The sequence below is a fragment of the Phyllobates terribilis genome, unplaced genomic scaffold (assembly GCF_046119375.1).
Source record: "Phyllobates terribilis strain yellow unplaced genomic scaffold, ASM4611937v1 Scaffold_29__1_contigs__length_15306474, whole genome shotgun sequence".
NCBI lineage: Eukaryota > Metazoa > Chordata > Amphibia > Anura > Dendrobatidae > Phyllobates > Phyllobates terribilis.
The window spans coordinates 2,345,126-2,417,214 of NW_027362789.1; the positions used below are offsets into that span (position 1 = coordinate 2,345,126).

General features: G+C 44.0%; 1 protein-coding gene across 1 annotated transcript; it reads left to right on the forward strand.

Annotated features, from left to right (window-relative positions):
• Positions 1-26,678: 26,678 nt before the first annotated feature.
• LOC141178575 (uncharacterized) lies at positions 26,679-57,957 on the forward strand. Its single transcript, XM_073660453.1, has 8 exons — positions 26,679-26,737; positions 31,737-31,871; positions 32,001-32,180; positions 32,263-32,386; positions 32,466-32,563; positions 32,761-32,851; positions 51,475-51,632; positions 57,714-57,957. The coding sequence occupies exons 2-8, from the start codon at positions 31,794-31,796 to the stop codon at positions 57,744-57,746; spliced, it is 762 nt and encodes a 253-aa protein (XP_073516554.1). The 5' UTR covers positions 26,679-26,737; positions 31,737-31,793; the 3' UTR covers positions 57,747-57,957.
• The last annotated feature ends 14,132 nt before the right edge of the window (positions 57,958-72,089 follow it).

A 72,089-nucleotide genomic window follows, 5' to 3' on the forward strand; every position in this document is an offset into this window, starting at 1 on the left:
TTTACAGTTACATAACCCAATATGGCGTTTTGCTGATATGGCAGTAACCTATAATAGAGTATGTATTTTCGACTGTGTACAATTACTTCATATTGGCATATTTCAAACATATGGCTAAGGACTTTTCATCATTAGTTATCTCTAAATAACCCATGTTGACAACGAGTCGTATAGATTTGATGTACAGAACAGGTGTGCCTGCCAAGGTTCTCAGAATAACCTCTGTCACGCTCTGAAACTACCCAAAGCTTCTGAGAGCTTATATGTAATATTTTATATCATAAGAGATTAATATTTTACAGTCCCCCCTGATTATGATTTAAGAAATATCATAATCAATCCTAAACTCATTCTCTCACCATTCGTATCACATTCATTCTTTATTCTGAAAACCTTGTATCAACTCCTGTACTGAATGTCATCTGAGTTCCCAAAAACTTCTAAATTAAAAATAAAAATTCACTTAAAAGGTTATATTTTTTTTTAACATTTCTCTTAAAAGACCATCTTCCTTTTTCATTTCTGTCTTTATCTTTTAATATATTTTCTTAATTTTACACATAAAAATCTGATAAAAAATGCACAGCAAGATCAAAATAAATATGATTATGATTGGATTTGTTAATACATTTTCTGCAGCCATTTTTGCTGAAGACTGTGACCAACTAGTTACTGATCTTCCTAGATTCCTCCACCAAGATGAGCCTGACATACTTGTCCACTCATGTTCAACATAATTTAAGTTACCTTGTTCATGTCTGAATACAATTTAAGCTTCTTTTAATTGTTTTGTTAACAAATTTAACAAACCTTTGTCTTTCTTTATCTCATTTGTCCACATATCCCACGGGAAATTATTTATTTGGAACAAACTGAACTGGATCGGAAGGATTTTCAGATTTCTTGTCCCTATTGACGTAATATTAATACTTCCTTCTTGGAGATAGTTTTCACATTTCCTTCCATACAATATAAACCTATTGTCAGATTTTCAGCATGTACACAAGAGGAGAAGAATGCAGAAACACTTCTTTTTCGGACATAACTTGGAAACAAATTTTGTTTGAGCTTATTGGGGTCACCAAGTCATGTATCGTGTGCACATTCTCAACCCTAGCGTGACATGAGGTATGATTATGGAAACACGAGTTATAAATGACTTTATCCTGTCCAGGTAGACACATTACCTTACAAACAAAATGTAAGTATGAAGAAATGTCTAATTGTTCAGTGTTTGTACCATCAAATGCAAAATCTGTGTCCTGTAATAGATAATATAGTAATTGTGTATTACTAACAGGAATGCCCAGAACAGTTATAGGAACCATGGTTTCTTCTCTTCCAGATATTGGGATTAGCCATATTCCTATACAAATGTTCTGTTCACATCCTAACCACTTACTTACCCACAAATCTGTGTGATTTAACGCAAAATTATATTCTGTAGGCAAATTTCTCATTATTCCTAAAGGTGTAATTCCACTTTGCAATGCCTGTGCAATCATTTTCAGATTGGTGGCATATTCAATCTGAATTTCTAGACATGCTCCGGCCATTGGGATTCCTGTTCACTTTCTATTAGAGCTAAAGTAGCATCTTGTAGATGTGACACTGAAGATCCCAACACAGCAGCAGTGTTCAAAACCATCTTCTCAAGGAGTTGATGCAAACTTTTCTGAATTTTTACCCCTTTACCTCCTATATACCCAATATTTTCCAAATCTGATTTAAGTGTATGAATGTCCATAGTATTAATTAAACTTCCCACTGTTCCTAATCCCCCCAAAATACCTTCTAATATCCCCCTCTTACTTCTAACCTGTGTTGAAATTCTTTTCCCAAACCATTGTTCTATTCCCATTTCCATGTTGATGAGATGTGATTGACACTGGGGATATCTGGATGAGATTTTACAACTAGACATGTTAAAAGTCCAGACCATAGTCATCAACACTCCATCCCTTAATAGAGGTTTAGATTGGAATTGATTGATTTGGAAAGGAGTAGATGGTTGAAACCTTGTCTGTGTACATACATTATCTACTGCTGACCAAACATTTACATCTTTGCATTGTTTGTAATTATTTTTAGTTAAAACACAACATTGATAAAGTCCAGAATCTTTAAGAGATGTGTTAGGCGCCAGGCACTTGCTGGATCAGAAATGGGTTCTGAATCATCAGTGGATTCTGTGGTCTCCCATTCTGGTTCAGCCAGGGCTGATGCTGCTCAGCATCACCATTGGTCCCAACGCCTAGCCAATGCACAAGAGGTACAAGTGGTATCTTGTGTATTTGTGCCTAGCAACATGAAGCACAGGTTGCGGAGAGAGACTAAGCCACCGCAGCCTAAGTCTAAAATGCATCGCACTGAGCATGCCCGTGACATGGCGCACCGTGATTGGTGGTTCAGGAACCAGCTGACCCGGTGACCTGGCACCGCCTGATTGGTCACAGGCGACGTCACCAATGGTGCGACAGTGGGGCAGGGCTTAGTTTTTAAAAGGTCCGCCCACAAACATGGTGGCGCGCTCAGATCATTTGAGCTAGTTGTTTGGTTGTGCACGCATCTCTCCAGAGCTCCTCTAAGAGCCATATTGAGCGGGTCGGCTCAGTCCGGTAGCTCGCCGGCTGAGTGCACGAGTACTTGGCGGAAATCACTCCCGCACACTAGCGTCGTCTCCTATAGCGTAGCGCCTGTACCGTAGACAGGGCTACTGCTCCTAGTCCGGTCACACATCTCCCTGCGGTTCTTGGAGATAGTGTGAACCGCTTTAGCGCCAATCCCCATAGCGTAGCGCCTGTATCAAAGACAGGGCTACTGCTGTTCCCACGATCGCACGTCTCCCTGCGGTTCTTGGAGATTGTGCGAACCGTCTTACCCTTTCGTGTGCTTTAACACGAAGGGCTAAGATTGTTGTTAGGTGCGTCGCCGGTCGCTCTCCCTCCGTGCAGTTAACGGAGATAGAGCATACCGCTATACCCTGTCCGGTGTGAAGTTAACATGGAAGGGTTATCTTTAGTTGGTTGTCTTCCCTTCTCTCCCGGGAAGAGTTCGGCAGCAGTCCACCAGGCTGTATCGCGGACCCCGGGGTCGGTTGCGTTCCTATTTAATAAAGTGTTTGCAACCGTCCCCCTAACAAGATGGATTATCTAGAGAAAAAACAAAATTCTTATCCAACCATCTCACATTCCCATATTGACTTCTATGTATAACATTTGTTGGTCCATTTGAAAAACTTCCCAAAAATAATTTGTTTCTGGCAAATGTTAACAAAGACTCGGGAGGTAACTCTAACCTTGTGTTGCATTTCAATAAAAGAAGAGACATATTTTTTTGACTACGTATTGCTTGTGGTGCAACCCTTACTTCTGGAGCAATAATATTTGTTACTGTAAAGACTACAGATACTCGTACATGTACTGATTCTCTGGTTCTCTGGAAGTTCCATGTTTTTACCCAATCTTCATCTCCTTCTGTAATAGAAAGTAATGAAGGATAAAAAAATTTCCCAAAAAGTTGTGTCTTTAACATAATCTCTGTTTCGGATGTTCTAACTTTCCCTTTTGCGATCATATCATTTGTAATATCACCCGACCACACAGCTTTCTCTTCACCTCTTATCTCTATATTCCAGTATAACACATCTGTAGGATTACATTCCCATGTGCCTGTCTTATTATCATGCATCTAATTTCCTTGTAATTGTGTAAATTTAGACTTAGGTCCTGTGGCAGCATGTAATATTAAGTGTCGTGTATGAAGTGTAGCTCAATACAGCATTTTACACCATAACCCATGCAAATGTTTCCAGTAATATCTACTGAATCGTCCGGTATGTCTTCATCTATTAGATTTTGTATACTTGATCCTCTTGGTTTTCGTGAATGTAAAGTTCGTTTGATATGTCCATTCACTTCACTAGTATTTGTTCCATGATATAAAATGTCTTCTGCGTAGATCACAATTAAAATAGTACAAAGTAGCAGAAATGTGGTTCCCATCAGATAGTAGCTTTTCCTGGGAAACTTTTTCTTTTCTTGAAGGATTGGTATTGAATTCTTTCCATCAAGGACATGGTATTCCGTATTCCAGCTCTTATTGGAATCCATTTCTTCCTAAAAGAAATGCAGTATCATTATTTTGCAATGTACAATTTGCATTGATCAACATGTACCCACACTTTTTGTTGTCTGCGGGTATTTTTAACCATGTTAGATGCTGGTTGCACTAGGATCATAACTCGTCCCATGGTATCGATTATTTCAAAGGGACCTTCCCAGTTACTTTCCCAAGGTCCACTCTTCCTGAAAGTTTTTATCATGACTAGAGCCCCTTTTTTGAATTTAGATTCATATGGTGGCTCCATCCTCTGCATTCTTGATGCAGCATGTGGAAGAATGCTTTTCAAGTTTTCCTGCAACAATTGCAACCATTTGGACCTTGCAACAACATCTTTTTGAGGTGTGGACAAAGATGGTTCATGTGGGAAAATCAATGGCATTTTCCTTCCTGTCATTAGTTCAAAGGGCGTAAACTGAGTTGTTGAGGAAATTGTTCCTCTAACACTCAACAGTACAAAAGGTACTGCATCCACCCAAGTATTACCTTTGTCCAATAACATTTTTGCAATTCTGGATTTTATTGTTCTATTCATCCTTTCCACAATACCAGCAGACTGTGGATGATAGGGGACATGAAACTGTTGTTGTACCCCTAGAATAGTACAAACTGCTCGCATGATTTTTCCTGTGAAGTGACTTCCTCGATCAGAGATAATCAATCATTCATGGGATCCCCCAAAGTACAAAAGACATGATTAACGAATGCTCTAGCTGTAGACTAAGCATCATCTTTCCTGACAGGTAAAATTTCAACCCATTTAGAAAAAAACATCTACTACAACCAATGCATACCTGAGACCATTTTTACCTGATGGTAATGGACCAATGTAGTCGATTTGTAATGTAGACCATGGACCATCTGCAGGTGCGATTCGCAGTAGTGGCGGTTTCTGTCCTTTTGGTCTTGGATTAATTTGGGTACAAATGAGACATGATTGAACAATACTTTGTACAGTCTCTTCCATCTTTTCCCAGTAAAATTTCTCTCTGAGAATGCCTAACAATTTCTGTTGGCCCAAATGACCCAAGCTTTCATGATTGTATCTTGTAAACTCATCCTGTAGATGTTTTGGTACAACAGGACGCAAGTCCCCGTTTAACCACTTCGCGGCAGAGCCTGTTTTTGCCTTCGTGACCAGGCCAATTTTTTCAATTCTGACCACTGTCATTTTATGAGGTAATTACTCTGGAACGCTTCAACGGATCCCCCTGGTTCTGAGATTGTTTTTTTGTGACATATTTTACTTCATGATTGTGGTAAAATTTCTTTGATATCACTTGCGTTTGATTGTGAAAAAATTGGAAATTTGGCGAAAATTTTGAAAATTTTGCAATTTTCAAACTTTGAATTTTCATGCCCTTTAATCAGAGAGATATATCACACAAAATAGTTAATAAATAACATTGCCCACATGTCTACTTCACATCAGCACAATTTTGGAACCAAAATTTTTTTTTGTTAGGAAGCTATAAGGGTTAAAAGTTGACCAGCGATTTCTCATTTTTACAACAAAATTTACAAAAACATTTTTTTAGGGACCACATCTTATTTGAAGTGACTTTGAGGAGCCTTTATGACAGAAAATACCCAAAAGTGATACCATTCTAAAAACTGCACCCCTCAAGGTGCTCAAAACCACATTCAAGAAGTTTATTAACCCTTCAGGTGCTTCACAGGAATTTTTGGAATGTGGAAGAAAACAATGAACATTTAACTTTTTTTCACAAAACTGCTACTTTAACCTCAAATTTGTAATTTTCACAAGGGCAGCCAGAAAAAATGGACCCCAAAATGTGTTGTGCAATTTCTCCTGAGCACGCTGATACCCCATATATGGTGCAAAGCTACTGTTTGGGCGCACGGCATGGCTTGGAAGGTAAGGAGCGCCATTTGACTTTTGGAATGGAAATTTGACTGGAATGGATAGCGGACGCCATGTTGCATTTGGAGAGCCCCTGAGGTGCCTAAACAGAGGAAACCCCCAACAAGTGACCCCATTTTGGAAACTAGACCCCTCAAGGAACTTATCTAGATGGGTGGTGAGCACCTTGAACCCCCAGGGGCTTCACAGAATTTTATAATGTTGAAGTGTGAAAATAAAAAAACACATTTTTAACACAAAACTGCTACTGTAGCCTCAAATTTTTAATTTTCACAAGGGCAGCCAGAAAAAATTGACCCCAAAATGTGTTGTGCAATTTCTCCTGAGCACGCTGATACCCCATATGTGGTGCAAAGCCACTGTTTGGGCGCACGACATGGCTTGGAAGGTAAGGAGCGCCATTTGACTTTTGGAATGGAAATTTGACTGGAATGGATAGCGGACGCCATGTTGCATTTGGAGAGCCCCTGAGGTGCCTAAACAGAGGAAACCCACAACAAGTGACCGAATTTTACAATCTACTCCTCTGTATAAATTAATCTAGTGGTGGGAAAATAAGTAGATAGGTAAATGGTCACTAAACCCATAGATGAATTCCCACAGAGGTGTCATTTCTATAATGGGGTCACTTCAGGGGGGATTATGCTGTTCTGGCACTTTTCAGAGTACCAGAGCTAAAGAATCCCCCCTGAAGTGACCCCATTTTGGAAATGAAACCCCTCTGGGAATTCATCTATGGGTTTAGTGACCATTTTAACTCAATGGATGATTTCCAGAAACAAGCACGCAATGGAAGGTTTAGATTCTGGAGAACCCCCCCTGGAAATTAAGTGAGCTCTACTCGAATGTGTCATTCACTAAATGAACCAAATGTTTGAATGACAAATTGGGATACATTTTTACAGTTTAAAAACGTGGTTCTGTGTGGAAGATTTTAAAGCAGTCAGTGACGCATAAGGCTGGCAATGATGGGCATTGTGGGCAATAGTAGCGGGTATCACGCCTCATTCCTCTCTTAGTACATACACGACATCTTTTCTGGGGGTTCCTTCTTGTTTCCGTTGCTGGAATAAGTGCAATAAAATGTCGCTCAGTGAGTCTTTTCACATCCTCAGATTCTAATGGATGAGCGGGGCTAACACTTTGAAAGACAAGATTTTCAATTACCTTTTCTTGATAATCAAGAAAAGGATCTGAATTTCCTGCTTTTTTGTACAACACAAAAGAATTGTATGTGGCCACCTGAAACAAATAAATAACCAACTTTTTATACCAGGTATAGGACTTTCTTGATACCTGGTATGGCTGTAGAACCTGGTCTGCAAGGTCCACACCCCCCATGTGTTTGCTGTAGTCAATGACTGACACAGGTTTTTGCTTCGGAGTGGTGGATCCTAGTTCTACAGTGGCCCTTGTGGCATCTGTGTGGATCGAGCTGAGGACAAAAATATCCCTCTTATCCCTATATTTCAGGGCAAGCAGCTCTCCGTTGCGTACAGCCCCTGACTGCCCCTTTTGAAACTTTTGGTTGACCAATGGTTGTGGAAACCCCTGACGGTTTTTACGGATGGTCCCACAAGCCCCGATGTTGTGTTCAACCAGACTTTTAAATAGGGGTATGCTGGTGTAATAATTGTCCACATATAGATTGTAGCCTTTTTGAAAAAATTGACTTATCAGCTCCCAAACAATTTTTCCAGATGTCCCCAGATAAGTAGGGCATCCTGGTGGGTTTAGTTGGCTATCTTTCCCCTCATATATGCGAAAAGCGGATGTGTATCCGGTTGAACTTTCGCACATTTTATAGAGCTTTATTCCAAACCTTGCCCTTTTAGATGGGATAAATTGCTTGAGGTGCAGTCTTCCTTTGAATTTTACAAGGGACTCGTCTATAGAAATATTTTGTGTTGGGGTGTAGAGGCTTAAGAATTTTTCTGACAAATTTTCAATGATGGGTCTAATTTTATATAACCTGTCATGTTCTGGGGCATTTCTGGGCAGGCATTGACTATTGTCGTTAAAATGCCAAAACCGCATGAGCATTTCATAACGGGTCCTAGGCAGAATGACTGAAAACATAGGGGTGGCTTGAACAGGGTGGTTGGACCAGTAGGATCGAATGCTCGGTTTTTTAACAAGCCCCATGGCAAATGTAAGTCCTAAAAATTTTTTTATTTCCGGGACATTAGTTGGTGTCCAGAAATTTGCCCTAGCATAGTAAGATCGGGGATTCTGGCTTATGAATTGGGACGCGTATAAATTTGTTTGCACGACAATATGCTCTAGCAAGCTGTCTGTAAAAAACAAATTAAAAAAATGAATTGGTCCAAAATCTTCCACCTCCACATTTATACCAGGAATGGCGTTGAAATCAGGGCTGAATGGAGCAGCCGAATCTGAAGCCTCCCATCTGGGAAATGCTAGATCATGTGGCAAAGCCCCTTGTACACTGGCGTGCGCCAATTCACTAGTAGCAGGGACAGCGCTTGTACTGGGCAGTGTTCCCTGATTTGGAGACGTTTCTCCAGTAGCGCTATTTGCCCCTATTGCTGTACTGGTCCTTGGGCTTGAGGATGGAACAGAATCACTGCTCATTTCTGGGCTCTCAGGGTCGCCGCTACTAAAGCCCTCAAAATCCATATCTCCATCTGAGATTGCGCTGTCATCAGTGTCAGAACACAGCAGGGCATACACCTCCTCTGCGGTATAAGTCTGACGGGCCATTTTATTTTTATATTTTTTGACTGGACTGAACGGACCGGACTGAAAGGACGGGACCGGACTGGACTGACCGGACTGATCTGACAGGACTGACTGACTGATCTGACAGGACTGACTGACTGATCTGACAGGACTGACTGGACTGATCTGACAGGACTGACTGGACTGATCTGACAGGACTGACTGACAGATCTGACAGGACTGACTGACTGACAGGACTGACTGACAGATCTGACAGGACTGACTGACTGACAGATCTGACAGGACTGACTGACAGATCTGACAGGACTGACTGACTGACAGATCTGACAGGACTGACTGACTGACAGATCTGACAGGACTGACTGACAGATCTGACAGGACTGACAGATCTGACTGGACTGATCTGACAGGACTGACTGACTGACAGATCTGACAGGACTGACTGATCTGACAGACTCACTAACCCTAACTCTTACTTTCTTTTTTATTTTATTTTTTTTTTACTTTCACAGTGGCAAGGCTGACAGCTCTTGTCACACTGTTTCTCCTCTGCTCTCTCACTGAGATCGGAGGAGAAACTGCATTTATCAGGCAGATCGCCCGGGAAAGTTTGTTGCTAAAACAAACTTCCCTGGTGATCTCTCTGATTGGCTGGTGTGACGCTGACATCATCGAGACCTGAGCCAATCAGGTCTCGATGATGTCAGAGATCACAGCACCGGGATCCCCGCCGCTGACAGGTATGTGGGGGGTCCCGATCGCCGACCACCGGCTGTCCCTATCTTTTAAATGCCGCGATCGCTATGGATCGCGGCATCTAGAAGATAGGAACAGGTTAACATCATGGGGACCTGATCCAATCAGGTCCCCATGATGCCACATGTCAGAGCTATCGCTCTGAACCGGTACCGCAGCGCTAGCAGGACCCTGGGGGTCCTGAGCGCTGCGGGACCACCAACCGTTTTTAAACGTCGGCGCTGCACAGAGCCCAGGCAGCGCCGACATTTATGTACAGTGGGCGGTCCTGAACCGGTTAAGTCATGACACAAAACCCCGTTTTCACAAACAAAGGGAGGTTTTGGATCAACCCGGGAAGCAACAAGAGTTGTATCTTTTTCTTGTTCTTCCGCAAAAGAAGGGATATGCGTGTCTGTTCTTTGAACTGCTGAAACCTCGAGAGGTTCAGGTTCAAACACTTCTTCTCCTGTCAGGGCTGCCTCTTTGGCTAACATATCTGCGGTTGCATTTCCGACAGATAATTCATCATCAGACTTTTTATGGGCAGGAACTTTGACAATAGCAAAACCATTAGGGGTTTTTGAAGCTATTTCAAAAATTGTTTTCAGTGTGTCACTATGTACAAGAGTCTTGTTAGAAGAATCTACATAGCCTCTTTTTTCCCAAACTGGCAGGTAATCTGTCAATGATCTCACAACATAGGAGCTGTCACTGTAGATTACAATGGGACACTGATAGTCAGCCTCATTCAGCTGTAGCACCATTTTTACTGCTTCTAGCTCTGCCCTCTGAGCTGAAAAATGACTCGGTAACTTGTGCTTTACCACCTGTCTTCTTGTGGGATAAAAAATGGCATATCCTGTATAATAGTGCCCATCTGAATAGAATCGGGAACCATCTACAAAAACTGCTTCATCTGTTACCTCTGCCTTCTGTCTAAAAAGTGATGGACTTGGATCCTGAAAAGACTGGAGACAATCATGAGTTTGCCCTTCATATTGCATCAACTGAGGAAGAACATATTTTGCTTTATAATCTACCTCCATTTGATTGGGAGACAATGACAGTAACCAATGGGCAAATGTCTGATGTGACACACCTGGGATATTTTTCTCAAAGAGAAGTTTTAGTGTAGAATGAGGAGTTTGCAGAATGATTTTGTTGAAACCAACAATGTGTTCAGTTGCTTTGACTGCAAACTAGACGCCTACCAAATGTCTCGCACAAATTTCAAAACCTCTTCCAGCAGGTGAGAGAAGCTTAGAAAAATAGCCCAAAATTCTCCACTCTTCTGCCTGCAATTGTAACAGAACAGCAGTCACCGCTGTCTCTGATGTGTGAACTTGCAGTAGAGCTGAAGGATCTACTGTGGACAAAGCAGGTGCATTCTGTAAATTCATTTTCATTTGTTCAAATGAGGTTTGTTGTTCATCACCCCAGGGACCAAAATAATCATTATTTTCACATTTCAAAAGATCGTACAAAGGCCTTGCCTTTTCAGCAAAATTCTCAATGAAATCCCTAGAATAGTTTACAAGACCTAAAAAATGTCGCAAAGCCTTGTGTGTGGTTGGGATTGGGAGAGAAGCTATTGCCTCTATTCTTTCCTGCAATGGCTGTCTTTTTCCTGGGCTCAACAATACTCCCAGAAACCTGACCTCAGTCTGCATCAATTTGACCTTTTTAATGGTCAATTTCAACCCTGCGTCATACAACAGTTCAAATAATTCTGTCAAAAGAGAAACACATGACTCCTTATCCTCAGTAGACAACAGAATATCATCCACATATAGCAGTATGCAATCAGGCCTAGAAAATCTGGATAATACCTTTACCAACGCCTGATGAAAAACACTAGGTGACAAATGTGCTCCTAGAGGTAACCTGCCAAACAGATATTGTTCCTCCAAGAAAGTAAATGCAAGCTTGTACTGACAGCTCTTTTCAAGAGGTATACTGAAAAAAACATTACTGATGTCTAGTACAGAGAAATATTTTGCCTTTGCATTTAGCCTTGCCATCATATCTTGAGTATCGGCAACAATGGATGTAACATTGGGAGTATGTTTATTAAACATCCGCAAATCCAATATCATTCGATATCTACCATCAGATTTCAATACACACCATAAAGGATTGCTACTTACAGAGTTAGCCTTAGGTATGACACCTTGAGCTAGAAATTCCTGTACGATCTTAGACATGGAACCAATTGAATCTGGAGGCAATTTATACTGACGCTGTGGCGGAGGATCACGTCCTTCTACATTCACAATTACATCCTTCATTGTACCCACCTCATTCCTGAAGGAAAACATTGTACAATTTCAGTCAGTACCTCATCACCGCCAGTTTCAGGCCATAAATTATCTGATGACACAACATCATTCAAGCTAATACTTCCAACATGGCTATATTCACTAGGGTCAATGACTACAGGTTTACGTCCATTAGAATCTTTCCAGATCACTTGATTCCCTAGATCAATTACCCATCCTAATCTCTGCACAAAATCTGTGCCAAGTATATTCTCAGAATCACAATACCAAATGTCTATTCCTGTTTTGAAAGAACCTGGTATTTCCAACATAACATTGGGAACGAGCTTTGCTTTTGTTTTTCCTTTTCTGCTGAATCCGATAATATTACAACTTGGAGATTCTGGTTTTACCATCAAATCAAGGTTAGTAACACTTAATTGTGCCCCTGTATCAATGAGAAACACAGCACTTTGTTCTGCCAAAATCACCCTGAGAACCGGTCTTCCACAGTCATCCAATGTAACTTGAGTCACAAATTCCAATGGATTGGGTGTGGGAGCATTCTTTGCTAGTCAGAAAGATGGAGGAGATGGAAGCAGACCAGTGTCTCTTTTACAAGCACTGTCCCAGGAACTTGACTTCTTCACTGTCATCTCTCTGCTCTGTCTGATTAATGGAGCTTATTGTGACTGTGTTTGAGTATTGTCAGTGTGAGGGGATGTGGGAGAATTGAATGGATGGGCAGAAGGTTTGATGGATGATTCTGGCATGAGTCCGTTTTTCCTTCCAAGCTTACCTTTTCCCGATGTACCTGCCTCTGATTCTGCTCTCAAAAATTTTCTGCATTGCCACTTTAAGTGTCTAGGTATACCACAAAAATAACAATGAATATTGTTCCTTTGTGTGATATTTTTACCTTTATGTTCAGTGTAATCTCTCTCTATTCCTGGATGTTAATGTGGGTTTAGGTTTTGGTTGAGTTTTCTCTGATGTCAGCTGTCTATCTTTTTCCTCATCAACTACAGCTATTTTTGCCGTGACCTGATTCCGCTTCATGGATCTCCTAATTGTGTCGATAAAAGTTGTTGCCTCCTGCAAATGTAGCACCCTGAGGATTCGGCTGCTACAGGGGTATTGCACCTCAAGCCAGAGGTGTGATATTCCACTCCCGGGTAAGGATGGAGTGTGGAACTGAGCTCAGTTGGCTGCATGCACTACACACATCCCATTTCCGAGGAACAGACCGATGGTACTCCCACTAGAGAAATGTGCAGGTACGACAGTGTCTGTTCCTGGCTGGAGTGGGAGGGGGGTGGAACATCCCAGTAGTGTAGGGGCAGATAGGGGGAGCAGTCTGGGTAGTGCTAGGAGCTCATTGGGTGCTGGTCACCTGAGCTCACACATAGAGGGAGTATATAAGGTGGGAACCATCTTAGATCAGGGTCAGTCTGTCAGTCTTTTGTCAGAGCAGAGCAGAGGAAGAGAGCAGAGGAGAAGAGCAGCTCCAAGGCCCAGAGAGAGAGAGGAGAAAGAAAGACCCAGAGGGGGAGAAAGAAGGAACTCCAAGAGCCCAAATTAGACCAGAGGGTGAAGAGTTGGCAACAGGGTACCGGATCCCAAGCTGGCAGAGGCTACAGCACACCTTAGCCAGGAACCGGAGGTCGTGGGCAGGATCGATCTGCCACGATCACCCACTAAATCCACCCGGAAGGCAGACCAGGAATAGGGTCAGGGAACCCAGAGACAAGGGTTTACCACCAAGAGGCCCGAGGGAGCCGGACATAGGTGGATCCCTGGTGGGGAAGGCCAGAGAAGAGGACAGGACAGAAAGGGAGCTCAGGACCACGCTCCAGAATCACCTGGGGGTTGGCCGAGTCCAGAACCTGGTGGACGCAGCACGGCTCGGGTGGTCACTTAAGGCCGGAGTGACCAGAACATCTGCAGTAAGTAAACAAACCCTGAACTGCACAGCCCGACTCTGAGTCTCATTTCCATCCCCGCTGCACCACCACAACCCACATCCTCTGCAACTGACCCCCTGAGGCTATACCCCTCCCGTTGGGGGTTATACTACCTGAGCTGCACATACATCACCAGCCTCAGCGGACCCTGCTGCAGCGGCGGCCGTATTGACCGCAAATCAACGGGTGGCGTAGTCGACACAAAAGAACATCTAGTAACATCATAAGGACTGCCACACACTGAGCTTGACACCCTGGGCACGGACCGGGTCACAGCCACTCGGAGACTACAACCCCCATCTGATCCGGCTCCGGGTATCCCTAACAGCACTGGCCCAGGGGGCGCGTCAACTTTGGCGTAGTCGGCAGGATAACGTGCCCGCAATAACAGGGTACTGCGTGCCTGAAGAAAAGTTCACCGTTACCTCAAAAAGAAGTCTCCTGCCGGTTCCGGAGGGTCCCCGCCATCGGGCCCCATCACAGGTCGTTTCCCGCCGGTTGTCCGCCATTTGCAGCTTTTTCCCGCCATCCATGGAGTTTCCCGCCACTGGGAGACGATTCCCGCCATTTCCAAAGATTTCCCGCCTTGGAAGAGCGGACGCCATTATGGGCGTGCCAGAGGGTGGCAAGAGGCCACCTCCCATCGTGGGCCAGGTCGAAGAATGGCGCCAAAAGCGGAAACCGCGCCCACCAACAGAGACTGTGATGCTGGAAGTGTCCATCAGCGTAAGAGAACTGCCCCTGGAACTGACAATCACTAAGTTGCCCCGGGACCACCCTCAATGTGGGCGGAGACAGAAGAAGAGAACAAAGATGGGTGTCGCCTGGAGGAGTCTGGAGAGAGCGCACCCGGAGACAAGACGTCTGGAAGAGAGTCCAGAGAGAGCCTGCCCGGAGATGGAGGGAGAGCCAGGCAGCACCGACCCAGCGGTCAGGAGCCTGATGCGGGCCGCCACTCCAGGCAGCACCGACCCAGTGGTCAGGAGCCTGATGCGGGTCGCCACTCCAGAAGGCCTGCTGGAGATCCTAGCACAGCTCCCCCGAGACCGGGAGTGTGCACAGACCGCGCTGGAGGGCCTCGCACAGAGGTTGGCCCGGGTGCAGCGAGAGACGTTGGCGGAGTGGAGCCGAGAGATGGCCCAGCAGACCGAAACCCGACAGCGGAGCACGCCACCCGAGACGAGGAGACAGACCGCCTCTGAGGATGGCGCAGGAGGACTGAAGGCCGGAGACGGCGCCGAGAAGGGAGCCGAACGAATGGAGGCAGGTAAAGGGGACGTCACTACCCCGAGCCGGGAAACCGCGTGCCTGCCCCAGCTCCCCGTCGCAGAGCCCGAAATTCCCCCTGCCGTGCCCGTCGCTGCATCGTCACCGCCGCAGACTAGGCCTCAACCGGAAGCCGCGGCCGCGACCCCTGTGACGTCACACGCCTCGACCTCGAGCGTGGCCAAGCAGGAAATACCACCGGCCTGGTCGCAAGGCCTTGTACCTCCGGGCGCCGCAATACCAACAGCGCCCCCTACCTCCGCGGAGCCCCCGGCCTGGTCGCAGGGCCAAGTAACACAGGGCGCCGCCGTTCTTACGGTGCCCTTTACTTTCAAGGTGCCCCAGGCCTGGTCGCAAGGCCTGGTTAGCCCGGGCGCCGCTACCACCACGGCGCCCATAACACCTAAAGTACCGCACCTGGGTGAGGACCTGTTCGCCCAGCATACGTGCCCGGATGGGCAGCCCTTCGTATGGCCCCAGGAATACATCCAGCTGGAGCTGCAAAAAGCAAGGGCCATGTGCGAACCCCTGATCCCGGCTCCAAAGCCCATAAAGAGGATCTCGCCCCCGCTAGAAGAGACCCAGTTTGAGTGGGATCCCACCGGAGAAGACCTCATGGGGTTCACTCAGGAGACTCGGGCGGCCGCAGCGGAGCGTGCAGAGTGCTGCCGGCAGCAGTTCGAGGTCTTCGAGAGGGAGCGGAGAGAGAGGCGGGTCCGGGAACAGCAAATGCAGATAAGGAGCGCGGAGCAGAAGAGCCGGACCAGGAGAGACCCCCGTGCGGCGCATGGTCCCCGTACCATCGGGACTGTGATAAAGTTCAATCTGCAGCATGGGTGGGGTTTCATCAGGGATCACCGCACCCCAGGCGACGTCTTCGTGACCAGGAGAGACGTTGAGTCCCACCTACCGGAGGGACACAGAGGTCATGACCTGTATTTAGGGGACGAGGTCACCTTCACCCGGCACAAGTGTGCCAAAGGACCCTACGCCCTCCATGTGCATCGCCTGACGGAGGAGGAGCTGCGGTGTGAGGAGGAGCAAGAGGACCCGGACGGGTCTGAAACTGAAACCAACCAACAAGAAAGAGCAGGAGGACGCCGTCGTTGAAGTACGGTAGAGAGAGACTGGACATAGTTACCCGTCAGGGTATAAGAACTGTTCTAGTTAAAATATAGTCCCCGTTGGGACCAGTCAATTGAACTGATGCCCGTGTGTCCCTAGTTCCTAATACCTGGCCGAGGACTGAGAGCGGCCATATCCCCTTGTATATAGTTGCGCTTCCTAAAGCGCCCCCTACCGGTTTTATAGGAAACTGTTTTCTTCAAGAGACTGTAGCACTTTACCCGGTCACAAGTTGCACCGTGGCCGGAGGAACAAAAATGTTTATATGAAAAAGTTTTATGCTGATAATATATGATGTTTTATATGTTTATGTTTTATGAAAAAAAAAAAATTGTATGTTTGTGGATGTTTATATCTTACAGCCCGAGGACGTGCTGTGATTTACCAGGGGGGAATGTAGCACCCTGAGGATTCGGCTGCTACAGGGGTATTGCACCTCAAGCCAGAGGTGTGATATTCCACTCCCGGGTAAGGATGGAGTGTGGAACTGAGCTCAGTTGGCTGCATGCACTACACACATCCCATTTCCGAGGAACAGACCGATGGTACTCCCACTAGAGAAATGTGCAGGTACGACAGTGTCTGTTCCTGGCTGGAGTGGGAGGGGGGTGGAACATCCCAGTAGTGTAGGGGCAGATAGGGGGAGCAGTCTGGGTAGTGCTAGGAGCTCATTGGGTGCTGGTCACCTGAGCTCACACATAGAGGGAGTATATAAGGTGGGAACCATCTTAGATCAGGGTCAGTCTGTCAGTCTTTTGTCAGAGCAGAGCAGAGGAAGAGAGCAGAGGAGAAGAGCAGCTCCAAGGCCCAGAGAGAGAGAGGAGAAAGAAAGACCCAGAGGGGGAGAAAGAAGGAACTCCAAGAGCCCAAATTAGACCAGAGGGTGAAGAGTTGGCAACAGGGTACCGGATCCCAAGCTGGCAGAGGCTACAGCACACCTTAGCCAGGAACCGGAGGTCGTGGGCAGGATCGATCTGCCACGATCACCCACTAAATCCACCCGGAAGGCAGACCAGGAATAGGGTCAGGGAACCCAGAGACAAGGGTTTACCACCAAGAGGCCCGAGGGAGCCGGACATAGGTGGATCCCTGGTGGGGAAGGCCAGAGAAGAGGACAGGACAGAAAGGGAGCTCAGGACCACGCTCCAGAATCACCTGGGGGTTGGCCGAGTCCAGAACCTGGTGGACGCAGCACGGCTCGGGTGGTCACTTAAGGCCGGAGTGACCAGAACATCTGCAGTAAGTAAACAAACCCTGAACTGCACAGCCCGACTCTGAGTCTCATTTCCATCCCCGCTGCACCACCACAACCCCCATCCTCTGCAACTGACCCCCTGAGGCTATACCCCTCCCGTTGGGGGTTATACTACCTGAGCTGCACATACATCACCAGCCTCAGCGGACCCTGCTGCAGCGGCGGCCGTATTGACCGCAAATCAACGGGTGGCGTAGTCGACACAAAAGAACATCTAGTAACATCATAAGGACTGCCACACACTGAGCTTGACACCCTGGGCACGGACCGGGTCACAGCCACTCGGAGACTACAACCCCCATCTGATCCGGCTCCGGGTATCCCTAACAGCACTGGCCCAGGGGGCGCGTCACAATGATGTCAGAGCACTAGCCAATTGCACTGAAACAGGATCTAGATACTTGAATTTTGTTACATAAAATTTGATCATCGATGTTGGTTCCTCATTAGGCCCCACAATAGGCATCACCATTCTATAGACCTGTTCAAATTTGACCAAAAAAGCAAACGGGTCATCATGGACACTCGCACTCAATTGATGCAAAATGTCAAGAGAGGGCATGTCTCCTGTGGTAAATAATAGCAATTGTCTAAGTCTGTCTTCTTTTGTAGTATGTGTCAGCTCATTATCCTCATTTAGTCTGGGTGTGGTCTGAAATCTTTTTGCCATATGTGAGGGTAACCAAACTCTAAATGTCTTGTTTTTCTGTTCATCATTAAAATTGAATTTATCTTTATTAGATTCAAAAATGTCGGCATTATCAAAATCATCCATCTTCTCATTGTACTTTGGAATGTCTTTTACAATTTTCATTAATTGATCGTGTATTTTAAGATTGATTCGTGCTACTCTGTCATGTAATTTTTTCCTTTGTAATTCATTTCCCTGTAAAGCTTCTCCTGAAACATCTGGACTTTGTGTGTCTGGTACGAATGATGTGGAGGTATTAGGCTGAGTTCACACGATGCGTTTTTCATGCGTTTCCGCGGCGTTTTTGCAGTTGCGTAAACGCCGCGGAAACGCATGAAAAACGCATGGTAGAAGGGCAGCAATGTTCCCCAATGGAAATCCGCATGTGCTGTGCCCATGATGCGGATTTTTCCGCAGCGTAAACGCTGCAGTCAAAAATCCGCAGCATGTCAGTTAATTTTGCGGAAACGCTGCTCTTTTGCCGCCATTGACTTGCATTAGACCGCATGGAATCCGCATCACTGTATATGTTGATGCGCTTTTCATGCGGTCTAATGTGCGGATGGTACCCGGGTGTGGATGAGAGGACTCGCATCCAGACCCAGGTACCATTAAAAAAAAAAGAATAAAATAAAAAATATATATATTCTCACCTTCTGACGGCCCGCGCTGCGTCCTGCCGGCTTCCCGGGCACTTCGCGTTTGAATGAAGAAGGACCTTCGCTGACGTCAGAGTCATGTGACGGGTCACGTGACGCTGACGTCGGAAGGTCCTAAAGTCTTCACTGCCGGCAGCCGGGACCGATGAAGCAGGACACCGGGGGCCATCAGAGGGTAAAGTATAGATTTATTTTTTATTTTTTGACATCACACACTATATAAATCCATGCCGGTTGCATGGATTTATATAGTGTGAAGTTGACAAGCACTTTCCAAGTGATGCTAAAATCGCTTGGGAAGCGCTTGTCAACCCGCATGCGGAAATGAAAGTGAAGACCGCTTCATTTCCGCATGTCCCTGGCAGGAAACCGCATGTACAATCCGCATGCGTTTTTTCCTGCCAGAGAGATGCAGAAACGCTCAGGAAAAAATCCTGAGCATTTCTGCATCGTGTGCACATACCCTTATCTTCACTTTTACTATTGGATCTTGTATGAACAGAAACCTTTTTTATGTCTTGGTGTAATTTGGACAATAACTCTGTCCGAGTATCAATTTGATCCTCCAATTGTTCAATATGTTCTGCCAAAATCAAACAATTTGGACAATCAAAGTAATCCCCATCAGTGTCTTCTGTCTCAGTATGACTGGTCTCTTGTGTGTCCACCTGTTTTTTCGAAGACTAAATTATTGTACACACGGACCATATGCATCACATTTTGAAGTTTTCTCTAACTTTTTTACAGAGAGAAACCTTTTATCAATACTAAGATTCTCTGCTTCACATTGGCTATACTAATAGACCATAATTGTGCATCTGTATGACTATGAACAAACGTAAACTATATGTTACTTTTCTTAGAATAGTCAAGAATAAAATCCATTTCTCACTTATGGAATGGCTTTTCCCCTCCTGGATTGGTTCAACCGTCAATGGATGGTCCTTTGTGGCTTTTCTGTGTTCCGCAGACCTCCACGTGGTTGTATGCTTTGGAAACACACTCCTCACCGTCCTGTAGATTCCATTTGATCCTTGTGAATATGTGGAATTCCTGATACTTGGACAACAGGTTTTTGTTTGTTTTTTTTAGCAAAAACTCTCCTCCCCCCATAAAAGTGACCCCGCTCAGTCCACTTCTATGGGAGCAGTGGTGTAAGGTGTGACCCCGCTCAGTCCACTTCTATGGGAGCAGTGGTGTCATGTGTGACCCCGCTCGGTCCACTTCTATTTGAGCAGTGATGTCATGTGTGACTCCACTCCATCCACTTCTATGGGAGCAGTGGTGTCATGTGTGACCCCGCTCAGTCCACTTCTATGGGAGCAGTGGTGTCATGTGTGACCCCGCTCCGTCCACTTCTATTTGAGCAGTGGTGTCATGTGTGACCCCCGCTCCGTCCACTTCTATGGGAGCAGTGGTGTCATGTGTGACCCCGCTCCGTCCACTTCTATGGGAGCAGTGGTGCAATGTGTGACCCCTCTCCGTCCACATCGATGGGAGCAGTGGTGTAAGGTGTGACCCCTCTCCGTCCACTTCTATGGAAGCAGTGGTGTAATGTGTGACCCTGCTCCATACATTAGAAACTGTGTATCTAATCCCATCCTGTATGATACACTCTGCTGAGCTCAATATCTAATCCCATAATGTGATACACTACACTTAGTCCTGTATCTAATAGCAGCATGTGTTACTCTAAGCGTATCTAATCGCGCATGTGATACATTCCACATATCTAACCCCAGTTTATGATACAGCAAGCAGCACCATCTATCAGGATCAGCTCTGCCGGCTGTCCTCAGTGACACTGTACTTGTCAGTATCGCTGGCGGTCACCAACAAAATGTGCGATACTCCCCAGACCGGTGTATTTAATCCCGTCGTCGTGTGAGATATGCCCCAGACCGGTGTATCTAATCCCGTCATCGTGTGCGATACGCCCCGGACTGGTGTATCTAATCCCATCATGTGATACACTACACTGAGCCCTATATCTAGATATGTGTAGTGTATCATGTGCTGTGAATAATCCCAGTGTGTGTAACACTCCGCGTATTGTTATGGTAAATATTTATACTTTACTTTGATTATTATTTTAGACAATTAAATCTACCTATATATTTTTGATAGTTTAATATTTTAATATTAGTTTTATAAGTGTTACTCATAAAAGCAATAACACGGCATTGTATGTGTAGCGTCGGCGTCCCTGCCTCCTGCTAGGCGGGGACGCTGTTCCCCTCACCTCTCTGCTCCGTGCCCGGCGGCTTCCTCCCGCTCTGCTTGCAGCGCCCGCTCTCCCCCGGTCACTGTGCTTAGGGCGCGCGCGCGCTCCCCCTCTCTTAAAGGGGCCGCGCGCGTCGCCCTAGGGAGTCCCCGGCCAATGGCCGGAGGATCCCTCCATATATAAGGCACCTCCTCCAAAATGGAGGTGCCCGAGCAATGTTGTTGCACTGTTCACTACTCTGCTTCAGCCCTCAGGTCCCGTTGCCAGTTACCTGCCAGTTACCTGCCAGTCTCCTGCCAGTTTGCTGCCTGATTCCTGCCTGTCATCCGCTTTCCTGCTTACTAGCCTGAGGTCCGACGGTCTGCCTTCCGACTCCTGTCAGTCTGTCTATGGACCAGCTTGCCCGCTCACCTGGGAGCGTTCACCTGCTACCTGCCTGATAGCCTACCTGGAGGCTCCGCCGTCACGTGCTGTGACCACCTGCCAGTCCAGAGACTCTTGCCCGCTCACCTGGGAGCGCTCACCTGCTACCTGCCTGATAGCCTACCTGGAGGCTCCGCCGTCACGTGCTGTGACCACCTGCCAGTCCAGAGACTCTTGCCCGCTCACCTGGGAGCGCTCACCTGCTACCTGCCTGTTAGCCTACCTAGAGGCTCCGCCGTCACGTGCTGTGACCACCTGCCAGTCCAGAGACTCTTGCCCGCTCACCTGGGAGCGCTCATCTGCTACCTGCCTGTTAGCCTACCTAGAGGCTCCGCCGTCACGTGCTGTGACCACCTGCCAGTCCAGAGACTCTTGCCCGCTCACCTGGGAGCGCTCATCTGCTACCTGCCTGTTAGCCTACCTGGAGGCTCCGCCGTCACATGCTGTGACCACCTGCTTATCCTGAGACTCTCGCCTGCTCACCTGGGAGCACTCATCTGCCATCTGCCTGCTAGCCTACCTGGAGGCTCAGCCGTCACAGGTCGTACCTGCCCGTTTACCCAGAGACTGCCCCGGTCACTTGCCGTGACCTCCTGCCCGTTTACCCAGAGACTGCCCCGGTCACTTGCCGTGATCTCCTGCCCGTTTACCCAGAGACTGCCCCGGTCACTTGCCGTGACCTCCTGCCCGTTTACCCAGAGACTGTCCCGGTCACTTGCTGTGACCTCCTGCCCGTTTACCCAGAGACTGTCCCGGTCACTTGCTGTGACCTCCTGCCTGTTTACCCAGAGACTGTCCCGGTCACCTGCTGTGACCGCCTGCCTGTCTTCCCTGGTCGCCACCCGCTTCCTTACAAGGACTGCCCCCTTGTATAAGTTGCTCAGAGGTTCCGCCTCCCAGACCCGTTACAGTATGAAATATAGAGCTGTCTTCGTGTTAAGCTTTCCTTCTTTGTTTTTAAAAGTATAGTAAATTAGACAGAGCTAGCTTTTAAGGACTGTTATTTCCAATTAAAATACTTTCTTTCTTAGATAATGTTAGCCATCCGCTTTCTTCTGGGGGTGTAATAAAGTACTTGTTGCCCAGGTTCTGAGGGCAGACAAGAATTATACACTCAGACACTGGCTGTATGTTATTTTATTTCTCCGATGCATCGTATTTATTTATTTAATTTGAACCAAAAATGGCAGATTTGGAGATAATTATCTCAATCCAAATTCTTGGAAGGGCTACCGCAACAGTATCTAACCCCAGCTTATGATACAGAGAGCAGCACTAACAGAAGTGGGGCTGCCGGCCGTCCTCGGTGACACTGTACTTGTCAGTATCACTGGCAGTCACCAACAAAATGGCTCCACACTGTGATCCTAAATTTCATCCTCTCTTATCCTGTTACAAACACCCAGAAAGGGAAGAGAGGAGCGACATCACACACAAGTACAGTGTCCATTTAAGGACATGATCAGATATCAAAATCAAACATCAGAATGATGTCAGTTTGAGGCTAAATACCCTGTCTGACAGGTGTTTCTGACAAGTGACTTTAAGTGACTTTTACAACTATAATAATAATAAAAAAAAAAAAAAAAAAAAAAAAAAAAGTCACGGTTCGCTGATGGGGCTTGAACCCAAAATTCTGTTTCTAAAAACCAGCGCACTAAGCACTGAGCTATTAACTCAGTTAAAAAAACCTAAGAGTTATATTTGGTTATATGATTTTCAGTGCAAACCTGATTGAAACTCATTGGGACTTATGCACAGACTGCAAGCAAGACAAATTCAAATGATGTTTGATTTTGATGTGTGAGTCTGATGTGTAACTTTCTTCAAACATCAGAATCACAATGACTTTTAGTCACCCGGAGTATTTTCATGGTTGATCTCATAAGACAAAAAAAGCTTCTAGCTACTATCACTTGACTGGATAGCTCAATGGTAAGGCATCAGCTTCTGAAGCCACCGTGTCACAGTTTAAATCCCTATAGAAATATTATTTTTTTTTTTAATTATGCCTGTTTAGCACACAAACTACAGGGATGTTTTACTTTTAATATCTGACATTTTGATTGTCATCCTGACGTGTTAAGAGTTTCAGACACGCTGTCTATTTGCATGGTAAATTACATAGCCAAAGTAAATTGGGAGGCAAGAATTTACTACATATCTATTTCCAAGTGACTGTACATTTGCATAATTTCTTAAAGGGGTCTAATGATAAAATTTGTTTATTGTCAATTTTTCTTTCCATCCACCCAAGAACTGTCTGCAAACTCCCAATTTACTTTTGCTATGTAATTATTATTATATATCACTACCTAAATAATCAAATAATGAACCTATAGTTTAATGGTAAGGAATCTGTGTCACATAGTTTTGGTTTGAGAGGATAATAATAATAGTAATAATAATAATAGTAGTAATAATAATAATTAATAATAAAAAGTTCAGTGTCCCTACAGGTTTTTCTTGGCTTATGAGATTAACCATGATAATACTCAGGGGGTCTAAAAGTAATTGTGATTCTTATTCTGATGTGTGAGAAAAGTCAGATATCAAAGCCAAGCATCACTGAAGTTTTTGTGCTAGCCAACATCATTTAAAAAGCAATAGTTTATTTTTTCTGCACCTGCGATGTAAACTCAGAACGCCCACTCTGTGAGGCTAGAGAGTTACCATTCTGCCATAAGCTCAAATGATGCTGCCAGATGTTTTTTCTTGGTTTATGATATTTACTATGCAAATATTCATGGTGTCCGGAAGTCCTTCTGATTTTGATGTGTGATGAAAGTCAGGTATCAAACTCATTCATCAAACTCATACATCATTTGAATTTGGTTTGGACAATGACTGTGTGAAAGTCCTGATTACACTTGAAATAACATACCCAAGTACAATGCTTAATTCTCTTTAATAAGTGTATAGCTCACTGGTAAGTGTGTTGACTGGGAAAAATATGCTTTTGGGTGGTTCAAGTCCCAGTAGGGACACTCATCTTTTTATTATTATTACTAATAATGTATTATTATTATTACTATGACTATTATTATTATCCTTTCAAACCAAAACTATGTGACACATATGCCTTACCATTACACTGTAGGTTCATTATTTGATTATTTAGGTAGTGATATATAATAATAATTACATAGCAAAAGTAAATTGGGAGTTTGCAGACAGTTCTTGGGTGGATGGAAAGAAAAATTGACAATAAAGAAATGTTATCATTAGACCCCTTTAAGAAATTATGTAAATGTACAGTCACTTGGAAATAGATATGTAGTAAATTAGTGCCTCCCAATTTAGTTTGGCTATGTAATTTACCATGCAAATAGACAGCTTGTCTGAAACTCTTAACACGTCAGGATGACAATCAAAATGTCAGATATTAAAAGTAAAACACCCCTGTAGTTTGTGTGCTAAACAGGCATAATTTAAAAATAATAATATTCCTAATGGGATTTGAACAATGACACTTTAGTTTCAGAGGCTGATGCCTTACCATTGAGCTATCCAGGAAAGTGATAGGAACTAGCTGCTTTTCTTGTCTTATGAGATTCACCATGAAAATACTCAGGGTGACTAAAAGTCATTGTGATTCTCATTCTGAAGTTTGAAGAAAGTCACACATCAGACTCACATCAAAATCACACATCATTTGAATTTGGCTTGCTTGCAGTCTGTGCATAAGTCCCAATGAGTTTCATTATTATTACAGTTGTAAAAGTCACTTGTCAAAATCACTTTTCAGAATCACTTGTCAGGATCACTTGTCAGTCAGAGTATTTAGCCTAAAACTGACATCATTCTGATTTTTGATATCTGATCATATCCTAAAATGGACACTGTACTACAGAGACCCCTGTACATAAATATTAGGGCTCCAGCAACATCACATCTATTATACAGAGAATAACGCTATCTCTATAGCTCTGTACACAAGGACATAGAGATCAGACAAGGTCCTCATATTCAGGCAGCTTCTATTTTACTCCAACCCTCTTTATAAGAACAAGATCACAGTCTCATTATACCGAGCAGAGAAGCTCCAGGGACAAAGACCCCGTCTGGTCCTAACACGCTGGGGGCCCGGAGTATCCAGCCACGGAGCCCGGATTCTCTCATTTGTGGCCCCAGCGTTTCTTGTAGAATAAATCCCTTTCTCATCCAGTCCTGTAGTAATGACTTTGTTATCAGGTTTTGTAGGAGGGTTCGTCTGACTTCATCTTATGTTATCAATATCTGTGCGAGAAACAAGAGACGTCCGAGCGCAGTTTTACCGAGTGTCCAGTGTCAGTTCTTCTACAGTCTGATAAAGAGCCGCGGTGTCTCCGTCCGAACCTGGGAGTATAGAGCTGTATACAGCGTACATACCCGGCTCCGTACACACGCGGCTCCATACACACATGGCTCCGCTGTGTACACCTCATACACACACGGCTCCGCTCCGTACACCTCATACACACACAGCTCCGCACACCTCGTACACACATGGCTCTGTACACACATGGCTCCGCTCTGTACACCTCGTACACACGCGGCTCCGCTCCGTACACCTCGTACACGAGAGGCTCCGCTCCGCACACCTCGTACACACACGGCTCCGCTCCGTACACCTCGTACACGAGAGGCTCCGCTCCGTACACCTCGCACACACACGGCTCCGCTCCGTACACCACGTACACAAGCGGCTCTGCTCCGTACACCTCGTACACGCGCGGCTCTGCTCCGTACACCTCGTACACGCACGGCTCTGCTCCGTACACCTCGTACACGCACGGCTCTGCTCCGTACACCTCGTACACGCGCGGCTCCGCTCCGTACACCTCGTACACGCGCGGCTCCGCTCCGTACACCTCGTACACGCGCGGCTCCGCTCCGTACACCTCGTACACACGCGGCTCTGCTCCGTACACCTCGTACACACGCGGCTCTGCTCCGTACACCTCGCACACACACGGCTCCGCTCCGTACACCTCGTACACACGCGGCTCTGCTCCGTACACCTCGTACACACGCGGCTCCGCTCCGTACACCTCGTACACACGCGGCTCCGCTCCGTACACCTCGTACACACGCGGCTCCGCTCCGTACACACGCGGCTCCGCTCCGTACACCTCGTACACACGCGGCTCCGCTCCATACACCTCGTACACACGCGGCTCTGCTCCGTACACCTCGTACACACGCGGCTCCGCTCCGTACACCTCGTACACACGCGGCTCTGCTACATCCACACTGTAAACCCCTCCTGACCCCACACATAAACTTCAGCTCATCCAGCACCATGACAACCAGCACAGCAGAGTCCTGCATCCACTGAGGCCCCTGATCATGTGACCCCTGACTCCTCCCCTCCTGTGACCTCATCACAGGTCCTGTGCGCACAGAGCTGCCATATATGTGGTGGCGGCTCTGCAGGTGGAGGTATGTGGAGACTCCATTACTGGGCGCAGGGGCATTAACCCCTTCAGCACGGAGACTCTTTTGGGGTCTCTGTGTGGTGTGAACAGTGAGGTAACAGCTGTGGACAGAATGCGGCTTAGCTGGTTCCCGTGCACATTAGATCCATTCAGACGACTGCAGGATGAAGGACAGAAGCCCAGAGAAGTCCTCACAGAACACCATTATTCCTCTCTTAGCTCCAGCACAGTAATGTAGATACTAGTGATTATCTCTCCATTACTGGATCGAGTATCGGGGGAGTTCTAGACTGCCCCCCGTATGTCTTGTGTCTGTTATACGGCCAATATACATTCGGGCATTGCCTGCCATACACTGTAGTGCTGTAGCCATGTTTTCTACTGGCATTACTGCGATTGGCCGGCCGCATCTTGTTATCGGTAGTGATGAGGGAACGTGCTCCGATAAGGGGTTAACCGAGCACGCTCGAGCATAACTGAGTATCATCAGAGTGCTCGTATATTATGTTCGCATCCCTGCGTTTGCATGATTTGCGGCTGTTAAACAGCTTCAACATGTGAGGATTCCCTAACAAACAGGCAATCCCTGCATGTGTTGAGGCTGTCTAACATCCGCAAATCATGCAGACACAGGGACTCGAACATGATATACGAGCACTCCGATGACACTCAGTTATGCTCGGGCGTGCTCGGTTAACCCCTTATCTAAAGACCATTCGCTGATCACTAGTTCTTGGGTCTTACAGAAGACCCCGCAATGCGATGCTCGGCCCACTGTCCTCAGAAAGTATGGTAGTTCAAGGAGAGTTGTTATAGGAGGGAGTGCTTAGATTAATGTCCTCTCCCTCCCCCTAAATACTATAAAGTTGCACCCTTTAGTTCCTTCCATCTGGCAGTAAAAGATGTATTTCACCTTTTTTAAACCTATTAAATAAATAATGAATTTAAAAAAATGATGTGGAGTCCCCCTCCCTATTTTTGATAACCAGCTAAGGTAAAGAAAACAGCTTGGGGCTGATATTATCCAGCTGGGAAGGTCCATGGATATTGGCCCCTTCCAGCCTAAAAATACCAGTCCGCAGCAGCCCCAGAATTGGAAAATCCAATTTGATGCGACAAATTTTGGCACTTTGCCTGCCTCTTCCCAATTGCCGTGGTATGTTGGCAACCAGGGTAATATTTTTTGGGTTTACGTCAGCTGTGTATTGTCAACTGTTATCAATCCTAACAGTTAGTATTGGAGAAGCATCTATCAGACACCCCCATTACAAACCCAGTAAACTAAAAGAAAAAAAACCACACAAAAATATTTTTTTAGAAAACATTTCCCCGACAGACAACAGAGGAATAAAGTTCAGAGAAGAAGCTTCATAGAAAGACATTGAAGTTACAGACGTCATTTAACCCTTTGGGAGAAAGTGATTCCAGGGAGTAAATCCAGAACACGTCTCTGTAGAAGTTTACTGCGTTGTGATTGTGAATCCGCTGCGGTCGTCTCTTCTTACACCGACCGTCGGAGTTCAGAACTTTTATCACCAACTCTGAGAAATGTCTGGCCACGGTGGTCTCACCAAACTTCTGCTCTTCTTCATTCTTTTTTTTTGCAGCGGCCGCAGTGGATTTCATCCTAGACTCATTAGAGCCGAATAGAGGAGCGATGTTCCTTCAGTCTGATTGTAATTGATCGTGGTGTTTGTCCAATGTCCACTTTAAAGAAGTTGTTCACTACTTTATATGAACCCCCCCAACGTATCCCCCCCCGGGGCCCAGAAATGTTTTTGCAAATACCTTGCTGTGCCTTTTCTGCCTCTGAGCGGCGCTATCGCTGGCCGCTCAGCGGCATCACGTGACCCGTCACTGATGTCACGTCAAGTGAGGCGTGACATCAGTGACGCGCTCCCCGCAGTGGATGCTGGGCTGTGGGCGGGGTTACCCCGTGCATCACACCCAGGATCCACCGCGTGCTTTCCCAGTGAATGAGGAGAGGGAGAGTGCGCGGTGGATACCGGGTGTGATGCGCAGGGTAACCCCACCCACAGCCCAGCATCCACCGTGGAACTCAGAAGTGAGTACCCCCTGCTGCAGCTGGAACATGACGTGACATCAGATGTCAGAGCCGGCTGAACCGGGAGGTCACGTGATGCCTGTGAGCGGCCAGTGATAGCGCCGCTCACAGGCAGAAAAGGCACCACAGAGTATTTAGAGAAACACTTATGGGCCCTGGGGGAATACATTGAGGGATCATATAAAGTAGTGGACAACCCCTTTAACACAAGGGCACTTTACCGAGTAATTCACACCAGAAATATAGCCAGTAAAAACCACCAATATCCACAGGTGTCCCTTCTAATTGGTGGGAAAACTATCACCTCTAATAATCCTCACACCGTTCTGGAATGGATTTGAAAGAAAGTCTGTTTAGACACTTTAGCGTAATAGTATCAGCTCTAATCAAATGGTTAGAAAGCGATTTACCCTGAAGATTCACAAATTGTGGGGTTGTTTTAAAAATGTTATATTTATAGTGATTTTGTGAAGGAATCATGTATTGCTCCCATAGTACAGTGCCCCTTTCATGGTCCCCACACACAGTATACTGTTCCCTCTAGTACCGCCATCCACCCACACACTGTATAATGTCCGCACACTACCTCCATCCCCAATTTTTTTTTTTGGGGGTGTTTTTCATGTAATATATGGAAACCTACCGTATTTGCCGGAGTATAAGACGACCCCCAACTTTTACAGTTAAAACATAGAGTTTGGGATATACTCGCCGTATAAGACTACCCCTCTTCTAACGCAAATACTGTAAAAATTAAAAAAAAAATCTATTTGATTTCAATATGGTAATTTTAAAGTGATGAACCTTACCGACGATTGGCTGGTTGTTGTATACAAATCCTGCTTGGATTGGTCAGCTCTCCCTGCCTGCCCAGCCCTCCCTGTCTCCAAGACTATCAGAGCGGTAGCACATCCCTCTGGCCCTTGTATCATTACTGGTACCTCCTTCTCTGCCTCTCTGATCTTGCTCCTGAGGGCTACAGTGATGAGGTGAGGGGGATGCCTGCAGCTTGCTTCACTTAAACTTTCCCGGTGAGGCGCCCCCTCACCTCATCACTGCAGTCCTCAGGAGCGAGATCAGAGAGGCGGAGAAGGAGGTACTAGTAATAGGATACAAGGGCGGTCCAGAGGGATGTGCTACTGCCCTGATAGTCTTGGAGACAGGGAGGGCTTATAAATTACCATAAATACCTTATTTTTCGGACTATAAGACGCACTGGACCATAAGACTCACTTAGGTTTTAGAGGAGGAAAATAGAAAAAAATGTAAGCAAAAAATATGTTCACGATGTACTTTTAAGGGGGAGGGGGTCTTCTGCTGACACTAGTATAGGGGTATTGTCCCCCAATTCTGACAATATGCCCCATCCTGGTATATATGCCCCCCCCCCTTCCTTTTATACGTGCATCCCTCCATCCTGGTATGCCTGGAACCCGTCCATCCTGGTATGCAAGGCACCCCTCATCCCTGTCCCGGTATGCATGGCACCCCTCATCCCTGTCCCGGTATGCATGGCACCCCTCATCCCTGTCCCGGTATGCATGGCACCCCTCATCCCTGTCCCAGTATGCATGGCACCCCTCATCCCTGTCCCAGTATGCATGGCACCCCTCATCCCTGTCCTGGTATGCATGGTCCCCCTAATCCCCATCATGCTGCACATAAAAAAAAATAAACACTCCTACTCACCTTTCTTCTCTCTCCTCCAGAGCTGCATCCTGTCTGCCTGCACTGATCTCTCCATGTGAGCCGCGCATGACGTCACTACCATTCGCGGCTCACAAGGAGAGCTCAGCTGCCGGAAGTCACTGCTCCCCATGCCAGGACTGTGTGCGCGGGGAGCAGTGACTTCACTCTCCTTCATAGCCGGCACACAGCAGAGCCGCGCTGCGGCACCTGCTGCTGCCGTCTATCTCCTGGCCCGCTCATTAAAGGGCATGAATATTCACCCCCTCCCCACACCCATGGACGTAGAGAGAGGTTGAATATTCATGTCCTTTAACAGCGGGCACAGGCAATTCCGGCAGCAGCAGGAGCCGCAGCGTGGCTACACTGTGTACCACTATTAAAGAGCATGAATATTCAGTGCTCCCCACGCTCCATGAGCATGGGGAGCACTGAATATTCATTTTCTTTAGCAGCGGGGACAGTGTAGGCTGCAGCCTCCTGTGCCCCGCTCCCCCCACACCCCACACATCATATATATATACCCCCTCCTCCCACAGCTTTCGGAGTATAAGGGTATACGCCCTATAAGATGACACCCGGCGTATAAGACTACTCCTGACTTTTGAGAAGATTTTCAGGGGTTAAAAAGTCGTCTTATATGCCAATACGGTACATGAAAATGCTAAAAAACTCCTATCATATCCAGAGAAAAAAAATACATTGTATATGGAGAATTTGGCATCAAATACCTCTTGTGTTGGTGTTCTTACAAACAAGCTTTTATAAATGTCTCAAACTTCTGTGTGTGAATCAGACCTGAGATCTAACGGGATAGAAGATTACAGTCCGGAAACATTCATAAATAACGGCCGGTGGTGATCTAGTGGGTGACAGGACTCTGGCCAAATATGTTTCTAGAGCCGTAGAAGATGAAGATTTCGTCCTCATCATGAAGTAGTTATTCCTCATGTCACGTGTTATTAATATCTCCTGCAGTTTTGCTAATGCCGATTCCAGTGTCGGTAAATAAGACAAGACTTAGCAATACGGAAGATGAGTCCATGAGAAACGTGTTCAGCTGCAGACTCAAAGGAAGAAACTGCTTGTTGTCTGTGGCCTAAAATATATAGGTTTTATTACCAGATGTAAAGAAGAAAACTAAATAGTATAAAATAGTAAATCTCATATGTTTCCCCTTATTATCTCCAGTAATTGTATTATTACACAGGATTTTTATGAATTTACATCAGCTCATCATCTTCTCATTCAGGTCTCTACAATATCGGATCCTTTAAATAAGAAAATTTTTCTGATTCATCCATTAAACATGGATTTGGACAGGGACAAGATGGTGGAGAGGATATTACACCTCACCCTAGAGATCCTCTTCTGGCTTACTGGAGAGGTGAGAGATTCTGATGACGTCACATTACATCATTCTTATCTATGGGAATAACAGATGGACAGAACTGGAGAGGTGAGGACTCTGGAGATGTCTGGAGTGAGATTTATTAATGTGTCTCTCCATAACCAGGATTACACAGTAGTGAAGAAGACCTCTAGTGAGCGTTGTCAGGAACCTGTGTCTGAGGGATGGGGAAGAACCCTGAGCCCAATCACGGAGCTTCCATCTCACCCCCTGATACATGAGGACATCAATGACCAGAAGATCCTAGAACTCACCTACAAGATGATTGAGCTGCTGACTGGAGAGGTGACACTGCTGGGAATGCTGGGACATTATACAGTAACACTATGAAGGGATTGGGGGATGATTGTATCGTTGTATGTGTCAGGTTCCTATAAGGTGTCAGGATGTCGCCGTCTATTTCTCCATGGAGGAGTGGGAGTATTTAGAAGGACACAAAGATCTGTACAAGGACGTCATGATGGAGGTTCCCCAGCCCCTCACATCACCAGGTAATAGGACTAAATACACACGGCCTATAATTATCTGTATGTAATGAATGAATTCAGTCCCTGTATGTGTTTCCTCCAGATCTGTCCAGTAAGAAGACAACACCAGAGAGATGTCCCCGTCCTCTTCTTCCACAGGACTGTAAACAAGAAGATCTCAATGTTCCTCAGAATCATCAGGTAGATGGAGAGAAGGTGTCATGAGATCTCCCCTATGATGTGTAGAAGGCTTTGAAGGTCTTGTGTTCAGTCTTGTTTTATCCACCAGTATTATATGTTTTATACTTGTGTAATGAGAACGGTGGAGATGGCAGGATTAGAGCTGATCATAGATGGGACTTCTCATCTGTTTGTGACTTCTACAATATTTGTTTCAGGGTGAAGATCTGTCCCATATTAATACTACAGAGACATATGTAAGGGGTGATGAGCGGTGTAAAGAGGAGATTCCTACAGATAACCGTCCAGGTGAGTAGTAACCACTAAATGCAGAGAAGTCACAGATTCTTCTCAGATAATATAGCACTGCTGGAATAGGTGAACAAGTAGGGTCCATTCAAATAGCAAATGAAACTTGGCACTCAAACAGGCATAATTGTAATGTATTTAATTGCAGTCCAACACAGGTACAATTGTTTTGGTCCTCAAGACCTTCATCAGTGTGTACTGCAGCATAAAGACAAAAAAATTAAAAACTACATATATCAGACAAAAGCATAAAAAGTACCTTATTTTTCGGACTATAAGGCTCACCTAGGTTTTAGAGGAGGAAAATAGAAAAAAAAATGTAAGCAAAAAATGTGGTCATGAAGCCCTGTTAAGTTGTGAATATTCATGGCCTTTAATAGCGGGGACGCTGACAGCCGAGCGCAACTGGAGCCGCGCTGCGGCTACAGTGCGCGCTATTAGGGAGAATGAATGCTCACTGCTCCCCACGCACAGAGTCCCAGCGTGAGGAGCAGTGACTATTCCGGCACAGAGCTGGACACAGCACTGGAGGAGAGAGAAGGTGAGTATGAAAGTTTATTTTTTTTCTGTGCAGCTTGAAGGGGATCAGGGGATGCCAAGCATACCTGGATGAGGGGGCCATACATACAGGGATGAGGGGGGCCATGCATACAAGGATGAGGGGGGCCATACATACAAGGATGAGGGGGGCCATACATACAGGGATGAGGGGGGCCATGCATACAGGAATGAGGGGGGCCATGCATACAGGGATGAAGGGGGCCATGCATACCTGGATGAGGGGGGGCATACATACAGGGTGCCATACTTACCAGGAGCTGCGCTGCAGGCAGAGTGTGCCGGTTATTAAGGAAAATTAATATTCACTGCCATGGGCGTGGGGAGCAGTGAATATTAATTTTCTTTAGTAGTGGGCACAGTGTAGGCTGCAGCAGGCGGCTGCTGCCTCCTGTGCACCGCTACTCCGCCACTGTCGCTTCCCCCACATCCCCTACCACCCACAGCCACAGTATTTTATGTGTATCGGACTATAAGACGCACCCCCCCACTTTCCTCCAAAATTTTGGAGGAAAAAAGTGCGTCTTATAGTCCGAAAAATACAGTACTAGAAACAAACTGTCATAAAGTATTTCTGAAATTCATAATCATCTGAAAATCAAAATCATTGCAATAGAGAGCACATAATGGTTGTATAATAAGTGTGACCTACCAGACTGCTAGGAATATAGTTAAAAGTAAAAGCAGGAAGGACACAGTGTCTCAGTGGAAAGACAGGATCTAGGGAGACAAACAGCCATAAGAACACCAGCCTCATAGGGAATTATCCAATCGGTACCAGCAGATATATGTAGAAACATACCCAGTAGTGAGAGCAGGAAGTATGACAGGCGTGGAACATGGTATCCGCCGCTGGTTCCTAAGGTCGCCATGTTAAGGGAGGAGAAAGCCTAGTATATGTGGCGGGAACTAATGTCCCAGGAGACCAATCAGGGTGAACCGCTGGTGTAACGTTCCTGGAAGTGGACTGAAGCGTTAGGAGGCGGTGTCTGGATAGCAGTGACGTCACCGGAAGTGACGCCGTGTCAAGCGCTGCTATCAATTGCCTGAAGGCATAGGAGGTGTGACTGGAGAAACTGAGGGCGAACGTGCGTTCCACGGTGCAGGATGTGCATGTCAGAGGCTGCGTCCTGCGTTCCAACAGCAGGAAGACTGTGTTCTGAGTGGGTGGAGTGCGTTACAGAACAGGGGAGTTTGCGTTTTACTGTGTGATGAGGGATGGACGCCGTGCAGGACTATAGGACAAAAGAATAATAAGCCTGGAAATATCACAGGAGGTGAACAGGTGTAAGTGGATCAGCCTGTGGGCCGTGGAGGATGATGATCAGTGATTAAAATAAGGAGAAGCCGTTCTGCAACATAAAGAATACAAAATAAATACCATGATAATGAAAGAAAATTAATCTCTAAAATGACATGCAAATACTGTATCTCAAAACACATATATGTACACTCCCAACAGTGAAAAACTCAAGGCTGACAACAATGTGGTACAATTTATGCAGTTCTCTCTAAAATTATCACAGGAATGACAATTAAACATAATCCCTATTGAGCCCCCTGGGGGTAAGAGTTTGAAGTTCATGGATCTAAAAGGCCTCCCTTATCTTCAGTAGGCGTGCACGGTCACCTCCGCGTCTAGGGGAAAGCACCTGGTCAATGATCTGGAACTTGAGTTGAGATATGTTATGGCCTAATGTAACAAAATGTTGTAGCAAGAGTAGTAGTAGATTCTTACATCTAATTGTGGACTTATGCTTGTGGTTGTGTCGTGTCACCAATGTATGCCAGACCACAAGGGCATTTAATGAAGTATAATATGAAGTTGGTGTAACAGGTAAAATACCCTTTGACCGGGTATTGTTTACCAGTATGGGGATGGTAAATGGTGTTCCCATGTAGGATGTTGTTGCATTGGTGGCACTGCAAGCAGAGGAAGGTTCCCCTTAGGAATTTGTAAAAAACGTTGTTTAACCCAGGTATGTGTGAGGCCCACGTCGGCACGAACTAGTCAATCCTTGAGATTGGGTGCCTGTTTGAAACATGGAAAAAATGGTTGTTGGAACTCTGGGATGTGGGGATAAGCAGATTGTAGAATGTTTCAATGTCTCAGGATGGTTTTGTGCAAGATGTATGCGAACGGATGGTAAGTGTGGACAAACAGAATCTGGTTCATGGTTTTAGGATGGGTGTGAGCTGAAGGTGTGTTATGTTGGTGTAGGATTACAGGGGGATAGCCCCTTTCCTCAAATTTGTGGCACATTTCCGGTAACCTCTGTGAGTGTAATTGATCATTACTCACTATCCTATTTACCCGCTGGAACTGGGATTTTGGAATTGACCGTTTCATTTGTAAAGAGTGATTACTCGTAAAGTGTAAGAGACCGTTTTGATCGGTAGGTTTTGTGTATGTCAGTGGTTAGTAATCCTTGTTGGTCCTTGAGGACCTTGGTATCCAGGAAACTGATTTGATGAGAACTGTGAGTCATGGTAAAGCCCAGGTCTGTCCAGGAGGAGTTCAAAAGGTCATAGAACTCATTTAGAGATTCCTGTGGACACCCCTCATATGAAAAAAATGTCATCGATGTAATTTTTCCATGCGATGGAGTGAGTGTGGAAGAATGGATTAGAGTATACTATTTGGGCCTTGAAGGTGGCCATATGAGAGTTGGCATAAGGGGGGTCATGTCAGAGCCCATCGCTGTCCCTTTAGTCTTTAGGAAGTAAGCATCTTGAAACAAGAAATCATTTTTGTTAAGAACTAAGATCAGGAGTTCAATGCAAAGTTCAATGATAAGGGGATCTGTCTGTGACTCAAGAAACAGACTGTGTAAAGCACGTATACCTTTGGAGTGTGAAATACATGTATAGAGGCTGTTGACATCTAAAGAAACCAAGATGCATTTAGGGGGGGGACACATTTTAGGTCAGTGATAAAACTGAGGAAAGCTCCTGTATCTAGTAAAAAGGAGGGTTTTTTTTTAATCAAAGGTGTCAATATTTTGTCTAAGAAAATTGATAAAGGTGAAAGAAGCAAATCTGTTGAGGTTACTATAGGACGACCGCGAGGATGGTCAAGGCTTTTGTGAATTTTGAAGAGTACATAAAAGACAAGTGTGATGGGATGTTGCTTAGTGAGAAAATCACATGCCTTACTATCAATCACTCCTCTGGAGAGAAAATGTTCCAACACAGATGCTATTGCAGTCCTGACTTGATGTGTTGAGTCATGGGGTAGTTGTTGGTATGTGGAGTTATCGTTAAGTTGTCTATTGACTTCCAGGAGATAATCCCCTTTATACATCACTACTATGGCGCCCCCTTAGTCTGCCGGTTTGATGATAAGATTGCTCTCTTCCTGAAGGCTTCTGCAGGTCTGACTGTTAAGGGGAGAAATATTGGACTGGTAATGAAGCAGCCCTTTGTCTACCTTGGAATGCAAGTCCTGAAAGGCACTAGCCATGAAACCAATGAAAGTCTCGAGCGCATATAAGCCATGTGGAGGTCTGTATGAACTTTTGGGGCGTAGGCCGAGACTGGCAGCCGTGATGGAGGTATTGATGGAGGTATTGACATCAGAGAGGGTAGAGGAAATAGAAAAGGTATTGCCTAGTGTGTCATTGGCAAAGTGTGTCCTAAGGCGTAGTGAGAGATAAAAACACTGTAACTGCATATCAAGATTTAATGTGTTGTACTTGTTAGTGGGACAAAAAGATAACCCCTTCTGTAGTACAGAAAGTTGTGCAATACTCAAAGTCCTAGAGGAGATATTTACCACCAACCATGCTGTGCCTGGGAGCGGATCACTCGTCCACGTTTCCGCTTGTGTTGGCCACCTCTTCTGGTCTTCTGCTTCGGGAATATCTTTTTCGTTGACCTAAAAAAGGAGCAGAATTGGTAAAAAGGTCCCTCCTGTCCGTGTCCGAACTGGAGGTAGAAGAATCTGTAGTGGATTTGGCAAATCTGGGAGCATAATTTCTTGGTCTATCTGTTTTGCCATCTATAGACCCAGTCTTGCTCGTAATCTTCGGTATCTCTCGCAAACTTATTCCTTTTCTTGCTCTCCGTATCTCGTTGATGCTGGTCGATGTTCGTCTTGATTTTGTTTTGTAGAGTGATGAGCGAGTATGTTCTGTTAACTCTTTCGCCGAGTATGCTCTGGCCGAGCTCTGAGTATTTACAGCTGCTCGGTAATATGTTTGAATCGCTCCTGTGTGCATGATTTGCAACTGTTTGACAGCTTTATTACATGTGAGGAATGTGTAAGAAATAGACATTCCTCCCATGTATTAAAACTGTCAAACAGTCGGAAATCATGCACACGGGAGTGATTCAAACATATCACAGAGCAGCTGTAAATACTCGGAGCTCGGCCCCAGCATACTCGGCGAAAGGGTTAACAGAACATACTCGCTCATCACTAGTGCTGAGTTCTTCTGTAGAGATAGTAGCAGCAAGTTGAGTCTCAATATTTTTTACCTGTTCTTTGATCGATAGAATAGTCTTCTGTAAGTAGTCAACTGTTAGGGTCATAAGATCAAAAGAGCATTTATTAAGGATATGTTAACATTTTATGCAGTACTCAGACTGATCGCTAAACAGGGTTGGACGAATTGGGACCCTCAATCCCCTTAGAATCCTTTGTACTCTGAAATATTCCGTCAATGTGGCACAATGCAACTCGATGCTGGTGAAGTGGCGAAATTCTCGCTCTAAGGTATGTCCTCACGTCTCCTTCGGGGGAACTTTTAAGAAATCACATGATAGGTTAGATTGAGCAATGATATTGGATGTTTCCCCAGCATTATACGAGAACGTGGAAGAGGACATGACACTTCAGCGTGCTTACGTACTGGAGTAGATAATAGTGTAGAAAAACGCAGCACTGCTGGAATAGGTGTGCAAGTAGGGTCCAAAACCATTCAAATAGCAAATGAAACTTGGCACTCAAACAGGCATAATTTTAAAGTATTTAATTGCAGTCCAACACAGGTACAAACGTTTCGGTCCTCAAGACCTTCATCAGAGTGTACTGCAGCTTAAGCACAAAAAAATAAAAACTACAAATATCAGACAAAAACATAAAAGTACTAGAAACAAACTGTCATAAGGTAATTCTGAAATTCATAATCATCTGAAAATGCAAAACATTACAATAGAGAGCACATAATAGCGGTATAATAAGTATGTCAACTCAAGTTCCAGGTCATTGAACAGGTGCTTCCCCCTACATGCGGAGGTGACTGTGTACGCCTACTGAAGATAAGGGAGGCCTTTTGGATCCATGAACTTCAAACTCTTACCCCCAGGGGGCTCAATAGGGATTATGATTTATTGTCATTCCTGTGATAATTTTAGGGAGAACTGCATAAGATGTACCACATTGTTCTTGTTAACCTTGAGTTTTTCACTGTTGGAGTGTACATACAGTTAGGTCCATATATATTTGGACAGACAACATTTTTCTAATTTTGGTTCTAGACATTACCACAATGAATTTTAAACAAAACAATTCAGATGCAGTTGAAGTTCAGACTTTCAGCTTTCATTTGAGGGTATCCACATTAAAATTGGATGAAGGGTTTAGGAGTTTCAGCTCCTTAACATGTGCCACCCTGTTTTTAAAGGGACCAAAAGTAATTGGACAGATTAAGTAATTGTAAATAAAATGTTCATTTCTAGTACTTGGTTGAAAACCCTTTGTTGGCAATGACTGCCTGAAGTCTTGAACTCATGGACATCACCAGACGCTGTGTTTCCTCCTTTTTGATGCTCTGCCAGGCCTTCACTGCGGTGGTTTTAAGTTGCTGTTTGTTTGTGGGCCTTTCTGTCTGAAGTTTAGTCTTTAACAAGTGAAATGCATGCTCAATTGGGTTGAGATCAGGTGACGGACTTGGCCATTCAAGAATATTCCACTTCTTTGCTTTAATAAACTCCTGGGTTGCTTTGGCTTTATGTTTTGGGTCATTGGTCGTCGTTTCAAACTACAGATGGACAATCAGTTTGGCTGCATTTGGCTGGATCTGAGCACACAGTATGGCTCTGAATACATCAGAATTCATTCGGCTGCTTCTGTCCTGTGTCACATCATCAATAAACACTAGTGACCCAGTGCCACTGGCAACCATGCATGCCCAAGCCATCACACTGCCTCCGCTGTGTTTTACAGATGATGTGGTATGCTTTGGATCATGAGCCTTACCACGCCTTCGCCATACTTTTCTCTTTCCATCATTCTGGTAGAGGTTGATCTTGGTTTCATCTGTCCAAAGAATGTTCTTCCAGAACTGTGCTGGCTTTTTTAGATGTTTTTTAGCAAAGTCCAGTCTAGCCTTTTTCTTCTTGATGCTTATGAGTGGCTTGCACCGTGCAGTGAGCCCTCTGTATTTACTTTCATGCAGTCTTCTCTTTATGGTAGATTTGGATATTGATATGCCTACCTCCTGGAGAGTGTTGTTCACTTGGTTGGCTGTTGTGAAGGGGTTTCTTTTCACCATGGAGATTATTCTGCGATCATCCACCACTGTTGTCTTCCGTGGGCGCCCAGGTATTTTTGCATTGATGAGTTCACCAGTGCTTGCTTTCTTTCTCTGGATATGCCAAACTGTAGATTTTGCCACTCCTAATATTGTAGCAATTTCTCGGATGGTTTTTTTTCTGTTTTTGCAGCTTAAGGATGGCTTGTTTCACCTGCATGGAGAGCTCCTTTGACTGCATGTTTACTTCACAGCAAAACCTTCCAAATGCAAGCTCCCCACCTCAGGTCAACTCCAGGCCTTTTATCTGCTTAATTGAGAATGACATGACTCCAAGGCTATTTCATGGACAGGTGTGGGCAATCTCTTTGTTATGTCATTCTCAATTAAGCAGATAAAAGGCCTGGAGTTGACCTGAGGTGGGGAGCTTGCATTTGGAAGGTTTTGCTGTGAAGTAAACATGCAGTCAAAGGAGCTCTCCATGCAGGTGAAACAAGCCATCCTTAAGCTGCAAAAACAGAAAAAAAACCATCCGAGAAATTGCTACAATATTAGGAGTGGCAAAATCTACAGTTTGGCATATCCAGAGAAAGAAAGCAAGCACTGGTGAACTCATCAATGCAAAAATACCTGGGCGCCCACGGAAGACAACAGTGGTGGATGATCGCAGAATAATCTCCATGGTGAAAAGAAACCCCTTCACAACAGCCAACCAAGTGAACAACACTCTCCAGGAGGTAGGCATATCAATATCCAAATCTACCATAAAGAGAAGACTGCATGAAAGTAAATACAGAGGGCTCACTGCATGGTGCAAGCCACTCATAAGCATCAAGAAGAAAAAGGCTAGACTGGACTTTGCTAAAAAACATCTAAAAAAGCCAGCACAGTTCTGGAAGAACATTCTTTGGACAGATGAAACCAAGATCAACCTCTACCAGAATGATGGAAAGAGAAAAGTATGGCGAAGGCGTGGTACAGCTCATGATCCAAAGCATACCACATCATCTGTAAAACACAGCGGAGGCAGTGTGATGGCTTGGGCATGCATGGCTGCCAGTGGCACTGGGTCACTAGTGTTTATTGATGATGTGACACAGGACAGAAGCAGCCGAATGAATTCTGATGTATTCAGAGCCATACTGTGTGCTCAGATCCAGCCAAATGCAGCCAAACTGATTGTCCATCTGTAGTTTGAAACGACGACCAATGACCCAAAACATAAAGCCAAAGCAACCCAGGAGTTTATTAAAGCAAAGAAGTGGAATATTCTTGAATGGCCAAGTCAGTCACCTGATCTCAACCCAATTGAGCATGCATTTCACTTGTTAAAGACTAAACTTCAGACAGAAAGGCCCACAAACAAATAGCAACTTAAAACCACCGCAGTGAAGGCCTGGCAGAGCATCAAAAAGGAGGAAACACAGCGTCTGGTGATGTCCATGAGTTCAAGACTTCAGGCAGTCATTGCCAACAAAGGGTTTTCAACCAAGTACTAGAAATGAACATTTTATTTACAATTACTTAATCTGTCCAATTACTTTTGGTCCCTTTAAAAACAGGGTGGCACATGTTAAGGAGCTGAAACTCCTAAACCCTTCATCCAATTTTAATGTGGATACTCTCAAATGAAAGCTGAAAGTCTGAACTTCAACTGCATCTGAATTGTTTTGTTTAAAATTCATTGTGGTAATGTCTAGAACCAAAATTAGAAAAATGTTGTCTCTGTCCAAATATATATGGACCTAACTGTATATGTGTTTTGAGATACTGTATTTGCATGTCATTTAACGGAGATTAATTTTCTTTCATTATCATGGTATTTATTTTGTATTCTTTATGTTGCAGAACGGCTTCTCCATATTTTAATCACTGATCATCATCCTCCACGGCCCACAGGCTGATCACTTACACCTGTTCGCCTCCTGTGATATTTCCAGGCTTATTATTTTTTTGTCCTATAGTCCTGCACGGCTTCCATCCCTCATCCCACAGTGGAACGCAAACTCCCCTGTTCTGGAACGCACTCCACCCACTCAGAACACAGTCTTCCTGCTGTTGGAACGCATTACGCAGCCAAATCCGACACTATACGGCTGTACACTATTATCTGGGCACATGGCAGGTTAAGAAAGGAAGATGCGCCATTTAGCTATTTGAATGCAGATCTTGCTGGAATAGTTTGCAGACACAATGTATTGAGAGCACTGTTCATGGTCACCTGGCAGCTCAAAAGATGGCTACCATAAACAGGAATGGTGCTATCTACTCCAATTTCCATATCCGAAGGATTGTCTTGCTCATCACCCTTTAACCCCTTCACGACATTGGACTTATCCATACATCCAGGTCAGTAAGTACTTACCTACCTTGGATGTATAGATATGCCCAGTTGATTTTGCGTGCACAGGAGCTGGGCACGCACGATGGCCGCCGGGTGTCAGTTGATCTGACAGCTACACCTCAACTGTTCTTGGAATCAGTGTAGGGTATTAGTAACTTATTAACTAATTCCCGTAAGGCAAATAATCCCTCAACTCAAGATTCTCTATTAATATATATATTTACCAATAACAATAAAAGAAAATGTGTGCAATTTTAAAATTACAATGAATGTGTGGTCTTTATATGGTCTTGATGTAAAGCGTTATAATTTATTATTGAAGATAAAGACAAAAAGCCGGCACCTGTGTATTTCAGAGCCTCCTTAAGCAGCAATGTTACAAAAGCAGTCAGGACACCTCATCCCACACAAGCCGGACGCATATCTCAATGGAAACAGTGAGCAATCGTCTGTGTCAGTAAGAGGATAGATAGCACTCACTGACTGTAAAAATACCAGTCTTTATTTCATCACTTTAAAACCTAAGAGCGGGGGAGTATGTGGAACATATCGTGGATGACAGCCATTTCACGCTTCCTTGCGCTTCTACGGGTCTCAAGATGAATGCTATCTATCTTCTTACTGACACGTTCTAATTAGTGATGAGCGAGCATGCTCGTTACTCGAGATTTACGAGCATGCTCGGGCGAGCACCTAGTATCTTCAGAGTGCTCGGAGTTATGTTTGAATCACTCCCGTGTGCATGATTAGCAGGCATTTCTCACATGTATTAAAGCTGTCAAACAGTTGCAAATCATGCACAGAGGAGTGATTTAAACATAACACCGAGCACTCTGAAGATACTCTGTGCTCGCCCAAGCATGCTCGCTGAAAGGGTTAACAGAACATACTCGCTCATCACTGGTTCTAATTTATTAATTTGTCATCAGTAACAGAAACTATATTATCTTTTCCATGGTATCACCTATATTCATTGATAATGAGCACGTCCACTAGAGGGCGTCTCCTACTAGTTCGACGTTGTCTCACTGTCAATAGTTTATAATGAGGGACTAACCACTTTTTTGGAAGCACAGAGGCTCTGGAATAGTGAAAATGGCTTCTCACTCCCCAAAAGAAATATAGCAAATTCTGCTCTCCCAAATGCAAATGCTCCCATCCCTTCTGAGCACCACGGTGTGCCCAAATCGCAGTTAGCGTCCATATGTTTGGCATTTCTGTAGCGATGAAAGTTGGCCTAATTAACGGGTGCATGTCTCCAGAAGTATGAGCTAGGCACAATGTACAGGCAATACAACGTACTAGGCACTACAAAGGTAGTTTGCAATTTTCACTCGGCAACATCCACTGCTGCTTGTTTCTGGAAAAGAAAAACATGGAGTGAAAATCTACACTACACCTGTAGATAAAATACCAAAGGGGGTATATTTTCCAAAATGTGGTCACTTGAGGGGGGATTCTGCTCTTCTAGCACTTAGGGGCTTTGTATATGGAGTCCTGCGCTCGAGGAGGCAAATAGTGCTCTGTCCTTCCCGAGTCTCTGTGTGGCTAACCAGTACTGTACAGCCACATGTGGGGTATTTCTACATTGAGCAGAATTTGTGGGATTAATTTTGGTGCCATTTTTATCCATTTCCCAGTGTGAAAAATGTAAAATCAAGGGCTAAAACAAAATTTTAGTGGGAAAAATTATATTATTTTTTCTTCACTGCCCAATAGTATAAAATTCTGTAACCCCCCCTGTGGTGTCAATATGATCACTGCACCCCTAGATGAATTCATTGAGAGGTTTAGTTTGTAAAATAGGGTCTCTTACGGGAGAGGTTCTATTGTTCTGGCACCTCAGGGGCTCTGCCAATGGGATATGGCACCCTCAAGCCAGCCCAGCAAAATCTGACCTCCAATATGGCACTTTTTCCCTTCTGAGCTTTGCACTGTGCCTCAAAAGTAGTTTTCTTCCACATATGGGGTATCGGCATACTCGGGAGAAATTACGCAACAAATTTTGGGGTCCATTTTATCCTGCTATCCTTGTGAAAATGAAAAAAATTAGGGCTAAAACAACATTTTTGTGGGAAAAATATATATTTTTCATTTTCACAGATCAACGTTGTAAAATTCTGTGAAGCACTTGTGGTTTCAATGTGCTCACCACACATCTAGATAAGTTCCTTGAGGGGTCAGGTTTTCAAAAAGAGGTCACTTGTGGTAGTTTTTCACTGTTTAGGCAAATCAAGGGATCTCCAAATGCGACATGACACTCGCAGACCTGAAAGGTCTTGGAATTACTGTTGCAGAAGTTCCTTCAGTTGCTTAGCTCCTGCAGCCTCCGTTCTGTCGGTAAACTTCCTCTCCTGCTCTTCACCGGTCACATAGATCAGTGCAGAGCAGAAGAATAGACAGCAGCTCTTTCTGTGATTGGGGAGGATGCAGTATCAGCTTTCTCCTCCATCACAGGAAGCTACCTTCGGACTATAAGACGCACACTTTTTAACAAGAGTTTTTCTTGTTAAAAAATGCATTTTATAGTCCAAATAATATGGTAGATAAATTCCTTAAGGGATCTAGTTTCCAAAATGGGTTCACTTGTGGAGGTTTTTCCTCTATTCAGGCACATCAGGGGCTCTCCAAACACGACATGACACCCGCAGACCATTCCATCAAAGAAATGTCGTACGCCTAAACAGTAGTTTCCTCCACATATGGAGTATCTGCATACTCAGGAAAAATTGCACAACAAATTGTGTGGTGCAATTTTTCTTGTTACCCTTGTGAAGAAGTAAAATGTGGGGCAAAAAAACATTTTTGTGGGAAAAATTAGATTTTCTGTATTTTCACGGCTCAACATTATAAACTTCTGTGAAGAACATGGGGGTTCAAGGTGCTCACCATACTTCTAGATAAGTTCTTTGAGGGGTCTAGGTTCCAAAATGGTGTCACTTGTGGGGTGTTTCCACTGTTTAGGCACATCAGGGGCTCTCCAATCGCGACATGGCGTCCACTAATTATTCCAGCAAATTTTACATTTAAAAAGTCAAATGGCGATCCTTTTCTTCTGAGCCCTGCCATGCGCCAAAACAGTTGTTTTCCCCCACGTGGGGTATCAGCATGCTGAAGAGAAAATGCACAACACATTTTGGGATCCATTTTCTCCTGTTACACTTTGTGAAACTAAAAATTTCCTTCCACATTCCATTAATTCCTGTGAAACACCTGAAGGGTTACTAAACTTCTTGAATGTGGTTTTGAGCCCCTTAATGGGTGCAGTTTTTAGAATGGTGTCACTTTTGGGTATTTTCTGTCATATGCGTATTGACAAATTACCGAGAGGGTAAAAAAAAACCTGGTTGAGGGGTGTATAAAAAATGTCTTTTATTACTGTTTTACTAAAATGTGGTAAAGAAGTAAATTAAAACTACACTAGTTTTGTCTGTGCACTTACTATGATATTAAGTCTCTAGAAACTGTATAGTATTAGGATACATCTGATATCATGAGCTCATTAAATTCATTATAGTTTTCCTCTGTCTGCAGTTCATAGATTAGTTGATCACTTTATTTATTAGGACATACACAGTTTCCCTAGTGCTACCGAAAATATATACATAGCCACCCCAACAATTTTCGCCATGTTTGGCTTCCTCAGGGGGCTGGGGCTGTTAGTGGCTGGACAGAGCCTGCGCCGCCCAGAGCTTCTTCTTCCGACGTCTCTTCCATCACTAGCACTGCCTGCAGAATGTATAAACGGTAATTACTTACCGGTAATTTGACTTTCCTGAAATCCATGACAGTACCATACGAGAGAGTAGGATCCGCCCATTACTGGACAGGAAGCCCTGAGCACAAAATAAAAAGGCAACTCCCACTTTCTCCTTCAATGTGGTTTCCAGGAGTCAAGTAAGAGTCACCCAATTCATCATCATTTTTATTTATACATTCACTCAAGCACATTCTTCATTGGGAGAAGAGAAGACTAAGAACTATCAACCAAAAGCCAGAGGGAGGGAAAATTAGGGTGCTGTCATGGGTTTCAGGAAAATCAAATTAGCGGTAAGTGATTATCGTTTTTCCCTTCCCCCATGACAGCACCATACGAGAGACAATAGCAATGGAGCCCTTCAATAGGGAGGGAGCACCCATGTAGGATCTTACACCTGAAGAAAGATCCCCGAAATATCCTAGTTCAACAGATTGTGATTTTTTTAGATATCATTCAGTCTTCCTTCTTGAAGCACTATCAACATAATCTCTATCGATTTGGAGCTTAAACCAAAAGCACCAACAAGAGTAAAAAGGATTTTTACAACACTCTTTCCTCTTTATCTCCCAGAGAATGGTCTATATTTAGAGACTTCACTTATATACATGGTTGAATATCTTTCACAGATTTGATTAGATATTCTGTTTTCATTAAATCAACTAACCAACAACTGAAGTATATAAGAACTGGTACTAGGACACAGCGTGTAATAGAAGCAGAAGTTAATCGATTCAGGGAACCTGGTAACCTTAACCAGGCTTTGACTAGGGTTTCTACTTTAATATTGTTGGCATTTTCAATTGAAGGCCCCACTTAAGCCCAAGATCTGGGCCCTAAACCCTTTCTAGGGTCAATGATCACATAATTATTCAAAGCTACCCAACTCTATGCTACCAAGAGTAGATAGAGCATCCCAGATTGCCAAAATGGGGATCTCAAAACCAGCAGAAATATTTAGTACTTTATATCCCTTAAGATGTAATGTTAAGTCCCCCCAAAAAATGTATTTAAGCCGAACGGACCCTTATAGTTTGAGATTTCCATCCTGGGGAGTTTCTGGCTACCACAATCTAGCCAAGGACCAAGAGCTAATACAACTAGAAAGGGTAAGATACAGATCTGAGCTATTCCAAAAGAAAAGTCACAATCCACCGTTCATGCAGGTGTGATCGTATTTACGCTATTCCCCTATAATAGCATCAATTCTGCAACTTTATAATCCAACCATGGAGATTGCTAGATGAAAATAGTTCAAATGAAAAATAGATTAGTTTTCAAGCAAAGAAACTAAGTAAACCAAGTGATAACCATCTCCTCTGACACACTTTTTTTTTTCTCCAAAGCAACTCATTCAGAAAGAGATCTAGATCTCTTATGGCATTGGTCAAATCTCAGATGGTCTTAAGCTAAGGTATTAGCATCCCATCCCGTTAAACATGTACCTTAAGTACATATCATCCTGTGCTTGAGTAATAATCAGAACAGTCTTACCTCAGTGTGAAGGCATTCATCTTAACTAGCAAAGATGCTTCTCCTTCACCACAGGAGTCTCACGGGTACGGGGACATTTTAACTCATCCACTGATTCCTCCTTTTATAGGTTTATTGCAACGCTGCCATCTTATCACTCCAAGAGCGCACTGACTGGATATTTAACCAACTCGCCACTTAGTTGAGTCTACCAGTTTATGACTTTAATCACAAGAATACATAGTGTAATATGGTTCCATTGACTTAATTTCCAATTTGTCCATCTGCACTTCTAACTGGGAGGATACACTGGTCTTGAAATAATTTTACCAGATCTGGTATAATCATGTCTGTCGGGCAACTCCATTAGGAAAATGGACTGGGATATTTACTGGTTCGTCAGTCCCATACCAGCGAGTCCAACTCGTACCTTCCTTAGTAGGGCAGGCCGGTAGTGCTGCCCGACTCAGTACAATCAAGTTTATCTTATCATTCCGAATCAGGAGGGTAGATTGAGGCAATTTTTGGACTATCAACCATAGTTAGCAGTGAGTCCAGCTCGCACTTCCCTTAGGAAGGCCGACCGGTATAGTGCTGCCTTACTTGGCACAATCAAGTTTATCTTACTATTCCATACCAGGAGGGTAGATTGGGGCAATTGGTGGTCTATCAACCAACTCATACCTCCCTTAAGAGGTCAGACCAGTATAGTGCTGCCCTCTTGGCACGATCAAGTTTCTTATCACTGTAAGCCAGAAGGGTAGATTGGAGCAAATGTTGGATTTTCAGCCCCCCACCGGTGAGTACAACTCGCAGCTCCTCCTACCATTTCCTATCGGGGATATGGGGTATAGAGAGTTTAATCACTTGAGGTCCAAAAGGTCATTCGAAGTGGTTTCTTTTAAGCTTAGCGTAGCCATGTTCCTCTTGCACCTTCAACCAGGAGGGGGTGGGGGGAACTGAGCTGCAGGTGTTTATCAGCCAGTTCATCTAAAGAGATGGAGGCCTCTCATATGATGAGAGGTTGAAAAAGTTGAGCTTGTTTAGCTTAGAAAAATAACTCCTCAGAGGGGGATCTCATTTACATCTATAAATATATGTGTGGTCAGTACTAAGGACTAGCACATGACTTATTCCCTCCAAAGACCATACTAAGGACCAGGGGCACTCATTACGGGTGGAAGAAAGGCGATTCCAGCTCCTAAAATATGAAAGGGTCCTTTACTGTCAGACTGTGGAATGCCAACCACAAGAGGTAGTAAGGGCAGACACTAACAGCTTTCAAAAAAGAAAAGGCTGGATGATTTCCTCGATACACATAACATTGTGGGTTACAGTTAAATTAGATAAAATATTACACCTATAGTAGTACATTTGATCCAGGGTTCTAGGACTGATCGCCTTTTCTTGGGGTCAAGAGGGAATTTTTTTTTTCCCCCTTGATGCAAATTGCTGAATGTGTCCTGGGTTTTGCCTTCTTCTAGATCAACAGTTTTTAGGTATAGGGATTTTACTAAAACCATTATTAGAAATACAAAAAAATAAAACTAATTAAAAATTATAAACTGGTTCATTATAATTGTAATAGTGAAGTTATAATAAAAACGGTAATAATACATTTGTGAGGCCTAGTTCCAGTAAGTTAGTGTCAGAGTACAATTGGGGGAGAAAGGTTGAACTTGATGGACCTAGGTCTTTATTCAATCTATGTTACATTACTAATGATCCCAGATTGTGAAGATCAACTGGACTTAAATTGGTATTATTCTTTTAGCACCCCCATTCACACCTTTACCAAGAAGACCACTGGGACATAGATGTTAAATGCAGACTAGTTCAATATTCTATCCAAGTATGAGGGATTGACTGGACCTGTTACTCAGCAGCTATCCTTTGGACTGTATTTAATAGAATCACCCCAGACCGAGGGCATCGTCCAGAGACCTTCCTTACCAATATCGGTAATATTGCTAGTAAAGGGTAGTGAAGTTTTGAGACCTTAGTGAAACAGATCTACAAGCCCCAAGTTGTCTGGCTAACCAGGCAACCCCCCGTAAGGCAGACAGCTGAGGAAAATCCTAGACCTAACGTGGCAGGTTTTTCCGCAACTATGAAGCGGTCTGAAAAAAACCTTCAGACAGGCCAACATGAGTCATAAACCTACACCTGAATTGGCATGAGGCCTAGCCGTGAGGCTCAATATGCAAGCCATGAGGCCTGGCCGTGAGGCTCAATATGCAAGCCATGAGGCCTAGACATGAGGCCTAACCGTGAGGCTCAATATGCAAGCCATGAGGCTTAGCCGTGAGGCTCAATACGCAAGCCGTGAGGCTCCATGCGCAAGCCATGAGGCTTAATACGCAAGCCATGAGGCACAATACGCAAGCCATGAGGACTAGCCATGAGACTCATTACGCAAGCCATGAGGCCTAGCCGTGGGGTTCAATATGCAAGCCATGAGGCATAGCCGTGAGACTCCATACGCAAGCCATGAGGCTCAATACGCAAGCCATGAGGCCTAGCCGTGAGGCTCAATACGCAAGCCATGAGGCCTAGCCGTGAGGCTCAATACGCAAGCCATGAGGCCTAGCCGTGAGGCTCAATACGCAAGCCATGAGGCCTAGCTGTGATGCTCAATATGCAAGCCATGAGGCCTAGCCATGAGGCTCAATATGCAAGCCATGAGGCTCAATACGCAAGCCATGAGGCCTATCCGTGAGGCTCAATACACAAGCCATGAGTCCTAGCCGTGAGGCTCAATGCACAAGTCACGAGGCCTAGCCATGAGGCCTAGCCGTGAGGCTCAATACACAAGCCATGAGGCCTAGCAGTGAGGCTTTATACACAAGCCATGAGGCCTAGGCCAAACAAACGTAGGTAGGTACGGAATCATTAAATTTAGTTTCTTCCAGACTGATGTTATCATTTCAGCGCCCAACTGGGCCCCTGCTCATTGCTACTCACTAGAGGTAGCTATAGAACTCAGCATGGTGTTCCATGATTCACTGGTGTTCCATGATTTATGGCTGCTCCAGCCGTGAGCTCCAGGCTTCTACATCCTTGAGGACAGGAAACACATTGAAGGAGGAAGTGGGAGTTGCATTTTTATTTTGTGCTCAGGGCTTCCTGTCCGGTAATAGGGGCAGATCCTACTCTCTCTCGTATGGTGCTCTCATGGGGGAAGGGAAAAAGGTGGCTCCTGGTGACAGAAGCAGATGTCACAGTAGGAGATCCCAGAGGAGATAGGACCCACCATTTGCAGAAGCCCTTATATGACACAATGGCAGAAAACCAGAGCAGTAAAAATACCCATAAAGTGACTCCATTTTGGAAATTATAACTCTCAGTGAATTAATCTATAGAAGTAGTGACTATTTTGATTCCACAGGCACTTTCCTGAAATTAACACACAGTGGATGTTGTAGATTGAAAATTGCAAATATGCTATTTTATTACCCAACACATAGTGTCCAGATTGTGCTCCAGGAGACACACACCATAAATTAAGTGGGTTCTGCCACTATAGTAATGCCAAATACATGGATGCTATGTGGTTTGGGCACACTGCAAGGCGCAGAAGTGAGGGGGAGATTTGACTTTGGGAGATCGGATATTGCTGGATTGGTTTATGGAAGCCATGTTGCTTTTCAAGAGCCTTTGAGCCACTAATAATGTGGAAACCTCTGTTTTTCAGATGATGGACCTGAATGAGGACTTGTTTTTTTGTGAGATTAATAGAAGTTTTTCTTGGTATTATTTTTGCCTACATAACATTGTTTGGTGGCTTTTTATTCCATATTTGGGAGGCAGAAGTAACAAACAATTGAACACCACACTTTACTGGTTCATGCTATGAGGTTTTCTATTAGACTGTGAACTGTCATTGTCTTGGTGAATAATTCAATTTTTTTTCATAACTTGCCATTTTTACGGACTATTTAAGTAGAAATGTTCAAAAATATATAATTACAAGGATTTTTTATTAAAAAATAATAATTGGTTTTATTATTGGCAGATGTCTGTACCAGGAGATCAGAGGGACACCTGACATCTTCAATTTTTAAATCAGTTGATCTTGAGATCCCACAGGATACAATTGAAGTGAATGCCATTACTCCAGATATACCATCATCCCTTCACAGCAAAGATCTGTCATCTGATCATTTGAAACAGGTCCTGTCTTCTGATTCATTACCGACTACTAAGGAAAATCCAAGTCACAAAATAAGCATTAAAAAACAAACTGCTCCTAAAGCAAAGAAGCCATTTTCACGTTCAGAATATAGAAATAGTTTTCCCCTCAAAAAGTCTTTTCTTAAACTTGAAAAAATTCACACAGCAGAGAATAGATTTTCTTGCTCCAAGTGTGGGAGATGTTTTAACCAGAAATCAGATTTTGTTAGGCACCTGAGAACTCACACAGGGGAAAAGCCTTTTTCCTGTTCAGAATGTGGGAAATGTTTTACAAAGAAATCAAATCTTATCAAACATCAGAGAACTCACACAGGGGAGAAGCCATTTTCATGTTCAGAATGTGGAAACTGCTTTACAGTGAAATCAAGTCTTATTGCACATCAGAGAACTCACACAGGGGAGAAGCCATTTTCATGTTCAGAATGTGGAAACTGCTTTACAGTGAAATCAAGTCTTATTGCACATCAGAGAACTCACACAGGGGAGAAGCCATTTTCATGTTCAGAATGTGGGAAATGTTTTATAAAGAAATCAAATCTTATCAGCCATCAGAGAACTCACACAGGGGAGAAGCCATTTTCATGTTCAGAATGTGGGAACTGCTTTGCAGAGAAAACATATCTTATTGCACATCAGAGAATTCACACAGGGGAGAACCCATTTTTATGTTCAGAATGTGGGAAATGTTTTATAAAGAAATCAAATCTGATCAGCCATCAGAGAACTCACTTAGGGGAGAAGCCATTTTCATGTTCCGAATGTGGGAACTGCTTTAAAGAGAAATCAAAACTTATTACACATCAGAGTACTCACACAGGGTTGAAGCCATTTTCATGTTCAGAATGTGGGAAATGTTTTATAAAGAAATCAAATCTTATTAGACATCAGAGAATTCACACAGGGGAGAAGCCATTTTCGTGTTCAGAATGTGGGAAATGTTTTGTACAGGAATCAAATCTTATTAGACATCAGAGAATTCACACAGGGGAGAAGCCTTTTTCATGTTCAGAATGTGGGAACTTTTTTACATTGCAATCAACGCTTATCGAACATCAGAGAACTCACACAGGGGAGAAGCCATTTTCATGTTCAGAATGTGGGAAATATTTTGCAAAGAAATCAAATCTTATCAAACATCAGAGAACTCACACAGGGGAGAAGCCATTTTCATGTTCAAAATGTGGGAAATGTTTTAACCAGAAAGCGCATCTTGATAGCCACCAGAGAACCCACACAGAGGAGAATGCCGCAGCTAAACCCAACTAGTCTCTGTACAGACTAGAAAGGCCCTAGCTGCACAACTAAAAACGCCACGGACCTAACTCTCTATTAGGCCATTGAGGAGTTTCTCGTACCTCCGGAGGAACCAGAGGGGAGGCCACAACACACTGTCAACCAGGGAAAAGGAAAGTATGAAGTAAAATACGAAAACCCTGAGTGAGAAACCTAAAACACATTCATATAGGGCAAAGTAAGCAAGCTGAGGAGAACTAAAAATAAAAGGAACAAGTATAATCTCCCAGAAACCTAACATTGTTAGACTTAAAAGGTACTGGGAGGGAAAGCAAACTAAGCAAACTGACCAGGAGGATAGTTTCACCTTTGTGGTGAAACTTACAAAATTCATCCTCACCAACTGTAAATGTAAAACCCGTCCATTTATAATGACCACGGACAAGATAAAGATTCCCAACTCACATCAGGACCACAAGATCCCAGGTACTTTCAGCTGCATCACATCTAATGTAATGTACTTAATTATATGTACCAAATGTCTAACTGGGGGTCTGTATGTAGGGGAGACAGGGCAAAAACTTAGAACAAGGATGAATTCTCATCGCCACACAAGAAAAGAAAAAAAGAATAGATTTACTTGTAGCCAAATATTTTTGTATCCCTGATCACAGCATCATGGACATGAAATTACTTGTATTAAAAGGTAACTTCACATCTCAGAGAGACAAAGTTATGACAACCTTTGACACACTCGGAGCAGGAATGAATGTGTCACTTGGATTTATGTCTTTTTACTAGTGATGAGCGAATACATTCCGCACTATTTGTTACTCGCACGAATAGTACACAATTCAGGCTATTCGGCGAGTAATTAGCTATTCACCTCGGTATATTCGAGTGACCCGCCCTGTATGTTTGGCGCTTTATGTGTAGCCAATGAACATGCTGGGCTTGCTTGCCAATCACAGTAATGTCGTTGCCATCTTTGTTGTGGCATTACTGTGATTGGCTGTCCTTACAGCATCGTAGGGGGATATTTATGCCCTGCCGGCGCCATCTTGCGCATATTACATCAACGTAGTGTGAGCGTAGGGAGAGTGAAAGCAGCGTATAGGGAGAGTCTTTTAAGACCTATTTAGAATGAAGATTAGTTCTCTGTTAGGTTGAGATAGCGCAGAGTGAGATTTAATACGAGGGAGAGGAAAAGGGCGGCAGGGTGTTAGCATTGCAAGTACATGCTGCAGATCTCTGCTAGGTTGCATTGTGTATAGTCAGAAGCATATAAACCGAAGAACATGGCGGAATAGATAAACCATAGTTCATATGTGGGCGCTCCCATAAAGTACAACCTACAAAAAGAGTGGAGTGACTGAGCCCCAAAAAGAGTCAGGTCACCATCATAATGAGTCCAGATAAAAAATCAGTTTGATTGTGTATCAAAAGTAAAAAAAGGAGGTCCCACAGACACTCCTAAATAGAGGACAACCAATAAAATAGTAGGTCATGGGTGAAAGCTACACAAAGGTCAGAGAGATAACCATGTGACTCCACAAATATGGGTACATGAAAGGAAGTGACAATATTATCAATCAAAGTATCAATTATTCCAGTTACCAAGTAAATGGACAACGTAACTTACAATTAATTACATTAAATGTCCTATGTTAATCCATTCCTGGACACTTCAACATGAATAAACAACCAAAATATCCAGGTCAATATATACTAAACGTCTGGACAATGAAGAGATACCAGCTGCATATAAAAGGTGTATATTATATTTCATCAAATTGATAAAACCAATTAACAAGACAGGGCAACAACCTCTATAAGGGAGTGACACATACATGAGCTGGGAGGGAAAATTAACCCCCCTAAAAAGGCCAAAAAATTGAACGTCACTAGTAAACAATAAATTAATTAATATAATGCCATATACAGTCATATGAAAAAGTTTGGGCACCCCTATTAATCTTAAGCTTAATATTTTCTTAAAATTGGTGTTTTTGCAACAGCTATTTCAGTTTGATATATGTAATAACTGTTGGACACAGTAATGTTTCTGCCTTGAAATGAGGTTTATTGTACTAACAGAAAATGTGCAATCTGCATTCAAACAAAATTTGACAGGTGCATAAGTATGGGCACCCTTATCATTTTCTTGTTTTAAATACTCCTACCTACTTTTTACTGACTTACTAAAGCACTTTTTTTTGTTTTGTAACCTCATTGAGCTTTGAACTTCATAGCCAGGTGTATGCAATCATGAGAAAAGCTACTTAAAGTAGCCACTTGCAAGTTGTTCTCCTGTTTGAATCTCCTCTGAAGAGTGGCATCATGGGCTCCTCAAAACAACTGTCAAATGATCTGAAAACAAAGATTATTCAACATAGTTGTTCAGGGGAAGGATACAAAAAGCTGTCTCAGAGATTTAATCTGTCAGTTTCCACTGTGAGGAACATAGTAAGGAAATGGAAGAACACAGGGACAGTTCTTGTTAAGGCCAGAAGTGGCAGGCCAAGGAAAACATCAGAAAGGCAGAGAAGAAGAATGGTGAGATCAGTCAAGGACAATCCTCAGACCACCTCCAGAGAGCTGCAGCATCAACTTCCTGCAGATGTTGTCACTGTACATCGGTCAACTATACAACGCACTTTGCACAAGGAGAAGCTGTATGGGAGAGTGATGCGAAAGAAGCCGTTTCTGCAAGCACGCCACAAACAGAGTCGGCTGAGGTATGCAAAAGCACATTTGGAGAAGCCAATTTCTTTTTGGAAGAAGGTCCTGTGGACTGATGAAACAAAGATTGAGTTGTTTGGTCATACAAAAAGGCGTTATGCATGGCGGCAAAAAAACACAGCATTCCAAGAAAAACACTTGCTACCCACAGTAAAATTTGGTGGAGGTTCCATCATGCTTTGGGGCTGTGTGGCCAATGCCGGAACCGGGAATCTTGTTAAAGTTGAGGGACGCATGGATTCCACTCAGTATCAGCAGATTCTTGACAATAATGTTCAAGAATCAGTGATAAAGTTGAAGTTACGCAGGGGATGGATCTTTCAGCAAGACAATGATCCAAAACACCGCGCCAAATCTACTCAGGCATTCATGCAGAGGAACAATTACAATGTTCTGGAATGGCCATCCCAGTCCCCAGACCTGAACATCATTGAACATCTGTGGGATCATTTGAAGAGGGCTGTCCATGCTTGGCGACCATCAAACTTAACTGAACTGGAATTGTTTTGTAAAGAGGAATGGTCAAAAATACCTTCATCCAGGATCCAGGAACTCATTAAAAGCTACAGGAAGCGACTAGAGGCTGTTATTTTTGCAAAAGGAGGATCTACTAAATATTAATGTCACTTTTCTGGTGAGGTGCCCATACTTATGCACCTGTCAAATTTTCTTTGAATGCAGATTGCACATTTTCTGTTAGTACAATAAACCTCATTTCAAGGCAGAAACATTACTGTATCCAACAGTTATTACATATATCAAACTGAAATAGCTGTTGCAAAAACACCAATTTTTATAAAACAATAAGCTTAAGATTAATAGGGGTGCCCAAACTTTTTCATATAACTGTACATATTCATACAATGTATTTGTTACTAAGTGACATGAATCATACACATGATGGTAACATAACTTAATTTAAATCAATACTGAAGAGACTATCCTAATGAAAAAATACAGCCTAAAATGCCAAAGTTTAAGGTGCCAGTGCTTCAGTGACTATGATGGTCATACAGATAATAGATAGCTATGTCATGATGTAAAACAGGCCAATGAATACCGGTAAACTGCAGTCTGTGATATTTCAGTTTTTCTATTTTAATAAATTTGCAAAAATTTCTACATTTCTGTTTTTTTCAGTCAAGATGGGGTGCAGAGTGGACTTTAATGAGAAAAAAATGAACTTTTTAGAATTTACCAAATGGCTGCAATGAAACAAAGAGTGAAAAATTTAAAGGGGTCTGAATACTTTCTGTACCCACTGTATATAATAGTGTAAAATAACCCCTATACATTTAAGAACCACATCTAACATAGTGATACAATAATTCACATAGACGACTATATTGTCACTGTTGTCTTCTATCCTACACGTATAGGGTCATCCGCGAGGATAGACGCGCAACTGCCTTGCTCGTACAGTTGAGCTGGTCCCCCAGCCACTGGAAACGGACATCCCGCACGACCCATCAACCCAGGCAAAAGCTTTCCTAAGGATGAATAAAAACAATTAAAAACAAGCACCAATACATATACAATAAAACCATAAGATATTAAAAGAAACCCCATCTACTCATTAGCCTCAATTATAGGAAGGAACTGAACCCAAAGCTTTCATTAAGTCCTGCCGGTGCTAGGGTACCCAGTCGATAGATCCACTTACTCTCCAATTGTGATAAAATCCTCCCCAGGTCTCCTCCTCTTGCTCCCATGGTGACTTGATCAATATCTATGATGCGGAATTCTCTTGGGCTGCATTGATGGTGATGTAAAAAATGGCGTGGTAAAGTTTTGAGAGTGCTAGGGTCTTCCACCACTTTGGCTTTGATAATGTCCCTAACATACTCTCTTACTCAAATTTTTAATTCTTTAGTAGTAAGTCTGACATATATCTTTTTACAAGGACATTGGGCATAATAAATTACGCCCTTCGAGGTACAATTTAAATGTGCCCTTATTTCAAATGTTTTGGAGCCACCAAAATTATCAAACTTCTTTGCTTTCTTCTAATAACCACACGCCTTACAAAGCCCGCACGTGAAAAAAACATTAATATCTTTCCTGTTTATCTCTACATCTCTCCAGATCATAGTGACTGTGAACCAACAGATCTTTTAAGTTTGGACTTCGCTTCGCCACCATTGAGGGTGCTGGGGGGAGGATTTGACGGAGGATAGAATCTGTTAATAGAACTTGCCAGTGCTTCTGTAAAATTGATCTCACTTCAGGCCACCGATTGTTATATACCGAAATAAATCGGACCTCCTCCGATTTGTTGATGTTTTTTTTTATTGCCATAAATTTATTGATCTCTTGGGGTTCATGCTGCTATCCTGTAACTCCGTCTCATTGACCTACGGCTATATCCCTTCTTCAAACCGATTTGCCAGTTCTGTCGCTTGTTCCTCAAATGTTTTCTCATTAGAGCATATCCTCTTGGCCCTAAGGAACTGACCTATTGGAATTCCTCTTATGGTGGAGGGTGGGTGTGCCAATTCTGCGTGTAACAAGTAGTTTGTCGCAGTTGGTTTCCTAAATATGTCAGTAGTTATACCATTCTCAGATACCCGATTTTTAAATCCGAGAAGTCCAGACTTCTTCCCGATTTATATGTTAGCCGAATATTCAAATTGTTATCATTCAGCTTGGTCATAAGCCTCTCCAAATCTCTGGCCGTAGCCTCCCGCACAAACCATATATCATCAATGTATCTCATCCTTCCCTGGACGGTGTCCATCTCAACAGGTGGTATCCACCTGGAATATATCCCGCTCCCACGAACCCAAGAAAAGGTTGGCGTAGGAGGGGGCACAGGAGGCCCCCATATCGGAGCCCTGTTGTTGTAAGTAGATGTTCTTTTTTAAAATAAACACATGTCGAAGGACAAATTCCAGGAGGACCACGAGCAGCTCGGCCAGGGGCAGCTTGAGACCACTTGACTTCAGATACCACGAAACCACCCTAATACCATCTTCATGTTTGATGGACGTATAAAGTGTCTCTATGTCTGCAGTGACCATGACTATATGGTCACCGAGGCAGAGGTGATCCAGTCTTTGTAGGGCGGCCGTAGTATCTTGTAGGAGGGCAGGCCAGAGACCAAGGGCTTCAAGTAGTGATCAATTACACTAGATATAATTTCACACAAACTGCCGTTACCGGCAACAATTGGCCTACTTGGCGGATCAATCGGATTTTTGTGATGTTTTGGAATTAAGTAAAAGGTGGCCAAATGGGGCTGTAGTTTGCGCACCATATCCAACAGTTCTTTTGGTATCACACCCTGTTTGAATGCCTCTTCGAGGATAGAAACTAGTGATGAGCGAGCACTAAAATGCTCAGGTGCTCGAAGCTCGGGTCGAGCACATTGGAATACTCGGGTGCTCGACCCGAGCAACGAGCCCAATGTAAGTCTATGGGAGACCGGAGCATTTTTCTAGCGGTCCCCCCAGGCAGTCTGCGAAGGTCAATAATTGCCCAAATCGATGGGAACAGTGCTCAATTAAACATCAGGCAGGCAGTATATATAGGCAGACAGGCAGGCAGGGTATATAGGAGGGTGCTTGAAAAACATAGCAGGGCACTTGGAACACACTAGTGCCCTCCGATTTTCATGCACCTGTCTCTTTAAAAAAGCCGGCCGGCAATTCAGCAGCGGCATACACCGGTACCCGACAATATAGAACAGAAAGAATAGAGCATCACACATAGATTATATAGATAGAAACATGTCAGTCACGTATATAATAGGTACAGTGACAGTGTTGGTTACTGTACTTGTCATTTAGTATTAAAATAAAGGATTTATTAAAAAAAAAATTGGCTAGGGGTTCCCTGTAATTTTAGTCTCTAGCGGAGGTTACCCACAGAGCTTCCCAGGCTACTAATATCAACCCCCAGCTGAATACCTAGCCTTTACTAGCTATTAAAATGGGGGATCCAAAAAAAATGACTTGGGATCCCCCCTATTTTAATAGCAAAGGCTAGGCAGACAGCTGGGGGCTGATATTAGTAGCACAGGAAGGGTGCCATGAATATTGGCCCCCTCCCAGGCTAGAAACACCAGCCCTCAGCCGCCTCAGAAATGGCGCATCCATAGGATGCGCCAATTCTGGCACTTAGCCTCGCTCTTCCCACTGCCCTGTAGTGGTGGCAGTGGGGTAATAGGGCTGGGGTTGATGTCCGCTTATAATGCCAGCTGACATCAAGCCCAGGTTAGTAATGGAGAGGCGTCTATAAGACACCCCCATTACTAACTCCATAGTGAAAGTGAAATGTAAAATAAAGACACCCACACCGTGAATAAAATCCTTTAATTGAAATAAAGACACAATACTTTAATGTTCTAAATTAAACCATACTTACCATCACGCCCATTCCAGCTGAAGCCAACGATCTCCTGCAATAAAAGTAAAATAATAAACCAACCTCATCCTTACCTTTCCATGGTTCCCAGGACAGCTTCAGCTCTGCTACATTGACATGACAGGCTGGACCACAGCTGAACGCTGCCATCCAGCTTGCCATGCCGCAGACAGTGAGAAGCTTCTCAGTGAAGCTCCTCAGTGTCTGGCTGTGACAGCATAAAGATGAGCCGAGTTCATGTCCAATGAACTCAGCTCACCTCATGCACGTCACTGACAGCGTGGGAAAATTCTCCTGCGCGTGCGGTGACGTCATTTGCCGGCTCTGCAAGTGCAGGAGAATTCTCCCACGCTGTTAGCGACGTGTATGAGGTGAGCTAAGTTCATTGGACTCGGCTCATCTGGATGCCGTCACAACCAGACACTGAGGAGCTTCACTGAGGAGATTTTCAGTGTCTGCGGCATGGCAAGCTGGATGGCAGCGTTCTGCTTCAATCCAGCCTTTCATTTCAATGTAGCAGAGCTGAAGCTGTTCTGGGAACCATAGAAAGGTAAGGATGAGGTTGCTTTATTATTTTACTTTTATTGCAGGAGATCGTTGGCTTCAGCTGGAATGGGCGTGATGGTAAGTATGGTTTAATTTAGAACATTAAAGTATTGTGTCTTTATTTCAATTAAAGGATTTTATTCTGGGTGCGGGTGTCCTTATTTTACATTTCACTTACACTATGGGGTTAGTAATGGGGGTGTCTTATAGACGCCTCTCCATTACTAACCTGGGCTTGGTGTCAGCTGGCATTATAAGCTGACATCAACCCCAGCCCTATTACCCCACTGCCACCACTACAGGGCAGTGGGAAGAGCGAGGCTAAGTGCCAGAATTGGCGCATCCTGTGGATGCGCCATTTCTGGGGCGGCTGAGGGCTGGTGTTTCTAGCCTGAGAGGGGGCCAATATTCATGGCACCCTTCCTGGGCTATTAATATCAGCCCCCAAGTGTCTGCCTAGCCTTTGCTAGCTATTAAAATAGGGGGGACCCCACATCATTTTTTTTGGGTCTCCCATTTTAATAGCTAGTAAAGGCTAGGTATTCAGCTGGGGGCTGATATTAGTAGCCTGGGAAGCTCCGTGGGTATTACCCCCTTCCCAGGCTTCAAACATCTGCCCCAGCCGTCTGCTTAACCTCCGCTAGAGACTAAAATTACGGGAAACCCCACGCCAATTTTTTTTTTAAATAAATCCTTTATTTTAATACTAAATGACAAGTACAGTAACCAACTCTGTCACTGTACTTATTATATATGTGACTGACATGTTTTTATCTATCTAATCTATGTGTGATGCTCTATTCTTTCTGTTCTAAATTGTCGGGTACCGGTGTACGCCACTGATGAATTGCCGGCTTTTCATGTTTCACTGTGAGCACTGTTCCCATCAATTTGGGCAATCACTGTAATGCCGCAACCACCATGGCTGTGACATTACAGTGAGTGGCAGACAATCCCTGAATGATTGGTGCTCTAAATAGCGCCAAACATGTAGGACAGGGACCCGAGCTCCCGCCAGAGCATCTCGAAAGTACTTGGCGAGCTCCGAGCATCTCGAGTACTGAGATGCTCGGGCGAGCACTGAGCAGTGGCGAGCATGCTCGCTCATCACTAATAGACACCAATTCATCCTGGAAAGAGGATAGGGGTTATTAGAAAGTTTTTTATAACAATGGGGGGTATTCAGAAGTTTAAATGCTTGCTTTTTGTAAAGGCTGACTGGCCAGACAACGAGGTTTCCCCCTTTGTCCGCAGGTTTAAAAATAACATCTTTCAATTTTTGTAAATATTTTAGCGCCATTTTTTCCATTTTACTTAGGTTAGATTTCCAAGGCATACATTGGGAAAGATTCTCAATGTCCAAAGTGACCAACTTAGTGAATACCTCAATGGCAGGCCATAGGCTGAGGGCTGGAAATTTCTTAGATTTGTTACATAGATTACGGGGAAAGTCACTAACCTCTGAATTACTTTCTGCCTCCAGAGATTCCAGGGTTTCCAATGCTTCCCTTTCTTCTCTGGTAGGAAATAGGTCATGTAACGCTGTTTTGTAATGTAATTTTTTGTAAATGAGTTTCCTTGCAAATAGATGTGTATCTTTCACCGCCGTGAACGGGTCAAGGTGATGAACGGGAGAATAGGTAGGGCCCTTCTCTAAGAGTGTTAGTTGAGTTGTGGATAAGGTATGGGTAGATAAATTAATTACCTTTTATATGCAGCTGGTATCTCTTCTTTGTCCAGACGTTTAGTATATATTGATCTGGATATTTTGGTTGTTTAACGTAACTTACAAGCACAGTATTCAATCAAGCGTATGTGTTATCCTGGCACAACGCTGTGCACAACGCCCCCCGAAGAGCCTCACGCGAAATGCGCGTCGGGGCCCCAGCGAGACACCGGTCTATACAGCACTATGGGTATTTTATGACTCATCTTTATGTCATTGTCAATTTCTCTTCCCAGGCAATGTCAGTATATTTCTGGACATCATAGAAGGTTACACATGTCTTATGGGCACCTTTACTGTTATGATGCCAGGATAACACATATGCATGATTGTATACTGTGCTTGTAAGTTACGTTGTCCAATTACTTGGTAACTCGATTTATTGTTACTTGGATTGATAATATTGTCACTTCTTTTCATGAACCCATATATGTGGACTCACATGGTTGTCTCTGTCCTTTGTGTAGTTTTCACCTATGACCAACTATTTTATTGGTTGTGCTCTATTTAGGAGTGTTCGTGGGACCTCCTTTTTTATATTTTTAATACACAATAAAACAGATTTTTTATCTGGAATAATTATGATGTTGACCTGACTCTTTTTTGGGCTCTGTCACTCCACTCTTTTTGTACATTGTGCATTGTGTTTAATGTAGGAACAGAATATGGGAGTACAGAGAGAGGCAGGGTTTCATATCCAGTACCATAATATACAAAACAGCTCTTTTTAGAGCAAATTAATATTCCTCAGTACTAGCATATACAGTTAGGTCCATATATAATTGGACAGAGACAACATTTTTCTAATTTTGGTTCTAGACATTACCACAATGAATTTTAAACAAAACAATTCAGATGCAGTTGAAGTTCAGACTTTCAGCTTTCATTTGAGGGTATCCACATTAAAATTGGATGAAGGGTTTAGGAGTTTCAGCTCCTTAACATGTGCCACCCTGTTTTTAAAGGGACCAAAAGTAATTGGACAATTGAGTCCAAGGCTATTTCATGGACAGTTTTGGGCAATCCCTTCGTTATGTCATTCTCAATTAAGCAGATAAACGGCCTGGAGTTGATCTGAGGTGTGGTGCTTGCATTTGCAAGGTTTTGCTGTGAAGTAAACATGCAGTCAAAGGAGCTCTCCATGCGGGTGAAACAAGCCATCCTTAAGCTGCAAAAACAGAAAAAAAAACATCCGAGAAATTGCTACAACATTAGGCGTGGCAAAATCTACAGTTTAGTACATCCTGAGAAAGAAAGAAAGCACTGGTGAACTCATCAATGCAAAAAGACCTGGGCGCCCACGGAAGACAACAGTGGTGGATAATCGCAGAATAATCTCCATGGTGAAGAGAAACCCCTTCACAACAGCCAACCAAGTGAACATATCAATATCCAAATCTACCGTAAAGAGAAGACTGCATGAAAGTAAATACAGAGGGTTCACTGCATGGTGCAAGCCACTCATAAGCATCAAGAATGAAAAGGCTAGACTGGACTTTGCTAAAAAAACATCTAAAAAAGCCAGCACAGTTCTGGAAAAACATTCTTTGCACAGATGAAACCAAGATCAACCTCTACCAGAATGATGGAAAGAGAAAAGTATGGCGAAGGCGCGGTACAGCTCATGATCCAAAGCATACCACATCATCTGTAAAACACAGCGGAGGCAGTGTGATGGCGTGGGCATGCATGGCTGCCAGTGTCACTGGGTCACTAGTGTTTATTGATGATGTGACACAGGACAGAAGCAGCTGAATGAAATCTGATGTATTCAGAGCCATACTGTGTGCTCAGATCCAGCCAAATGCAGCCAAACTGATTGCTCGTCGTTTCATACTACAGATGGACAATGACCCAAAACATAAAGTCAAAGCAACCCAGGAGTTTATTAAAGCAAAGAAGTGGAATATTCTTGAATGGCCAAGTCAGTCACCTGATCTCAACCCAATTGAGCATGCATTTCACTTGTTAAAGACTAAACTTCAGACAGAAAGGCCCACAAACAGCAACTGAAAACCACCGCAGTGAAGGCCTGGCAGAGCATCAAAAAGGAGGAAACACAGCGTCTGGTGATGTCCATGAGTTCAAGACTTCAGGCAGTCATTGCCAACAAAGGGCTTTCAACCAAGTACTAGAAATGAACATTTTATTTACAATTATTTAATCTGTCCAATTACTTTTGGTCCCTTTAAAAACAGGGTGGCACATGTTAAGGAGCTGAAACTCCTAAACCCTTCATCCAATTTTAATGTGGATACCCTCGAATGAAAGCTGAAAGCCTGAACTTCAACTGCATCTGAATTGTGCTGAGATAAGCAAACGTCACTATTTACCAGTAATTTTCCTGAGTCTGCTGTTGCCGTGTCTAATAAAGCTAAAACAAATTACCCACACATTGCTACATACAGGGACTTTATACATAACACATCTGTGAGGCTGTTGAGGGAGGGCAATGGCCCTTCACGGTTGACTAAGTGAGTGTCAAATTATTATGTTGATTGCGCAATCCAACAGGGAACCAGACGGAGACAGTGATCTGTATGGGAGGATTCAAAAGAATCTCTGATCCCGTTTATTTTGCTTAGCATTTTATATTGTTTTGAGTAAATCAATAGCCAATCCCCTTCAGCCATACTACAGTACTACAGGCTTGAGCCAATGTTAGTGCAATTGTTACGGAAACACATATATGGTCATATTATCATCGTTAGTTCGAAGCACGATTTACAAGGTCAGTCCGGGCCTAGACTAGTTAGATAACAGGAGCAAGGTGTCTGACAAAATGTTCTTGTGAGAAAAAGTTAGTGTGAGAAAGTTCCATGTAAAGTATGACACTGTATACAGCACAATAGGGCCCATTGCATGTTCTGTCTGCTCCTGCTGTTACAGATATCTGTAAACATGACCCCAGATATCAGGGGCCAGGGCTAATTTTTTTTTTTTATCTTAATCCTGATTAGTAGCTTAAAAAGCAATACAGTACACCATTTTGCTGCTCCATATGCTTGTTAGCAGAATACAGGCATTTTTTTTATTTTATTCATATTGCTGTATTGTAAAGCAGAGACAATTTTCCATCATCACACCTGATCCCATATTACTGCCGTAATAATAGACATTTTGTCAAGCATGCCAAATATACTCGATTTAAAGTCAGCCAGCTGTGTGTTGTTGAACTTATTCACACTTGGTGGTTGAACAATACTATACTGAAAGGCCCCAGCCTAAAACCGTGATCGTCACACCTGATCCCATATTACTGCCATAATAATACAGACATTTTGTGGAGCATACGAAATAGACTCGATTTAAAGTCAGCCAGCTGTGTGTTGTTGAACTTATTCACACTTGGTCGCTGAACAATACTATACTAAAAGGCCACAGCCTAAAACTGTGGTCGTCACTAGTGTTGAGCGAATTTGTTCGGCGAATGTTCGAAAGTTTCAAATTCGGCACGAATATGGCACATTCGGATTCATGATCACAAAGGCAAGAAAATTTTCTTAAAATCTGAAAAGTTTAAGAATTTGAGTGGGACCGCGAATACAGTGCAACCACGGCGTTTTGAACAGTTTTGTTAGCATAGTGCAAGTGTATGATGGGCCGTGATATGTGCCAGGTGAGTGTGGGGGCTGTGGAGAGCTTAGAACAGATCAGATCAGCGGCGCACTGTTTTTTTCTTTTTTCCTGTGGGTGGTAACTTTAACTGAGGAAAACGCAGCCAGCCAATCATAGCGCAGGAAGCATCTACACTGTCCAGACATAAGGGCTTCTGCAATTGGCTGCAGAAATCACATGTCCTCTCAATATAAAAAGCGGCCATGTTCCCTCAGCGCCATTATATCCATGTCACTGCTGGAGACAGACGCAGCTCAGTGTTCTCCTGTGTAATGGGAGACATTAGCTAGATAGATGGGCGCTTGTATCGTAGTCAGATAGTGTAGATAATTCCTGGCCTGTGTACCTGGTGCTGCACATTTTTGGTGTTCTTGTGCAAGTAATGAGATTCTGACAGAATCCTTTCACACATTTTTTGCACCAGTACAAGTCTGACACGTGGTGAAGGACTGGAGAGGATGGTGGAGGAGTATCTAAAGCTTAATATGAATACCATCAGGGAGGATTTTGACCCTTTTACATTTTGGTGTTCAAAAATGGATGAATGGCCTGAGCTCGCCTCTCACGTTTTAGAGGTTTTATTATGCCCGGCAACCAGCGTTCTCTCTGAACCTGTCTTCAGCGCTGCTCGTAGTGTCTTGACTAGTGATGAGTGAGTATGTTCTGTTAACCCTTTCGCTGAGTATGCTCGGGCTGAGCTCCGAGTATTTACAGCTGCTCGGTGATATGGTTGAATCGCTCCTGTGTGCATGATTTGCAACTGTTTGTGATATGGCTTCTGAGCCTGCTCTTGCTGCTGCTGCAGGTTTTAGGCCCTAATTTTGGGAAATGTGGAGAATTCTGATTGTGTCTTCATCCACTGGGTTGGCTGTAGTGGGACATGTTTGGGTCTGCATTAAACTGCTTGTAGTCTGATGACATTGATGCCACTTCGGTGGTGTTTCTTAGGCCCTCATTTAGGGCAATGTGAACACTCCTGGTTAAGTCTCCATCTCTTGGGTTGTCTGTACTGGAACAGATGTGGGTCTCATTTACACTATTTCTACTGTAGTGAAATTGATTACACTTTGCTGGCGTCTGCCGCTAATTTTTGGAAATGTGGGGAATCCTAAATGGGTCTCCATCCATTGGGTTGACTGTAGTGGAAGAGGTTTTGGTCTCCATGCATTTCTATAGTTATACTGTAGTGAAATTGAGCATTTGGTGCAGATATTATTCTCCCCAAACGGGTACGCAAACGTGATCAACTCTAAATTGATTTTCAATAAACAACCATCAGCCGCCCCATCAAACACCTCCGCTGCTTCTTCCTCCTCCTTTGTTACCGTGCCAAGTTGTGTCACGCAGGTGTCTGACAGAACCAGCTGTATACCTGCTGCAGTTAGGCTGAGTGACAACCCGTCAGCTGTAAGTGAAGCAGCCATGCCTGCTGTGTTTCTCTGAGCACACCACACGCTTCTCAATCCACTGTAACATCTCCACCCGCACCTCACTCACGGTCTATCGGTTTGTCCGTTTCACCGTACTCTGCCCTTTCTCAGCACTGCTGCCAGCCCTCAATCCTGCTGTTGTGGTCACGTAAAAGATTGTTTCATCCTACACATGACAAAGCTAAGAGGTTGAACTCCACCATCTCCAATCTGTTGGCCACGGAAATGTTGGTCTTAGGCCCTATTTTTTTTAAATGTAAACACTTCCGATTGAGTCTGCATCTCCTGGATTGGCTGTAGTGGGACAGGTATGGGTCTGCGTTAAACTACTTGTAGTCTGATGACATTGATGCCACTTCGGTGGTGTTAGGCCCTCATTTAGGGCAATGTGAACACTCCTGATTAGGTCTCCATCTCCTGGGTTGTCTGTACTGGAAAAGGCGTGGGTCTTATTTACACTATTTCTACAGTAGTGAAATTGATGCCACTTTGCTGGCATCTGCCACTAATTTTTTTGAAATGTGAGGAATCCTGATTGGGTCTCCATCTATTGGGTTGGCTGTAGTGGAACCTTCCTGTTCTGCAGTCTAAGTTGTGTAAGGTCGCGTACCAGTCCTTGCTGCACTCCTGATACAGACTCTGCCTGCTGCACTCCTGATACAGACTCTGCCTGCTGCACTCCTGATACAGACTCTGCCTGCTGCACTCCTGATACAGACTCTGCCTGCTGCACTCCTGATACAGACTCTGCCTGCTGCACTCCTGATACAGACTCTGCCTGCTGCACTCCTGATACAGACTCTGCCTGCTGCACTCCTGATACAGACTCTGCCTGCTGCATTCCTGATACAGACTCTGCCTGCTGCACTCCTGATACAGACTCTGCCTGCTGCACTCCTGATACAGACTCTGCCTGCTGCACTCCTGATACAGACTCTGTCTGCTGCACTCCTGATACAGACCCTGCCTGCTGCACTCCTGATACAAACTCTGCCTGCTGCACTCCTGATACAGACTCTGCCTGCTGCACTCCTGATACAGACTCTGCCTGCTGCACTCCTGATACAGACTCTGCCTGCTGCACTCCTGATACAGACTCTGCCTGCTGCACTCCTGATACAGACTCTGCCTGCTGCACTGCTGATACAGACTCTGCCTGCTGCACCATCTAGTCTGTCCTATTGGGTCCAGCTGCTGCATTTCCGTTGGTCTGTCTTGGAGTGGCACCTGGCGTTCATTGGGAGCCAAGTCTAACCTCACCATCAGATGCTCTAGTGAACAGTCTGGCGCTCGCTTAGTCACGCCCCTCCAGGCTCTCCGGGGTCCGTGGCACTGTGGTTCCACAAACCACGTCCGTGACAGTGCGACCTCGCAGGCAGGGTCCTCTCTCCTGTTGTACCAGTCGGTGACCCCTTTTGACATGTAAAGCGCAACTGAATAAATGTCGCTGTCACAGTAATGATAAATATAGTACTTGTACTCTGGGTCAATTGATGGCACTTCCCTGGTGTCTACACCTAATTTGATGTGTTTTGGCAGCTTTTGGTTCCGTTTCTAGGTGTTGTGTATGCATTTTTTTGGTCCCCCATTGACTCCTATGGGATACAGAAATGTGCGACAAACATTTGGCAAATAAATTCGGCGAATATCAATTTGTTCGGCAAACTGTTTTGAACCGAACATTGAAATATTCACTCATGCCTAGCTCAGATATGGCAGAGAACATAATACAAAGCAACATATGTCGCCATGAAAAAACTAGCAGCAGCTTGGAAGTGAAGAGAAGTACATACCGTAGTGGTAGAGAAATGCCCCCCCGGCTGGAGACCTCCATAGTAGAGAAATGCCCCCCCCCCCCCTCCGGCTGGAGACGTCCATGGGGGCATTCCTCTACCGCTACGGTATGTACTTCCCTTCACTTCCAACCTGCTGCTAGTTTTTTCATGGCGACACATGTTGCTTTGTATTATGTTTTCTGCTATGTCCGAGCTTTCATATGATCTTAATATATCAGGTATTTATGAATCTTGTGTGCACTGTCACTTTATTTGCTCTTGGTTGCAGATTTGAACCATATTAACTTTTTCCATCTCGGTTGTACTTTTATAGCTGTCGTGATTTTGCTATTGTATTTTTTAACATCATATATTCTATATTTATTCTTATATTTACCAGCAATGAATTTTGACACTTTATTAGCCCTACATGGCTGGTCTGAAATCATGTTGGTAGCAGTGAATCAGTAAGGATATATGTAATTATGTACTGTATGTATGAGTCCCCATGATTTGATTGTTACATTTTTCTCCCCCCTGCTTTTATACTCCACCTGTGTGATTATTTTCTTTTTTCCCTCCTTTGGTTACTATGTTGCGGTAATATGTGGTCTGGTCATGGTGTGGAGGTATTTGTTCCTTGTATGTCCTATTATTTGGTTACTATGTCTTGGTAATATGTGGTCTAGTCATGGTGTGGCGGTATTTGTTCCTTGTATGTGGTAGTATTGGTCATTTTAAAAAATGTACGTGACACATTCTCTTAAAGAAAAATAAATACAAATATACCTAAAAAGAGTAGTGGATATTTTAACAAATGTTTAATAGGTTAGAGTAGAGAAGGACCCAGCCAGAAGAGCCTACCTTGTTGTGGTGGTGGCTTCAAAAATCTTTTGGCCAAAACAAAAGCTGCTGGCTATGTATGTGATCTGGTGTTCGATGGGAACTGTTAATGTGACTGGTGAGGACGTGGTGCAGAAATAGACTTTTTCCAAGAGTGAGGGGTGGGATTTTGGAAGTTTTGAGATGTGGAGGCGGAGCTGAGGTGGATGCGGAGTTTGGGTGGAGCTTGGGCGGAGTCTCAAGGGGGCCCGAAAATTTTGCCAGTATGGGGCCCTGAAATTCCTGGTGGCAGCCCTGTATATATATATACACGCACAATCTTGCGTTGAAATCTCTCGTCAATTTCTCTTTTCCGTCCACATCTAGGGAGGCTAGCCACAGTGCCATGGGCTTTAAACTTCTTGATGACACTGTGCACGGAAGACACAGGAACATTCAGGTCTTTGGAGATGGACTTATAGCCTTGAGATTGCTCATGCTTCCTCACAATTTGGTTTCTCAAGTCCTCAGACAGTTCTTTGGTCTTCTTTCTTTTCTCCATGCTCAATGTGGTACACACAAGGACACAGGACAGAGGTTGAGTCAACTTTAATCCATGTTAACTGGCTGCAAGTGTGATTTAGTTATTGCCAACACCTGTTAGGTGCCACAGGTAAGTTACAGGTGCTGTTAATTACATGAATTAGACAAGCATCACATGATTTTTCAAAGGGTGCCAATACTTTTGTCCACCCCCTTTTTTAGGTTTGGTGTGAAATTATATCCAATTTGGCTTTAGGACAATTCTTTTTGTGCTTTTTCATTGAAGACAAATTAAATGAAGAGAATAATACCAAAGAATTTGTGATTGCAATCATTTTCAGGTAGAAACTGAGTATTATCTGACAGAATTGCAGGGGTGCCAATACTTTTGGCCACCACTGTACAACATGATCCGTATATAGCATAGATGGAGGTCACATAAACATGCAAACTATATAGTGAGGAGTGACAAACTGGATTCACAGTATCTGTATACATGATACATATGCCACACAGGGATGGCACCTGTACACATATTACACACACAGTATATAGTGTGAATACCCTTGATATACTGGCTCTGCCTACATGATACGTATACCACACAGGGTTGGAGCCTGTACCCATATTACACATACAGTATACAGTGTACATACAGTATAGTATACTGAGAATACCCTTGATATACTGGGATATACTGGCTCTGTATATAGTATAGTGATATACTGGCTCTGTATACATAAGTATACTGAACAGGGATGAAGCATAGACCCATATTACAATAATAGCATATAGTGAGAGTATATATACCCTTGATATACTGGTTCTGTATACATAAGCATACCACCCAGGGATCAAGGCTGGACCCATATAACACATATAGTATATAGTGAGAGTATATATACCCTTGATATACTTCCTCTGTATCCATAATTATACCACACAGGGATGGCACCTGGACCCATATTTACCCATAAAGTATATATTGAGAATACTGCATCTGTAAACATAAGTATACAGATTAGGGATGGAGTATATAGTCAGAGTACCCAGATCATACATATATAGTGAGAAAATACATACACTGCTCAAAAAAATAAAGGGAACACTTAAACAACAGAATATAACTCCAAGTAAATCAAACTTCTGTGAAATCAAACTGTCCACTTAGGAAGCAACACTGATTGACAATCAATTTCACAGGCTGTTGTGCAAATGGAATAGACAATAGATGGAAATTATTGGCAATTATCAAGACTAGTGTTGAGCCACCCCCGTAGTGTTCGAGTTCGGTTCGGTTCGTCGAACACCCGTGTGTTCGCCGAACTGTTCGTCGAACACCTTCGAACACCGTTAAAACCAACGGCAGGCAAACAAAAACACATAGAAACACATAGAAAACACCTTCAAAGGTGTCCAAAAGCTGACAAACTGCTCAGAAGACACAACTAACATATGGAAAAGTGACAAGTACATATAGTCATGCGAAAAGAAAAGAGGTGGAGGAGTAAAAGGAGGGGGAGACACAGATATAGGCATGTCATGCCCTTCTAAAATCCAAAAAGTGAGAAGCCGACACGTTCAGTCCGCTCCTGCCCGTGCCACCTCCGTGTCGCCGGGTTTGTGCCAGAGCCGC

What these genes read in the sequence shown, in the direction of transcription:
- LOC141178575 (XM_073660453.1), top strand. Translation starts at nt 31,794, where the DNA reads ATGGATTTGGACAGGGACAAGATGGTGGAGAGGATATTACACCTCACC. An exon ending in TCCTACAGATAACCGTCCAG is followed by an intron (nt 32,852 to 51,474) that starts GTGAGTAGTAAC and finishes TATTATTGGCAG; the next exon opens with ATGTCTGTACCAGGAGATCA. An exon ending in CATCTGATCATTTGAAACAG is followed by an intron (nt 51,633 to 57,713) that starts GTCCTGTCTTCT and finishes ACATCTCTCCAG; the next exon opens with ATCATAGTGACTGTGAACCA.